The sequence below is a fragment of the Antechinus flavipes genome, chromosome 1 (genome assembly GCF_016432865.1).
Source record: "Antechinus flavipes isolate AdamAnt ecotype Samford, QLD, Australia chromosome 1, AdamAnt_v2, whole genome shotgun sequence".
NCBI lineage: Eukaryota > Metazoa > Chordata > Mammalia > Dasyuromorphia > Dasyuridae > Antechinus > Antechinus flavipes.
The window spans coordinates 659,647,203-659,719,291 of NC_067398.1; the positions used below are offsets into that span (position 1 = coordinate 659,647,203).

At 41.6% G+C, this 72,089-nt stretch overlaps 1 protein-coding gene across 1 annotated transcript; it reads left to right on the forward strand.

The window, feature by feature from the left end:
* The first annotated feature begins 36,594 nt into the window (after nt 1-36,594).
* Nucleotides 36,595-37,835, forward strand: ZNRF4 (zinc and ring finger 4). The gene has a single exon (XM_051966673.1). It carries the CDS (start codon nt 36,689-36,691, stop codon nt 37,736-37,738), a length of 1,050 nt encoding a protein of 349 aa, XP_051822633.1. The 5' UTR covers nt 36,595-36,688; the 3' UTR covers nt 37,739-37,835.
* Nucleotides 37,836-72,089: the final 34,254 nt, after the last annotated feature.

Genomic DNA, 72,089 nt, shown 5'->3' on the forward strand with positions numbered 1-72,089 from the left:
ACTGTTCTGAAGAGTCTCTGAGACCACCTCACTCCCATCTCCATGGGTGGGGTTGTCATGGAGCCTTCTTCCTCCCACACACACAGACCCAGAAAGAGCTAAAAAGAGCCTTCGAGAGCATCAGGTCATGAGCGACAGCATGATTCAGACTCTGAGCAATGCACATCTTGGGGGCATTTCCAGCATCAACCGGCCAGGAGCTGATTCATCTGGCCTTATTTAGACTGCCCACCCTCCATCCCCAAGCACACCTGCCTTTCTGGTCCCATGTCACTGACTTCTACATGGACCAGTGACCAGAAGGGGATGGGGAGAGGAAGAAGTAGAAGTCATTGCCTTCGACTAAGGAAAGATTATTAGTCATTATTTTTGTCTGACATCAAATTTCAGTCTTCGACCTTACCAGCTTCTGTGTGGCCCCAAAGCTGCCTTAGTACATCATGGGAGAATTGGCCCTTTTAGTTTCTACCAACCTGTTCCCTTAGTAGTCATCTCTTTGAAGTTAAAGAACCTGGGTTCAGGCCCTGGCTTTGTTCCTTCCTACCTGGATAATCTTAGGCTTTAACTTACTTAACCACTCTAGGTCTCAGTTTCCTTATCTGTGAAAAGTATGATGTGATGATTTCTGAGTCACTTCCTTATTTTCTAAAAATAAATCATTTTGAACCTTCGTTTTTTTTTTTCTTTCTTTTGGTAAGGCAATTGGGATTCAACAGTATGCCCAGGGTCCCAGTTAGTAAGTGTCAAGTGTCTGAGGCTGAATTTGAACTTAGGTCCTCCTGACTCCAAGACCAATGAGCTAACCAATGTGCTACTTTGCTGCCCTTTAAATGTTCATTTTTCAAAATTTTGAGTTCCAAATTTTCTCCCTCTTTCCAGCTCCTCCTTTATGCTTGAGAAAGCAAGCAATATGCTGTCAATCATATATATGTAGTCATACAAGAGATATTTCCATATCTAAAGTCACTTCCAACTCTAAATTCTATGAGTTCTTATTCCTTGGGCATGGACAAAGACTTGGATACGAGGTGCTGAGCAATTTCTGTCCATCCCTAAGCAATATTCTACTTTCTCCACATTATAAATCTGATCTTTCCTAAAAGGCCCAATTCATGTCTTACCGCCATCACTTAGAATTCCTTGACTACACAAAACAAATTATTCCTGCTTCCTCTGAATTTTTCTAGCACTTAGAATCATTATGTCACAGGTTGTTAACTGTAATCTACAGACCTTGAGAGACCTCTTGTATTGTTATTTAATCAACTTTTTCTTGTATTGTTACAGAATCATCTTGTCACCTGATGACAGAGCTAGAAAGAATCTTAGAGATCCGAGAATCATATAGAATTTGTAGAATCTCTGAGCTGGAAGAGTTCATGGACAAAGAATGTAAAAGCTAGAAGGAGATTTGGAGATCACCTGGTCCACATAGTCTGGTTACCTACAGATAGAGACATAAACTGAATCTCAGAGAGGGGGAAATGTCTTGCCTTCTAGTTTAAATATGGTTGGTTCATTGTTATCCTTTGTTCTTGAAGAGGACCGCTATAGTAGAGTTATAGTGTGTCTGACTCTGGGTAATTGGACTAAATATGAGCTCGGAATGCTGTGCCACAGATCGGACACAAATAGTCCCTATGAGAGAGGTGGATTCACTACCTTTGTGCATCTCATGTTACTTCTGAGCTAATTCAATTCTGGTTTGCTCTCAGAGCACAGAACTTTCTCTGATAAGGGAACACCATTCTGGTCGGTCCTGTGCCAATGTTTCTCATGTCATACAATTGATTCTAAAGTTTTTAAGAGAGACCTTGAGAGTGTCCTTATAGCGCTTTTTCTGCTCACCTTGCGAGTGCTTCCTCTGTATGAGTTCCCCTCCTCTCTGCAACATTCTGGTCATCTAACTCCTGTTTGAAGTCCTGCAGTTGCATGAAACTCATCACCCTTCTTCTCTTCTTCCCCCATTTCTTTAATTTAATTTTTTCAGTTAAACAAACAATTTTCCTCCTTACCTCCACAGAAAGAAAAGAAAAACAGTACCCTTGTAAAACTGTGACCACTGTTCTGGAATCTCTAGTTCTCTCTCCCTTTTAATGCTTTTTCCCATATTCCTTTTTCCTGATCCTTCACTATCTTAATTTCTCTTATCTCCTTGAGTCACTGAGGGTCACTGAGTAAACAAAGTTCTTTCTGAATGGATATACTTCTACATAACCAACCAAACCCTATCTGGACAGCTTCTGAAAATTGGGCCAACTCCTCCCTGTCCTAGCACATAGCCCACAAGTGCCCAAGAAAGCTTTTCTGCTTTTCCCCTTGAGGCTCTCTCTCTTTTTTTTTAAATCTCAAATTCTTTGACATAGTAACTTTCCTATTCCCACACCCATAGAGATCTTACACGGGTGGCAAAGAGCTCATGCCTGTCTAAGAAGACAATGACATTGGAAATGCAAATAATACCATAACATTAGCATATCTAAAACACAATTATACTTTGATTACTCTTGTCTTACAGATTCTGGGCTTATTCGATCTCTCCATAATTATATGAAGGGAGGGAAAGAAAATGAGATCTTCCTTCCTTTCTTCCTTCTTCCTTTTTTTCTTTTTTCCCTTTCCCTTCTTTCATTTTCTTTCTTCCTTCTTTTTCTTTCTTTCTTATGAAGAAATATACCTCCCAATGAATATTACAGCACTATAGTAAATTATCAGTTCTGCTAAGATGGCTTGCCGAACAAAAGGCAGGTTACCCAACTTCCTCACTTACCTATTCCAAGAAAACTGAAATTTGATGTCAGACAAAAATAATGACTAATAAATACAATGAGAAACTCCGGTGAGTGACTTATTCTACTTCAGAATGGCTCAAAAAAGTCATCGAGGAGTCTACAGGCAATAGGAAAGGAAGCTTCTTAAGCAGAGTGATTGCCAGAATGACCAGATGTGTCAATGTATAGGCTCTATGTATTGGGGACAGCAAGAGTGAAAGACTCCCCTGAAAAGGCCCCAGGATGATCAGAAAGCCTGAGAATGGGGATTTGAGAAGCTACATGGTAATAGTAAACAGCAACTAGCGTTCAGATCATGGCATTTCAGGATCAGGGACTCTAAGGTCCTTAATATTCTGTCCTAAGAAGCCAGAAGTCCATGAAAATTTGGGGTTTTTTTGTTTGTTTTTGCTGCTGCTGTTAATTTTGAGTCTAAAGGAACTTACCTCTAGAATATAGAAGTCAGCATAAGAACCTACAGAATTTAGAGAGAGATCAACTAGAACAAACATACCCATTCCAAAATGTTGTAGGGAGATGGAACCTGGTCCTGGTACAAAACCCCAGTTCAGGAATTGAATGACTGGGAAAATGAGCAAATTAAAGAACATATAAAACAACATAAAAAAATCTATTATAAATCCAACTCTACAACAATTGTAAGTAGAGGCTCAGGGGAAAAATGTATTTTTCACAATGACTACATTACTCCCTAGAAGAAATGAAGCAGACTAAATAAACAAACCTCTTGAGAAAAAAAATAGAATGAAAATAAGTAGCTTACTAGAGAAAGTTGTAAACAATATCCAAGAAAGTACTCCCTGAAAACTAGAAAAGACAAAACAGAAATCAACAATTTGCCATGAGATGCAAGACAAACAAAATTAGAATATTGAAAAATAAAGGAAAATATAAGATGTTTGCTATTAAAAAGAAACAAAACATCTGACCTAAGAACAAGTTAAGGAAAGATCACTTAAGAGTCAATAGATTATCTGAAAACCAAATTGTGATTAAAAAAAAAAAACTGGACACTATTTCAAAAAAATATAATTCACCACTCACTTCCTTAAAAAAAATAAAAAAGGGAAAAAAAAGTGTAAGGAATGTCATAGCCAAAATCCAGAACTCTCAAGTCAAAGGAAAAAAAAAACCATCATAAACTTTTGAAAAGAGAATTCAAGTGTCAAGGAATTATAATGAGTATCACACAAGACTTGACAGCAACTACTTAAAACAAAAGATACTGGAATGCAACATTTCAAAAGACAAAGATACTGATTTAAAACTTATAATAGATTACCTTGTGAAACTGACTATAATCCTATGGGATAAAGTGGGGGAAAGATGGACTTTTAATGATAAACAGGACTTGCAAGCACTTCTGATGAAAAGAACAGAGGTAGGTAGGAACTTTACGAGGCAAATACGAGTTTAGAAAATCTAAGAAAGTAAACTTATTAGAGCAATTGGAAGGAGTTATAGGATGATGTAGTGCAAACTTACTTTTTTTTTTTTTAGCTTTTTATTTTTTTATTTTATTTTATTTTTTAAATAACTTTTTATTGACAGAACCTATGCCAGGGTAATTTTTTTACAGCATTATCCCTTGATGTAGTGCAAACTTTCTAATAGGAAGAGAAGAAAACAAGAATCCCTTCAGAATTTTAACATCTTTAAAGAGTATTATTGAGAGTTAAATAAGAAAGATAGGAGTACTTAGAATGGATTGAATCTCTTCTAAGTGTTTTAAAAGGGGGAAAGAGAAAAAAAAATAAAAGGAATATAAGAGTTGCAGAAAGGAGAATTTGCTATTTTTCATAGTGATGTGAGAAGTATATTCTTACAGGGAGGAAGAAGTGGGCATCAGTAAATTTCACTCCAATCTGAAACAGAAAAAATAGTATTGAACACACATATATACACACACACACAGATTCTGATGTAGGAGTGCATTAAACTCAACAAGGAAACAGGTGGGTGTAGAGTGTGGGGTGGGGTTAAGAAGGAAAATAATCCTGGTGAGGAAATAGTAAAAAACAAAACAAACTTACTGATCTTGAAGGATATAGAAAAGGGGAGAAAAAGAAAAGAATTATAGTCTAAGGAGTTGCTTTAGATTACCTCTCAGACAGAGAATGTCTGAACAAATAGGATGTGATGTAGTATATAATTGTGGCAGTAATGTAACTATACAATCCTAAGAAATGCCAAAACGCACAATTTCAGAAAATTCTATTTAGGATAAACAGACTCTATTGTTGTTTGTCTTTCATTTTCAAAGAGGACCAATGATATCATGGATGATGTCTTGACTTGTGCATGCATTGTGTTTAAGTGAGGCAGAGCTGCACAAAGTCGTCAACCTTACTCTCTCTTCCAGAATCATCAAAGTCCCATGGCAAGATAAAAATCAGAATGACTAGTGGTGGCCCATTCTCTATACCCCAAACTGACACTAAATGAAGTGAGAAGAACCAAGAGAATTTCTCTTGGTTTCTCAAATTTCTCAATTTCTCAAAGAATGGCAAGATCAGAGAGAAAAAAATGACCCTGAAAGCCTTATGAACCCCAATCAATGCAAGGACCTATGATTAAAGAAAATTCCCTCTCTTGACTAAGAGACGATAGACTCAGACCTTCCCTTTCCTCTTCTCCCAGGGCAATCTCTTTTTCCACCCTTAAAGTCCTTTTCTTTGATACCATCACATCAGAGTCTATTAACAACCAAACTCTCAGTCAATGTAATACCCCTTTTAACTACCATTAACAGATACAGTTCTCAAGAGTTACAGATATCATTTTCCCATCCAGGGATGTAAACAGTTTAATCATTAAATTACAAACACACACACACACACACACACACACACACACACACACACACACACATTCCTCCTGTTTACTTTTCTGTGCTTCATTAAAGCTGTGTTTGAAGATCAAATCTTCTCTTTAGTTTTGTTTTTTTCAATAGAAATGTTTGGAAGCCTCTTCATTGAAGATCCATATTCTCCCCTGAAAGATGATGCTCAGTCTCATTGGGTAGTTAATTCTTGGTTGTAATCCCAGGTCTTTTGCCTTCCAGAATATGGTATCCCAGACCCTCTGATTCTTTATTGTAGATGCTGTGAGATCCTGGGTAATCCTGACTGTTGCTCCTTTATATTTTGATTGCTATTGTCTGGCATATTGCATTATTTTTTCCTTGAGATTATAGTTCTGGAGTTTTGCAGCAATGTTCCTTGAGGTTTTCCTTGTGGGATCTCTTTCTGGATAGTATTGATAGATTCTTTCAATGATTATTTCCCCCTCTGTTTCTAGAATATCAGAGCAGTTTTCCTTAATGATCTCTTGAAGAATGCTATCCAGTCTCTTTTTTTGGTCATGGTGTATAGGTAGACCAATAATTTTTAAGTTGTTTTTCCTGGATCTGTTTTCCAGTTGGCTGTTTTTCTAATGAGGTATTTTTCATTTTCTTCCATTTTTTCATTGTTTTCAATTTGTTTGACTGATTCTTGATGTCTCATAGAGTCATTAGCTTCCATTTATCCCATTCTAGTTTTTAATGTGTGATTTTCTTCAGTTAGCTTTTGTATCTCTTTTTCCATTTGATTAATTCTATTTTTCAAGATGTTTTCTTCAGTGGATTTTTTTGCATTTGATTTATTGTGTTTCTTAAGGAATTGACTTTTTCAGTGGATTTTTTTTTACATTTAGTTAATTGTTTTTGTTGACTCTCTCTTGCATACCTTTCATTTCTTTTCTCATTTTTTTCTACCTGTCTTACCTGCCTTTTAAAATCTTTTATGAGCACTTCCAAGAAGGCTCTTTGGGCTTGAGACCAATTCATATCACTCTTTGAGATTTCTTTTGTGGATATTTTGTCCTCTTCTAAATTGGTGTTTTGGTCTTCCCTGTCATTGTAGTAGCTTTCTATGATCAAGGTTCTTTTCTGCTTCTTGCTCATTTTCTTTTCTTTTTGTATTTACTTTTGTGACTTTTAAGGTTGAGCTCTGCTCCTGGGGTAAAGGAAGTGCTGTCACAAGCTTCTTGTGCATCTCTGAGCTTTGGTTTTCAGCACCAAGGTCCCTATTGTTTGCAGGGGTTAGCTTTATTTGCCTTTTCCAGGAAACAGCCTGTTTCCCAGAATTTGCCTCTGAGCAGGAACCGAAGGCTGCCTCATTGGTCTGTTCCTCTATTGAGCCTGGAACAAGGGTCTCAGTTGCTGATCTGCTATGTTTAAGACCCTCTCACTGACTTTCCCAGACTCTATCTGAGCTTGACTGAACACCCTTTTCACACCAGTGAGACTGACTTTTCTTAAGGACTTCCAATTTATCTTGAGCTGGAGAGTGGTTTCATTCCACTGGAGAGTGGATTCTGTTCAGAAGTTTTTTTTTTTTTTGGGAAAATTGGGAGAGCTCAAGCAACTTCTTGGCTTTACTCAGCCATCTTGGCTCTGCAATAGACTCCAGATGGGAAGGGAAACATTTTGGGACAGGGTCACTGTGAAGATTTGTTTTTCTTGACTATGTTTATTTGTGATAAGGGCTTTTTCATCTTTCAGTTTTTAATTGGGGTAGAAGGTTAGCGTTAGTGAAGAAAAAAAGAGAGAAAGAACCATTTGTAACTTTTTAAATGCACAGAAGAGAACAAAAGGAAGTTCAGAGAGAAGCACAAACAGGACAATTTTTCAAATAATATATAAAATTTATTATATGCTTAAGCAAGAAAACTATGAAATAATGGTTCACAATTTCAAATATAATTTTCTTTTTTTGTGTGTTCTGCTGTGTGTTTGAAAGTGGTTGCTTTTGGTAGTTTAGTTTAAATAATTTAAAAAAGAGAGAGAAAAGATGACATTTAACAAGTGATACTTTTGAAGGTCCTGAAAAAGAAAAAAAAAGAAAGATAGAGAAAAGTGATGAATATGATGAATATAGGGAATTCTGGAAAGATTTATATGAATTGATGCAAAGTAGTCAGAAGAGCCAATTAAAAAGAATCTATAAGATGACTACAATAAAGTAAAAGGAAAGAACAACCTCAAAACAATTATATATTGGCATTATGGATAAAGCACTGGACTTGTAGTCAGAAAGATATGAGTTCAAATCTATCCTCAGACATTTACTGGCTTTTTGACCCTGAGCAAGTCTCTTTCTTTTTCTCACGTGTAAAATGGGATTGTTGTGGGGGGGGCAAATGGGATAATAATTGTAAAACACCTGGAACATATGGAATCTATGCAACATGTTAGTCATTATTATGAAATAATATTTTGACAAACTAAGCTTGACCCCAAAGAAGAGATAAAAACACCTCTACTTAGCTCCCCCCATTCCTATCTTGTACAAATGTCAGGATCCATGAAAGTGAAACATTGCATATTGCAAGGGATCTGTTTTTCTGATTTTTTCTTTCTCTTTTTAAAAAGTCTTTGTTATAGAGGAAGGCTATTTGGGAAACAAAAGGATGCAGGGAAAATTCTAGGTGAGGTAAAACAAAAGATATCAATAAAAATCTATTTTAAAAAAATAAAAAGCTCCTCTGGCGCCTGAGCCAGCCTCCAAAACCAGGATCAGGGGAAAGAAAATAGCTCCAACCAGTATGTTTCCCCTCCACAAAACAACTCACTCCTCCCAGTTCCTGAAATCCTGCAGATGCTGGACATATAACAAGGGAGTAGCAGTGGCCAGTGATGGCATTGGGATGCTGTAAATGAGCAAAAAGAGGTATAGTGGTGGTGGTTGGCAGGCTGCATGGTTTAACATTGCTAGATCCTAATTTCTGCATCTAAAAAACTGAGAGATTTGAACTAAGTTTCTTCAGTGACTTAAAGAGCTAAGAAATATTGAGCAGGCATGGGAATCAGAAAGGGAGTGGTAGAGAAGGCATTAAAAAGAAAAAAAGATCTAAAGACAATTGTTTAAAAAATGCTGTCTCATGTGTGAAACTGTGACCTAGTACAAAAATAGCTTGTACCCTGAGCTTCTCTCAGAGCAGAATATGATGTTTAATATTGCTGCAAGTTATCTGGGTGAATTGTACTGAAGAAGACAGGCTGGGGGGGATTCATGAGAGAAAAATTTCCCTCTTGGCCCATTGTGATAAGGGCTGGCCCTGCTTATGCCATACCTTGATATGGAATTATAAGAGCAAGGGAGGAACTTAGAGACTTGCAAGTCCATGGCAGCATTGACTTAGCAAAGCCCAGACCTACAGCATCCCTCAACCCCTGTAATGGAAGGAACCATTATAAAGAAAACCAAATAGAATTGGCTACAAATTCCTTCATCCAATTAAGAACTGCACAAGAAGATTGAGAGAAACCTACAGAGGCTCTGATCAGATAAAAGCCAGGATAGGCAGAAATCTCAACATGCCGGAATCACAGAAAGAAATAGAGCCAGACTGTAGCCCAGAGTAGGACCCTGTCAGCCTGCATCCCAGCCACAGAAAGGGCCACGCAAATACCCATAGAGTATATGCCTGGATCAAAACAGGGCAGAAAAATCCCTAGGGAATCACTTAGCTCAATGCTCTCATTTTATGGATATAGAAACTGGGGCTCGCAAGTGTTATTTGCACCTACTAAGTAGCACAGTCAGAATTTGAATTTAGGTCTCCTAACTCCAAATTTAGTGTTCTTTGTGAGGAGAACTTTTCTGTCACAATTCTCTCCACCAGAATGATTCACAGAACCAACCAACATGTCCATCCTGTCCCTGTCCTTCCATTCTCTTTTCTTAGAAATCCTTCAACAAGACACCTAGTACTCAATAGTAGAAGGAGCAAGAGCTCCTTGTCTGTTTTGTCTGAGCAAAAGTCTCAGTTTTGTCATAGACATCTTGTATGACCTTCAGCAAATATTCTCTGTACTTGGGACCTCAGTTTCCTAAGCTGTTAACTTAGAAGGTATAATTGGGTGCTGTCCAAGGTCCTAATAACAGTTCTCTGCTTCATCCTTGCTCCTCCTCCTCTCCCCCAGGTTGTTAGTATATGCTCTAGTTTTTTCCATCCTGGTGACCAAAAAACTAAATCTAAAGCTTTTTTGCCAAGCAAAAAAGTCTCCCCCTTCTTCCAAAGGCAGTGAGATACCAGTGTGATGATTGGGGAAGGACAGAGAAAGACTCTTGGGAAAAGGTTTCTAGCCCCAGGAACCAGGAGACAGACATTTGTTGTTTATAATGTGTTTTTTAATTGAAAAGCAGAAGAATAATATGTTGGAAAGAGCCCTAGATTTGGAGGTAGAAAATCTGGATTTTCTATTCTGGCTCTGCTATTTACTAGTTGTGCAAGCATCGGCAAGTCTCTTCACATCTGTGGGGCTTCAATTTGGCATGTGTAAAAGAGAAAGGATTATACTCAATGATCTCTAAAGTCTGCCTTTTCTAGCTCTATATTTTGTGAGGCTGTGTCCTTTCTAGCCTTTCTAGCATAATCATTTCCATCCTAGCTGCACTCCTTTGGACTTTTCCATTATACTCCTATGCTGGTACCTTCTCTCCTGAATCCTGCTTTTCAGTTTCCTCTTGTGTGTTGTTTTCTCCTATTAGATTGGATTTGGGAAGAGGGACTGTCATTCTTTTTTCATATTTATATATCTAGTGCTTAACATAATTCCTGGCACATAGGTATATAATAAATGATTACTAACCAAGTGACTGAAAAGTAGATAATGCTAAAACTTAAAATCTACATATAAATTTTCATTTGATCCTCATGGTCCTCCTGTGAGGGAACTACTATAGAAATTATTCATTATAGAAGATAGGGAAACTGAGATTCAGTGAGGTTAAATGATACATAATTACCTCGGACATTTATTAGTTGTGTGAACCTGGGCAAGTCACTTCATCTTCAGGTTCCTTATCTATTAAGTGGAGATAATAACATCTCACAGGGTTGTTGTGATGATCAAAGGAAATTTTACATTTCATATATACATACACATATGTATGCATATATAAATATGTATATGTGTATATATAACACTATAACACTATATATAACTTTATTTAGAACTTGTTATCATTATTATTATCTAGATGTTTCTAACAATTGTTGTTGGTCAGTTATGACCCTATGATTCATATGGAGTTTTCTTTTTTTTAAATTTTTAATAATATTTTTATTTTCAAAATACAGACAGTTTTCAATATTTACCCTTGCAAAACCTTTTGTCCCAAATTTTTCTCCCTCTCCCCCACCTTCCCCTACACAACAAGTAATCCAGTTAAACATGTGCAATTTTTCTATACATATTTCCACATTTATGATGCTGCATAAGAAAAATCAGATCAAAAAAGAACAAAAATGAGAAAAAAAAGCAAGTAAAAAACAACCAAAAAGGTGAAAATACTAGGTTGTGATTCACATTTAGTTCCCACAATCCTCTTTTTGGATGTAGGTGGCTCTCTCTGTCACAAGGAATTGGCCTGAATCACTTAATTGTTGAAAAGAGCCAAGTCCATCAGAGTTGATTATTACATAATCTTGTTTTTGTTGTGTTCCATGTTCTCTTGGTTCTATTTGTTTCACTTCGCATCAGTTCTTATAAATCTCTCCAACCCTTTCTGAAATCAGCCTTCTCATCATTTCTTATAAAATAATAATATTCTATAACATTCCATATGGAGTTTTCTTGACAAAGATGCTGGAGTCGTTTGTCATTTACTTCTCCAGTTTATAACAATTGGAATTATTCAAATGGAAAATCGTATATTTCCCCTTCCAAAGGATCTCAGAAGCCATCTTTTCTTACCCCCTTATTTCATATATAAAGAAACTGCTGAGAGGTTAACATGACCACAGTCACACTTAGTTAATAAGCATTATAGAAGGAATTTGAACACAGATTCTTTGAGTTCAGTGTCGCTGCTCTTGCTTCTATTCCTATCACTAGGAAAGGAAGAAAAAATCTGGATGATCCTTTGTTAGAAATGTTTTACAGGGGATTTTTATTCAGGTTGGACTGGATGAGATTAGGAGGCCCCTTCCCACTTTGAAATTCAGTGATTCTAAAGTGTCTAAGCTCATTTTCAAAGTTGGTCTCCTACTCCTGCCAACTTCTGGGATCTTTCCACATCATACTGTCTTGTGGAAGAGGAATGAGATTTGTCAGCTTGCCATCAAAGGGCAAAACCAGGAACAATGTGGGAAGGCTGTAGTGTCCGGTATCTCAAACTTTCTAACAGTTTAACTTTCTAACAATTAACTACTCTAAACAAGAGTAGACTGTTTTGAAATATGTTGAGTTCTCTTTCACTGAAGGCCTTCAGATAGATACTGGATAATGACTCATGAAAGATATTTTAGAGAGAATTCTTGACTAGGTAGAACCTGGAAGCTCTGTGGTCCTTTCCAAAGAAGATTCCATATTTAATTTTAATACCTGGGAGTCTTCTCTCTCTGGGAGGGAAAGAATTGATTTTATTAGTGTCTCAGAAGTAAGGGATGGATAGGACAAGTTTCCTGAAGGATATGGGACTTGATCTATACCTGAAAGGACTGAAAAAAGTCTGAGAGTTAGGGAGGAAAGAGCTATTTCCAGTCTGGATGATAGTTTGAGACAAAGATATAGAATCATGGGGTTTAATATTGGAAGGGACTTTGAGACTGGCTGAACCAATACCTCAATTTTATGGATGAAGAAACTGAGGCACAGAGAAGTGAAGGGATTTGCCTAAGATCACATAGAAGGTAAGCACCAAAGGAGGGATTTAAGCTTGGTATAGAAATGGTTATAAATTGAAATTATGTCAGGAATGAAGAGAGATCTGATTTTCTTGGAGAGGAAGATTTATGTAAAAGATGGTGTTGCAAAAGTAGAATAGGAAAACAGACTATGAGATACTTTAATTGTAAACCTAAGTAAACTATAGGCAGTGGCTGGAGGACATGGGATACCCCTAAAAATCTCAGTTATATAGTTCTTGACACATAACACTTGAGTAAGGTCAGCAGGGCAAAGAATTTTACTATCACTCCATTTTGTAGAGAAGAAAGCAGGCTCAGAGAAAGGAGAAGTGATTTTCCTAGGATCTCACATCTAGTAATATAACAGAGCTAACCCAGATCACCCATCAAGTAAACATCAGAATGAAAACTTATTCCATGGCTCTTGACCTCAAGTCCAGAGCTCTATCCTTTCCCATTAGTCTAAGGAAAGAGAGGAACTGTATTCTATCTAGAAAAAAGCCCATTCTTCAGGGCAGAGAGTTGGCTCAGTGGATAGAATCTGGAACTTGAAATCAAGAAGATCTGATTTCAAATCCTAATGCAGAAACTTAGTAGTTATGTGACTCCAAGTAAGTCACTTATTTACTTGCCTCAATTTCCTCATCTATAAAAAGTGGATAACAATAATACCTACCTCATAAAATTGATTTTGAGGATCAAATGTGATATGACACTTGTAAGGTATTTTATAAACTTCTAAGCAACATATAAATGCTAGCTATTATTATCACTGAATCCATTCCCATCAAAGTCTTTAAAAAGGCACTCAATTAACTCACCAATGTTGTTATTTCAGATATTCAGCCAAAAGTAGAGAAATTCTTTCTTGACACCTGTGTCTCTTTTCCCTCTTGCCGGGTCTTAGTAAGTGAATTCACCCTCCTGCTGAACCCTGAGTTTGGTATGGATTTGAGGATTCCCCTGATATCAAATTGGTAGCAGGGCTACAACCCCAAATAAGTCTCTGAAGAGTTGTTCAAAAGTAGTATCTCCCAAAATTATTGAGGCGACCAAAGATATTTGGTTTATGTTGGTTACACCTATCAATATTTACTATATTAAACATTAAAATATAGAAATTTAAAAGATTTATTAATTCATTAAGATTATAATAAATCCATTAACACAAATAACATTATAATTAAAACGTTGCTGAAAATGTGATGAAAATATATGGGGAAAAATCACAGAGAAATTTAAATGTTTTCAAAACAAAAAATCAGTGAGAAGAGTGGTATTTTTTGAACCTATTTTTGCAAATCTCTTTAATGTTTGGCTTAATAGAAGACAGCTGGATTCTCAGACCTGCTTCTGCATTCAATCTTCTGTGATATGTTGTTTTGGTTAAAGTGTATGGAGAAAATTCAGCTTCACAAAGAAACATAGTTGGAAAAGGGAGGATTATTTTAAAAGGCAAATGATTTCTTAGTATTATTATAAAATAGTTTTGACCTCATAGACACCTTGAAAAGGTCGCAAGCCACACTTTGAAAAAGAATACAGATTAGAAAAACTCCAAAGTCCCTTCTAAATATGACTATAAACCTCTATGTCTATTTCTTGGCATCTGTAAAATGGGAACCTCAATCAGTATACTATCTCCCTCAAAGGGTGGTTGTGAACAAAGTACTTGCAAAACTCCAAAGATTATGCAAATATGAGGTACTCAAGAAGAGACTGAATGATCCCTTGAAGATATTATAGGAGAATACTTGCTTTATTGAACTAGGTTACTCCAACATAAAGATTCTAAGATTCTATGATCCTTCAGATTAAAGCCCTGGATTCTAGAGAGCTTCTTGTTACACATTCTCTGATATTTAAAGGGTAACTAGAAGAGGGTGACTGATGTTTAAAGTTCACCAACTCTTTTGTTCTCACATATTAACTGAATCATCTGTGCTTAAGAGCCACCTAGTTCAACCCTCTCATTTTTGAAGTGGGGAAACTGAGACCAAGATAAATTGTGACTTGTCAAGGGTAACAGAGTAGGAAATGGAAGAGCTGGGACTTACAGAATCAGAAGCCCAGAATCTGAGAGTTAGAAAGAATCTTAGCAGCCATTCAGAACCAAAAAGACTATTTGGGGGGAGCAGCAAATGGTATTAAGTGATTTGCCCAGGGTCACACAGCTAGTAAGAGTTTGAGAAGGTATTTGAACTCAGGTTATCATTGACTCCAAGGTCAGCGGACTAACCACTGTACCACCTAGCTTCCCCATACAAAAAGACTCTTGATCATAACATCCCTGGCAAGTGCTCTGCTTGCAAAACTGTGAAGAAGGAAAAGCCCTCTCACCTCTCACAGCATCCTATTCTTTTCACCCTATTAAACAACTTCAGGGATAGATTCTGAAGGACTAAAGAAAAACAGTGGAGTTTATTAATGTGTTAAGCACTTAGAAGCACAGCTTTTTATGGGCTGCTATTAAGAGATTGTTGCAATATATCATATTCATAATTTACATAAACAGGGATGTTGTTTTCAACATCAAACATCTTGCAGCATGTTTGTTGGTATCAAAGCCTTTTCATAAACACATCCCAATTTTATCTTCCCAACAGCTATGATAGGAGGTCAGAAGAGATTTTTCATCTCCATTTTACAGATAAATAAGCTGAGGTCCAGAGGCAGAAAATGATGTATATTTACTCACCTTATTTTTACTTTGTATTTATTCCATAATACATGCTGCTTTCCCTGATAGAGAGTAGTGACAGTTTCAGTCTTTATCTTTGTATTTTCAGTTCCTGGCACAGAGTAGGCACTTAATAAATGCTTGTTGATTGAGTTTTATGTAAATATGAATATTTATTTTGCATGTACTGTTATATATACATCTTATCTCCCCAAAAGAATATATCACTTGTGGGACCCTAAAGAAGTTACTTAATCCCTCTTAGCTTCAGTTTTCTCTTTTGTAAAATGAGGATATTGGGCTTGATCAAATCAATTAATAAGCATTTATTAAGCTCCTCCAATGTGCTAAGCTGGATGGTCTCTAAGGACACTTTCAGTTCTAAATATGTCATCCTATAAGTTTTCTGAGAACAACAAAGCTTTTATCTGTAACTTTTTATCTCTATCACTTGATGCTTAATAAATATTTGTGATGGGGATTAGATGGCACAGTAGATAGAACACTGGACCTGAGTTCAAATGTGGACTCAGATACTTAATGCTTAACTAACTGTGTGAATCTGGGTAAATCACAACCCCAATTGCCTCTAAAACAAAAATAAATGTTTATTGTTATTAATTGCCCAAGTTCAGACTGTTAGCTGGTGGTAGAGTAGGCATAATAATATTATATATTTCTATGACATTTTAATATTTATAATTTTTGCTTATAATACTTTAATAACAATAATTAATAATATAATACTGTAACAATGCTTATAAACTTTTTTCTTCAAAATGAACCGATAGTCAGCCAATCAACAAGCACTTAGGAAGTACCTACTATATTGCTAGTTATGATGATCGGATGGTCCCTACCCTCAAGGAACTTATCCAGTCGATTACAGTAAATGACATGCATACGTATAAATAGATGCACATTAATACAAAATAAATACAAAGTAATTTAGGAAGGAATGATCTTGCATCTGGCAGGTTATCCAGAAAAGCCTTGTGGAGGCTGGAGGCTAGTTGAGCTGAGCTTTGAAGGAAATGGGGAATTCTAAGAGGAACAGATAAGAAAAACGGACATTCTAGGCAGAGATTACAGACCACCACAAAGACTTGGACAGTAGAGATGGAGTGCTGCATGTAAGGATCAACAAGAAGGCCAGTTTGGTTAGCCCATAAGGTAATAATAATACTAGCCAGCATTCATCTAGCACTTTAAGGTTTGGAAAACACTTTTCATATGTTTAACTTATTTAATCCTCACAACTCTGCCTGATAGATGCTATTTATTTTTCCCATTTTACAGAGGAGAAAACTGAAGGAGAAAGGGATTAAATGACTAGCCCCGGATCAGAGGGTTGGCTAAGTATCCGAAGTTGGATTTGAACTCAGATCTTGAGCTCTATTGACTGAACCACCCAGGACTAAGTGGGAATAATGTAGAATAGTGATATCAAAGTCAGATATATAACCCGGGACTACTAATCCATATATAAGGATCCCAGAGACCACATATTGACTTAGTCTTAAAATGTAGTGTTATCTGTGTTTTATTGTATTTTTATTTATTTCGTTAAATGTTTCCCAATTATATTTTAATGTGATTTGGACAACACCAGGCAGTGTTGCTGCCATAATTGGCCGGCAGGGTGAAGGTGATTGACAGCTCTAGATTGTAGGAGAAGGCTGGTGAAGCTCCAGATGCCCAACAGGGGAACTTATGCTTAATTCTAGAGGCAAAAAGGAGGTAATATAAATATTATTATCCCTTTATTTTCCAAAGGAAGAAACTGAGCAGGATCAGAGATGTCAGCTGACTGCAGTAAGGAAATAGCCCTACAAGGACATGAGGGAAGCCAGGTTTCCTACCTCTCAGTCCTGGTGCTCTGGACAATGTACTGGAGAGAAGAGCATTGCATATCTGAAAGAGATGCTCTGGTCTGAAGAGCTTGCTCAAAGCCACACCATAAATGTCCAGCAGAGCCAGGATCCACTCAGAGCCCTCCTGATTTTCTGCTCTGGAAGTACCAAAGAACAGTCTGAGCTGAGCCTGGCACCGACCTGGCCAAATATAGCGGACTGAGCTCATAGCTGCCTCTGTGTGTGTGCTCCCCTGGCCCGGAGGAGAGGTCCACGTAAGCTTTGGAAGTGCCCTAGGAAATATGCTATCATTAGGATTTTTATTGAGGGCCTTGGGGCTTCTCCCAACCCCTATCCCCAGCGCCCAGTGCAGAAGAGGGAGGTAGGAATGATTTTCTCAACATTCAATTTGGTGGGAGATGAACCAAGAAGAAGGAAAAAGCGATGGAATTGGCTTCCAGGGAAATGAGCAATGAATGATGGCAGGTGTATACTTGACTGACTGGTCTGATTGGTGTCTCTTTCCGCATCTTCTTCATTCTCCCAGCCCACTGGAGCAGCCGGCTGCTTCAAGGTTACTTAAGCGATAAATTATGTTATTTGGTTAACAGCCCAGCCAATCACACTCGCCGCTGGCGTACTGAGCCCCCACCTTTCTTACCTCCAAGCAGCTGTGCAGGCCCCTCTGTTTCCCTTCTCTTGGCCTTATTTCAGGAGGCCTAGGCCCATCAGTTCAAGGGCTGGTGGACGAGACTCAGAAGGCTGAGCCTCCATGGGAGACGTTTGGTGGGGGAGTCAGAAGACCCCCGACTCCAATACCCACCACTTTGGCAGGAGTGGAGCAAGTCGGGAGTCCCATTTCCTCATCTGTAAAATATTAAGGGGAAGGTTGAATTAAATAATCCAGGTCTCAGTCCATTAACCTAGATATCCTGGTGGGTCCAAGAAGTAGCTGTATGATCTAAACTGCTTATGGAGAGGAGCAGATTGAACTCCCTACCCTCAGGCAGCTTCCAATCTGGAATGGGAGCCATGATTCAGCCATAGGAAGTGTCCCAGTACAAGGAAGCAATAACCTAGGATTTTAGAGTCTACTTGCTGCCTTTTGTATAGCAGGATGCTGAGTCTCCATGAGGGGAAGGGACTTGCCCCAAATCACATAAGTATAAGAAATAAATGTGCCCTGTGCCGTACTTATTGATGAACTTGGGAAAATTGACCAAGGCTTTCCCAAGGTGAAACTTGACTTGATACAGCAGGGCCGTAGGAGGTGGGGGAGCGGTAAGCCACAACAGTAGCTAGTTATTGTGGAAAGAGAGAGCTGGCATCTGAGGAGCTGGGTTCCAATCCCAGAGGACTCATTATTTTTGCTTCCTTGTGCCTCTATGAAAATGAGAAGGTTGGATGGCATTACTTCTAAAATTTCCTTCTAGCTTTAAATCTGATATCCTGACTGGGAGGAATGATAACATAAGCATAAGTAAAGAGCCAGGATTGAGTTAAGAGCTAGTAGTGGGGTAAGAGTAAACAAGATGAAAGGAGACCAGGGCTAGAGTACAAAATACACTGAAGAAGAGGTGGTAATATATTGCAGTTTATGGTCTGCAAAGTACTTTATTAATACATTTATCCTATAAATCCTAGTGAGTCTAAGAACTAACTGTGTGACCTAAACTGCTTATGGAGAGGGAGCAAGAGAGTGCTGGTAAATATTTAACAATCATCTTTTGGGGTAGGGGAGGGAATGTTCCCATAACACACTTTAAAGTTGAATCTACATTATTATTTACTATTTTTTCCCTTGCTTTCTTAAATCTAGATAACCAACAAAATAATAAATCAAACTCTGATTTTTAACTTTTTCCTACATCTGAGGTATACATGTTCACATCAAAAATATAACTATCCACTCCTGAGATGCAGTTTGAAGTGGTTCCAACATACCCCTGCTCTACAATCTGGTTCCAACCTCCTTTCCTAGCCTTTTAAAAATTTTATTCCCCTTAATATCCTTCGTGTATCAGCCAAAAAAAATGCTCACTCTTTTCTGATTGTGCCTGATATTATCATGCCTCCATGCATTCACAAAGTGTTTCATGCTTGAGAGGTACCTTCTCCCTCCACTTCTCTGCTGTTTAAAGTTCTCTTTGTTTAAGGCTCAGCTTAGGTTCCTCATCCTCCACAAAATTTTCTGGGATTTTCCCTCCAACAAGCTCAAAGTGATTTCTCCCTCATCACCATATTTTCCTAGATTGTCTACCTAATTTACCTCAGTCAAGCCAGAACTTGTATCATACTTATTTAATAGAAAGCTGTCAAAGTTGCCTATTAGAATGAAAGTTCCCTGAAGGTAGCATCTGTCACCTTGACTTTTAAGCAGATGGATATGGCCAACGGAGAGTTAGCTTCCAAGACAGGAAGACCTTGGCTTACATATGGCCTCAAACACAAGGAAACCCCTTGGCAGGAGGCATTTAAAATCACTTAACTTCTCAGTGGCCCCAGACAACTCTCTAAGACATGTATGGTGCAGAATAATTGCCAATCTTCACTGACTGGGGCACTGTCTCCACCATATACCCCCTGGACAAATGGAACCATAGGTCTATCCCCCCCTTTTTTCCTGCAAATGAGTAAACTGAGATACTAAGGGGTGAAAAGACACCCAAGGTCATCCGAATTATTTCTGCCCAAGAGTCTGATGGTCTGTGTCAAATAGGAAACAGCTGGCCTCCCACCATGTACTGCCCCCAGGGGTCCTGGGCAAGCCCTCCTGGCTCCCCTCACAGTGCCCACACCAAGCCTTGGCCACTGAGTGGAGGACAGCCTGTCGATGCACTGGCTCTCCTGTGCATGGAGCTATGTATGGGGAAGATGAAACTGAGCCAAAGTTGTCAAATCGATTTTATCCTCAACTTCATTTGGCTCAATACTTGCATGAGAAAGCAGGCTTAGAGAGGGAGGGGAGGAAAAGGACAGTGTAAAGATGGTGGGGAAAAATACCCTTCCAATATAAATATAGCTGGTGAAACAATATTATCTGTATGTGTGTGTGTGTGTGTGTGTGAAATTCCATGGGCTAACATGAGCCAGGAAATAGGGATATTTGCATTTGTAGTATACAGCATCTGTAGGACAAAGTTAGGGGTATTTTGTCATTTAAGGTCTTTCTAATAGCAGGATTGCCTTCTGAGAATGTTCAGACTGGAAGCCTTAAATATATAGAAGGCAGGTCTAGTAGGAACCTTAGAGAATAGAAAGTCAGAGCTGGGCAGCTCCTTAGTACACACTTCAGGGCTCTTAATATAGGAGGGGGTCTTAGAATGATTTTAGAACAGAGAATATCAGAGTTGGGAAGGGCTTAGAACCCAGAGAGTCAGGGCTGGAGGGCCCTTAGAACTCAGAGAGTTAGAACTAGGAGGGCTCTTAGAACCCAAAGTGTCAGAGCTGGAAAGGGCTTAGAACTCAGAGAGTCAGAGCTGGAAGGGCCCTTAGAACTCAGAGAGTTAGAATTAGAAGGGCCCTTAGAACTTAAAGTGTCAGAGCTGGAAAGGGCTTAGAACCCAGAGAGTCAGAGTTGGGAAGGCCCTTAGAACTCAGAGAGTTAGAACTAGAAGGGCCCTTAGAACCCAAAGTGTCAGAGCTGGGAGAGGTTAGAACCCAGGCTTCTGCAAGAAGCTTTTCTTGATCTCTTTCAATGCTAGTGTTTTCCCTTGGTGACTATCCCCACTTTATACTGCATGTGTCTTGTTGTACACAATTGCTTGCATATTGTCTTCCCATTAAACTGTGAGTTCCTTGAGAGCAGGACCTACCTTTTGCCCTTTTTGTATCCCCAAGGTTTAGTGCAGTGCTTTGCATGTAGTAGGCACTTAATAAATGATTGTTGACTGACTGACTAACAGAAGGTAAGGTAAGATCTGGGATGAATCTTAAATCTAGAGGCTAGAAGAGACCTTAGAGCATAGAATGTCCAAAAGCATTTCTGGGCTACATGAGGACTCAGCCTCCATCATCTGCGTTTCCTTCCTTTCTCATAATATGCTAAGAAGGGAAGAGAAATAAAAGCTGATTTCTTGGAAATTAATGTAGTGAGAAAAGCCCTGGGCCCCATCAAGAGTCCTGGATTCTGATTGTGACTCTTCTGTTTGGTCCTAGCTAAGTCCCCTCCCCTTTCTGAGCCTTAGTTTCCCCATCTGTAAAATGAGAAGGTTGGAAAAGATATTTCTCTAAATTTTTGATTCTCTAAAATCCTACAATCCACTGGGGGCCCTTTCCATTGTCAAATGCTGCTGCTCCCTGGGAATGTGGGTTGCATGAAGAGAATTTTCATTTCTCCTCACAACCCTCTCCCCTCATCATTTATTACTCCCATCTTGATATACTTTCAGCCTCTTTCAGTTCCTACTCTAGACCTCTCTCCCGCTAGCCTTAATTCCCACATTCCCACAGCAGAATGACAGAGAAAATTTATGTCCTTTTCCCCTCCCCCTGGCTCAACTAGACAGACTAGCCTCAGGTTCAGACAGCCAAATCTCCCCATTCATTCAGGCCTCGGGGCCTTGAAACAGGACTCTCTGTTTTAGAGCAGAAACATGGCAAGGTCTTTGAAAAGAATCACAGCATCTCAGAACTGGGAGCAACCTCAGAGGTCACTCGGTCCGACAAGTCCCTGAGTAGGAATCCTCTTTATGGGATCCCCTAGGAATAGCTATCCAGCCTCTGTTCAAGGATTTATACTGGGGGAGGGGAGGCAGGCTGGGGAGAGCCTGCACTCTTACTGAGTGGCTCTGATGGTTAGAAAAATGATAGTGTCTTATCTCTCAAACCTCAGTGTACTTCCTTGCACCTGTTTCGACCTGAAATACTTGAAAGGAGAGACCATATTTCTCCTAAATTTTCAGTTCTTCAGGTTAAACATTCACCAATGCTCTCACAGCACCATCTTCAGAGCTTCTTACCATCCTTGTAGTCCTCCCTGAGATGCTCTCCAGCTCATCAACACCTTCCCCAAAATGAAACACCTCCAGAGGAACACAATACTGCAGAAGTGGTTTAACCAGGGGCAGAATGCCACCAAGCCATCCTATCACCTCTTTCCTTCTAGACACTATTTAAAGCCAACAATAGAAGTGTCTTATCTGTCTAGTCTCTATCTCTAGTTTATCTCTCTCCGTGCATCTACCTAACATATCGCTGCATTTTATCTACCTATCTATTTAGCTAATTTATCTATCCATCCATCCATCCATCCATCCATCCATCCATCCATCCATCCTTCTCTCTCTATCTAGTATCTATCTAACTCTATTTAATCTATATCCATCTATCTATCCATCACTTCTCTTCTAGTACCTATTTCTATTTTATCTCTATCAATCTACCTAGTACCTATCTCCATTTTATTTATCTCTATCTGCCTATCTAGTATATCTATTTACCTATTTACCTATCCACCCATCTCTCTCCATCTAGTATCTCTATCCATCTTTCTCTCTCTTTTTTCTCTCTCTCATCCATCCATCCATTTATTTTGCTGCCACATCACATTTTTAATTCATATTTATGTTGTGGTCCACAAAAACTCCTGGATATTTTTTTCATGTGGACTGCTGTTGAGTCCTATGGTTTTCCTAGCCCATATTTGTCAAGTTGATTGTTTTTAAACCAAAGGAAGAACTTTATATATTTATCCATTAAACAGGTTACATTGGTTCATTTTTCTGCCCACTAAAGACTTGTAGGGTTATGACTCTGTCATCTAACATGTTAGCTCTCCTTCTAGGCTTTAATGTCACCTTCAAATATGGCAAGCATGTCACACTAGTGCCTTCATCCAAGTCATACATGGGAAATTTCAAACAGCATAGGACCAAAGACAGACCAATCTCTCCAGCACTCCACAGCTCTCTCTCCCCAAAGCTCCTTGTGGGGTACACGCATTCAACCAGCTCCAAATCTACCTCACTGTTTCTATCATCTATCCAAGGGTGTGCTGAGCCATCTTGTATGGACTCTTTGGCCCTGACTATTAAATTATCACTGTGAGCATTTATACTTCAGAAATTGGCCAATGCTACAAATCAGAGATTGATTTACTATTTTGTGGACTCTCTAGATTTAAGAAGATGATGGAGAAAATGTTAATGTTAATTAAGCATTTTTCTCAGAGAGCTGATTATTAAACATTTACTAGTGCAACCCTGCATTTATACTATATACCACCTCAAAGATGGCAGAAGAGACCTTGTTAAATACTTAGCTAAAACCTAGTCATTCCATGTCTGTGACATTTCCTTGATTTATCTTATAATTATTCTGTCCAAACAATAAATGAGGTTAGCATGTCATATCCTCTTCTTGAAGAAATCATGTTGGTTCTGAGTGACTGCAGCTTCCCTTTCTAAATGTTCACAGACCATCTCTTTAATAATATATCCTAGAGTATACAGCTCCCTTCATTGGAGAAGTAAGAACTATGGATATAGAATATTACATATGTCAGACTTAGTAGAGTCTGTATTAAATTATCCAAACTATTATTTTCTCCTCCTTTTTTATTTTTTGCTACCAGAAATGGCTCTCTGGGAGGAATGAGAAGAGAAATATATTTCCCAATATATATATATCCCAATATGTAGATGATATAAAACCAAGAAATATTAATAAAAGCTTAGAAATTTGCTATTATGTTCTAGAATTTTACCAGGAATTAACTCAAGTTCATTGGGAAATGTAGATGATGTAAAACCAAGAAATATTAATATAAGTTTTGAAATTTGCAGCTATGTTCCAGAATTTTACCAGGGATTAACTCAAGTTCACTGGTCTATGATTTACAAACCCCACCCTTTTGCAGAGGTCAATGAGACCTCCCACTACCCTGAGGTAACTGTTCCCACGCTGACTCTTTCCTCCTGAGGTAATTTTATGTATGCAAGGTGACATTCCCCCTTCTTCCCATCAGCACCAGCACATGAGGCAGTCCTCAGCAGCAGCACCCCGGGGGTGCTTACCCCATGTCCAACACGTGCACCCCTTCACAGAGACACTGCACAGAGCCCACCCCTGAGGTCACCAGCTCTCCACAGTAGCTTCTCCCAACTGGTACCTGCTCCTTTCTCCTGAGATGGTTTATTGTCCTGAGTGACATTCTCCTTTCCCCTCATGAGGTAACTTCTCATAGTCGGCCTCTTTTCCTGAGTTGAGCCCTCCCTCTCCCTTGCCCCCTGATGCAGTCATGTTCTCCATTCAACCTGCACCTTCTGAGGTAATGATATGACAACACCCTTCCCCTTCATGAGGTAACTTCCTGTGATAAGCCCCTCTCCCTCAGAGGTCACCAGCTGTATAGGGGATGTTCGCTTTCTGCTCAGGAGGAAGGCACCCATGATGAACTCTCTCCTAACTCCCTCCCCTACCACCAGCAATATGAGGTAACTGTCCTCCACCAGAGCATGTCTCCCAAAGTAACGGACCACATCCCTCCCTGAGAGGACCCCCTCCTTACTCTGTCCTTTCCTTCTGAGGGGGCACTGATCATCCAGGATGGCCTCCTCTGTTCTCTCCCTCAAGGTCTATCCCCTGGATAGTAACCATTCACTGATGCTCCTTCCCTCCCTCCAGACTACTGACATCCCCTCTTTCTCTTTAGTGCAAGAAGATGCTTAAACCAGTAGTCTAAAGACCTCTACCCATTAGTTCTAGATTCTTTGTGGTCCCAACATGCAGCTGGAACCCAGCACAAGAAGAATTACCCACAAGGCATCCCAGACCCAGACCCTACCATGAGGGTATCCCCACAGCGGTGGCCCTACTAGGATAGGTACTGTGGTCTATATCCTGCTGGTATACAGATAAAAAGGAAGACATGTTTTCAGAGTTAGACCTTTCATGCCCACCTTTCTGTTTCTGCAATACCCCCATCCTGCCAAAAAATCCTGTGACCTTGGGCAAAATCCTCCTGCCCTCAGTTTTCCCAACCTAACGCATAAGACAAGGAGGAATATTCACGGGTTGTGGAGAATGCTGGAAGTAGTATGTGTGCTTTCTGTTTCATTCTGCCCTCCCCCAGTCCACCACCCCCACATCAAAATCAAGCCCAGATTCCCACGAAGGCCTTGGATTTATATTCTTCAGATATAGCGGTTCTCGGTTTGGCTTTTACTATACTCAGGGGTGGCTCCAATTATCTCCAGGGGAGCCGCCAAGTTCTCAAAATACAATTAATCTTCATTCACCTTAATGTAAAAAATAAATGTGTGCAACACAGCACTTATAGAAGGGGAAGAACCACCGAACATCAGAGTCAGGAGGGAGCCTAGAACATAGAACACAGGATACCAGAGCTGGGAGGGATGGAGGAGGGACCTGAGCAAACAGGTTGTCAGAGCCGGGAGAGAGTTTAAAACAAAAATCCTAAAATGTCAGAGTTGTGGATGTCTTGGAACACAGAATGTAGAATTCCAAACAAGGAGGGACTTTAGAATCTTAGCTCTGTAAGGGACTCTTCCAGAGGTCCTTGAGTCCAAACTACTCATGATGCAGATGAGGAAACTGAGGGCCGGAGAGAAGAAGGTGACTAGTTATACAAAGATTCCAAGGCAGAGCTTAGACTAGAACTCAAAACCAGCATGGTTAAATCAGGCCAACAGCAATAGAGTGTTAAAGCTTTATAAAAGATGGTAATTACTGCTCCCAAGCCACACAGATCAGGGCACAGAATCATCATTTCCCTTCTCGGCCCTATGGGACAGGTGGATGTAAGGAGGCACCACTGGGCAGAGTAACGGTGCATATGGAGTCCAGATTTCAATCTGAGCTGTGTGGATCAGGACCTCAGCTTTTACCATTTGTGAAATGGGAATAAAGAAATGGGCACTATAGACTTCCAGGGATTCCTGTAAGGAAAGCTCATTCACTGTAAAACCTCAAACATGATGAGAATATAAAGTTGTCATATTATTTTGTTGGATCCAAGGCAAACTTTAATTTCTTCCCTACTCCAATTTTTCTCTGCCCCACCGGTTCCTGAAAGCCCACCATTGGAGTTCTTTAGTTCTTTGCTTTGATCCTGCTTAAACATCACACAGCACTTTTGAACCCTGCCTCCACTTTAGTCCATGTCCAGATCCTTCCCACAGACGAGCTCATGAGGCCACAGGGGCTACAATTTGAAAGCAAAAGTGTCCTTTTTTCCATAGATGCACAACTGGCTTTGTGTCCAGCCTGATTCCTCATCCTGTTGCCAAACTCTGATTGATCACCAGTTTCTTGGAAGACTGCTCCATCCCCAGACTGTATCAGTTAACAACCCACGTTCAGAGCTAGCCATAAAAACCTCTTGCAGCAGAGAAGAGGGGTAGGAGGTGAGGAGGGGGCGGGGAGGAAGGATGGCATCCAAGGACCCTGGCAAGGGGAGAGTAGTGCAGTTCCTCAGAGGAGAGAGACACAGGAATGCCCTTGTAAGGGGAGCCCCTTGTTTCAGGGGCCCAGAGAGGGGTGTAGCAGGCAAGAGGAAGGCACTGGAGCCTAGTTTAGCCACAGTTCAGAGTCAGGATTGAAGGAAGGTCGAAGAGGTAATAGGATGATGATGTTCTAGGAGAGAAGGTTGGGATGTGTGCATGTATGTGTGTACACATGTAGAAGAAAGTAAGGAGGGTGAGAGAGAATGAGGAAGAGAGAGAGAGAGAGAGAGAGAGAGAGAGAGACAGAGACAGAGATAGAGAAAGAGAGAAACAATGAGACACACACAGAGACAGAAAGAGAGAGACAGACAGAAAGAAGACAGAGATACAGAGAGACAGACAGAGACAGAGAGAAACAGAGAGAAAGAGGCTGACATGTCCCATATGTTCCTGGAAGTGCCTCTCCTCATTCTGTGCTATGAGCAACAGCATCTCTTGACTCTCCATTTAATTACCATTTGCTTAAAATGTCAACAGGCCACATATGGGATTTAATAGTTATGAGGAAGTACAAAGCAATTATGGGGAAAAGAGCCCCTTTTTATGGTTGAGGCAAGAGAGAGAAACTGAGGAGAGAAAACTCAGAGAGGGAGCTGCCATCCAGGCCACCCACCTCAAAGCAGGATTTTTCTGAAAGACCCCTTATTTCCAGGGGCCCCCTCCAGGGTCTATCCCTTACTGCCCCTTGCCTCCTCACACAGATGGCCTGAATTGCCTATAGAAAATATTCCCTTCCATATCTCTCATCTTCAGCAGGTCCCTCTTTTTTGCTCTTGATGGATCCCCATTTCCTCACTATCCCCAGGCTCTCTGCTGGAATTTTCCAACTCCCCCAAATCTGGCTCTACTTCAGAGTCATCTCTAACTCTTCCCTCCCCTTTATCTCCCATATTCTGTCTCCTTGTCTCCTCTCTTGTTTAAACCTTCATCATCTCTCACGGGAAGAGCTTCAAGAGCCTCTGGGATGGACTCAGCTTTCTCTGCTCAATCCACCCCCATGCAGCTGCCAATGTGGTTGTTTAAAGCACTCACCATGTCTTTTTTTTTTGCTTCTTTACTATTGCCCCTAAGATAAACTACAAAGTCCTCAGAATGGCATTAAAGCCCCTCATAGCTTAGCTTCAGCCTCCTTTCCCAGGATAATTTCATATTTAATCCTTTAACAAACTCTCCTTACAAGCAAACTGCTGTTCAAACTTAGTTGCTATTCTGTTTCCCACCTCTTTGCATTTGCACAGGCCCTCCCCATGCCAGAAATGCCCATTCTCCTCTTATCTCCATCTCTTAGAATTCTTAAAGTACAACAGGTATTCATTTGGCCTTTCTATGAAGCTTTTCAATAAGATCCCTAGCCTGGGCTATTAGGATGCTTTGCCCTCAAGTAATTGCATGTCTGTCTATCTGTTTGTTTTTTAATCTTCACAGTAGAAAGCAAGCTCCTTGAGGGAAGGACTTTTTAAAAATTCCTAACTTACAATGCCTGACACATAGTAAGTGCTCAATTAAGGCTTCTTGCCAGCCTACTTTGCAAATAGTAGTTGCTTCATAGATGCTCATTGGGTTGAATAGAAATTACTGTATAACCTTGAACAAGACTCACATTTCTTGGGGATGTATGTATGTATGTGTGTATGTATTGAACCAGATACATCTGATCTCCCAGGAAAGAACTTTTACCAGTGAAAATCAACACCTTTTTTGGAAATTTAGAGAATTGATGGGAATTTGTAGGTTAAATGGGGCAGCTAGGTGATATAATGGATAAAGTTCTGGACCTGGAATCAGGAAGACTTGTCTTCCTGTGTCCAAATCCTGCCATAGCTGTGTGATCCTGAGTAAATCACTTACTCCCTCTTGACTCAGTTTCCCCATCTGTAAAATGAGCTAGAGAAGGAAGTGACAAACTACTCCGGTATCTTTGCCAAGAAAACCTCAAACAGGATCATGAAGAATCAGACTTGATTGGAATGACTAAGCAACAATAAATTAAATGCTGAGGATCATACAGCTGTTATGTAATTAGAGGTGACATCCTGAAGGAGAGGTAAGGAAAGGGACTGCATGTCTCTGGCAATTCAGATAATCACCACAGCCTTAATCACCGTTTCTCCTCAGCCCTTGTTGGGCACAGCCCAGGACCTTGAGCCAAAGAGCCTTGAGAATAGTGCCCCATGGACCACCAGGCCTGCTTCCAGCAGAACCATTATTAAAGGAAGAAATCAGTGTGGAGAAGGGACCCACCTTCCTCACCATAGCTATGGCCCAATTGGCACCAAAAGTCAGATAGGGACAAGAGACCTAGGAGTGGCAGCATCTCCTAGACTACCAGTCCGCCTTGAGCCCAGCCCCAGTAGCCATCACCCAGGGAGATAATTCCTGTAGAGAAGGATCCAGCAATCTCTATCAAGTGTCACACCTCAGATAGGCACACCAGCCTAGCTGAAGCAACAAGACTCCCTGAGGGTGCAAGAGGCACCGTTGGCTACCATCATTATCTTGACCACTATCACCACTCAGACCCTGATGGAGACTACCCTAGACCCTAAATGCAAAAGACTTGAAAAAGGCAAGAATTCCAGTTCAGTGCCCAAAGCCATTATTATTTTGAGAAGACATAGCCTTGGCCACTACTCCTGTAGGAGCTGCAGCCACAGCTACTGAAGATAGAAAAAAGAAACCTTGTTATTAAAGTCCTTGGCAATGTCAAACAGTTCTGCATCAGAAATGGATAGGATTTCCATCAGTGGAAATGACATTTTGAAAGAGTCATTACCATCTGTTTTCCTGTTGCCCTCTAAGGACTATGGGACCTTTCTATCTGAATTGTAGTTGAAACCTTCCACAAGTGTTCTCTCCCTTATTAGAATGTGAGCTCCTTTAGGGCAGGAACTGTTTAACTTTTTCATTTGTATTCCCAGCACTTAGCACAGTGCTTTGAGTGAAGTAAGCACTTAAACTCATTCATTCATGTGTGACTTGAACCTAGGTCTTCATGATTCTAAGTGAACTCTCTTATATGTTATGCCATAATGCCTTTCTAAGACTAACTTTAGGTATTCATTTTCAAATATGTCTAGTATTTGTGGAGGCTAGGAGTGAGAGTGTGCTATGGAGATATCATTCATAACTACACATGGCAAGTAATGGAGCTGAGTTCCCTCATGGAAGATGTGGGTTCTAGGAATGGATCTACTTACTTTAAAAATAAATCTTAAGGTTTAGGATTGGAAGAGATTTTTGATTCAGTAAAATATATTTATTAAATGTCCACTATTTCTACAATGCTGGAGATACAGAGGCTGAAACAAAAATAACTCCTGCTCTCAAATAGCTTACAGTTAAATGGGGAGACCACACCCAAAAAACTAAGAAAAAGCAATATATATATATACACACACACACATACATATATATGTATATATATATATATACATATATATGTATGTATATATTCAAGATGAAATTGCTATCAGAGGAAAGGTACCAGCATTGGGGAGGATTAGAAAAGTCTCCCTTTAGAAAATGGAAATTTGATTGAGACTAAAAAACACCTAGGGAGGGTTCTTGGAACACAGAAATGCCAGAGCTAGGAAGTTCCTTAGAATATAGAATGTCAGAGGTGAAAGGGACCCTAGAGACCACTGGATCAGTAATACCTAATTTTTTATATATTATGGACCCTTTGACAGTTTGGAAGCCTAGAAACCCCTTTTCAAAATGTTTTTAAGTTCATAAAATAAAACAATTGGATATAAAGGAAACTAATTATAGGAAACTAATTATATTGAAATAAATATGAAATATTTATATGAATATGAAATATGAAATATGAAATTTCCACCTCCATACTAGTTCACAGATCTTCTGCAATCTACCATAGACTCTAGGGCTGCCTGAGATTTTCAGACTAAAAATCCTTGATATAGATGTTCCATTAACTGAAGCCCAGATTGGGGAAGGGATGTGAAACCATCTTGGTTGAATGAGGTCTCCAAGGCAGTCACCAGGACCTCTGTTCTTGTTTTGGAAGCTTTGCTTCCCATCTTGAGAAAAGAGGTGCTAGAAGCTTTTCCTCAAGGAAGCCTTTTTTCCTTGGGTGCTGGCCAAGGTGCTGATAATGGTCCCAATCTGACCTAGCTAGGCCAAAGGTATGCCGATACATTCTCAAGTAATGTAGTCCCCAATTGGATACTGGGAGAGTTTTCTCAGGAAAACCACAATGGCCAAGAAGCCCAAAAGCCAGGTGATGGTGGGTGGTGATCCCTCCCACTTACTTACCAAAGAAGGCAAATAATAACCATGTACAGTATTTCAATAGGGAGCTACTTAGATTGATTGAATTTTATCAGTCAATTTTATCAGCAGCACCTTCCAGAGTTGACATGAGTCTTCAAAGGGATGCAAAGAAACAAGAGGTATTTCCCCCCCGCCCCCCATTTCTCACTCTCACTGTATTTGGCTTGGAGCATGATGGGTTGATTATAGGGCTTACTTTTCAGTCAGAATGGCCTGGATTCAAATCTTACCTCGACATATTCAAGCTATGTGATCTTAAAGAGTTGCCTGAGCCACTGAATATTTAAGTGACAAAGCACTTGGTGCTCCAGGACACTATGAGGTAAGAGTTACAGAAAAATTCATGACTCACTTTGATGGAAGCAGATTCCATACCAGCATCTCCCCACACTGATAACATAATAGATCTGGACCTCCCAAAAGTTGCAATTGCAGCAAAGGGATACCGTACCAGAAGTCTGCAAATTAGCTTGAATGAAATTCATCCAATCAATTAATAAGTGCTTATTAAAGACTTCTTGTATGCCAGGCCCTGTGCTAGCCACTGGGATTGCTGTTATTCAATCATATCCAATTCTTCATGACCCCATTTGGGGTTTTCTTGGCATTGGTACTGCAGTGGTTTGCCATTTCTTTCTCCAGATTATCTTACAGATGAGGAAATTGAGGCAAACTGGTAAGTCACTTAACTCATGTAGGAGTTAGCATCTGAGTTAAGATATGAAGGAAGCTAGAGCTTCTGCACTAAGAAAGGAGGGAGAGAGTGTATACCAGGTGTGCCAAAATTTGGCAATGTAAGATGCAGAGGTGTATGTGAGAAATACAAATAAGGTTAGTCTGACTGTGTGAAAATTGTGTGAAAAGATCTAATGGTAAATAATATCATTTTCTACTTTGCCTCCTCCCCACCATTGGTGACAATTTACTCAATCTAGCCAGGCTAACCCTCTAGACATCTTTCTGTCACCTGATCTATAGCCCATTGCCCTTTTATTCACTTTACTGACCACATATTTGACTTCCTATCCTTCCTTAGCCACTACTTTCTTATTTGGGCTCTCTTACCCTTTTAGAATATGAGTTCCTTACTGAGTGTGGATCACAACATAACATTCTCACTCTTTTTGTTGTTATTTGTTTGCATTTTGTTTCCTTACTCATTTACTTTCTTTTTTTGATGTGATTTTTTCCTTGTACAGCAAGAGAATCATATAAATGTTTATACATATTGGATTTAACATATATTTTAACATGTTTAACCCACATATCAGATTGCTTGCCATCTAGGGAAGGCGTGGGGGGAAGCCTGAAACACAAGGCTATGCAAGGGTCAATATTGCAAAATTATCCGTGCATATGTTTTGAAGATAAAAAGCTTTAAAAATTGAAAAAAGGAATTTAAGTTCCTTGAGGGCAGGCACTTACCGTGTTGCTTTTTATATTTGCACCATAAGCTTAGCACAACGTTTGACACATAGTAAGCACTAAATGTTTTCCCATTCAGTAAGCTAAAAAAAAGATTATAGTCAGAATGTAATGGATGTTAAATATCCAACAGAAGACTTCCTATTTTGTCTCAGAGGTCATAAAGAGCCCCTGTAGTTTATTGAGGAGGGGAATTGACTGGTCAGCTTTGTGCTTTAGGAAGTTTGGCAACCACTTTGATTGGGTATGATGGTGCAATATGCAACCCTTGCTATGGAGGAGGCTCAGGCTGATAAATCTGGGGTGCAGGAGTTCTGAACAGCAGTAGGCTAATCTAATTTGATGTCCATACAAGCTTGGGTATTAAAATGGTGAATCTATGAGAGCCAGATTGTCTAAGAAAAGTAGTTCCTTCTAAGTTGAGTGGTTCCTGTGTTTCCAACCAAACTGACACAGGGAGATCCAGTCTTTAAATAAATAATAAATGAATATCACTTTGACAGCTGTGGAGGATGAATTAGGCAGGTAAATTTAATGGAGCTGCCATGATAAGGGACTGAGTTGATGCAAATTTATTACCTGCTCTGACATCACTGTCCTTCCCTCATCTCACTGACTCCAGACTATGCTTCACATCCCACTGAACCATCTAGAGATGACTATTCCCTTCCCTCAAATCATTTTGCCATGCAATTTATGATTTATCATCTATATGCCTTATTCACAAGAGTAGTCAGCTCATAAAGCATTTATTAAGTGCTTACTTCTATTGTATCAGGCACTGTGCTAAGTGCTGGGGATATAAAAAAGGCAAAAGACAGCCTTTACTCTCAAGAATCTCACAGTATGAGATGAATCACATGTGATCTAAAGCAGTTACAGGTAGGGAGTACAAGGATTATTCCCATTTTACAGATGAGAAAACTGAGAAGGAAAGACAACATAGTCAATAAATCATTATGCATTTATTAAATACTAACTATAAGTCAGACATGGTATGCTAAGTGCGAGGGGTGCAAAGACTCTTGATTATGGACAGCCCCTGCTTTATACGCTAATAGAGGAAGACAGCACATAAAAGTAAATTGAAAAACAGCACATAAAAGTAAATTGAAAACCAGAAATGTTGGTGGAGGTGGGGTGGTATCCATACAGAGGAGAAAGAGTCTGGGGAGTCAGTAGGGCCCAGAAAGGAATGGAGGAAAAAAAAAACTGCAGTCCTGATAGCCCTTCCTTAAAATAGAGGTTCCAACTATGTCCAAAGAGCTACAAAACTGCATTTCCTTTTGATTCATCAGTGATTGTACTGGGACTGTATACCAAAAAGCACAAAAGAAGGAAAAGGACCCACATGTGCACAAATGTTTGTAGCAGCCCTTTTTGTAGTGGAAAGGAACTGGAAATTGAGTGGATGCCCATCAGGTGGAGAATGGCTGAATAAGTTATGGTATATGATGATAATTGATTATTATTGTTCTTTAAGAAATGAGCAGGCTGACTTCAGAAAAGCCTGAAAAGTCTTACATGAACTGATGTTGAGTGAAGTGAGCAGAACCAGGAGAACATTGTACACAGTAAAAACAAGAGTATGTGATGGTCAATTATAACAGACTCAGCTGTTTTCAACAGTGAGGTGATTATAGACTTGTGATGGAAAGTGCCATCTGCATCCAGAGAGGGAGAATGAACCTTTTGTTGCTGCTGTTATTTGCTTGTTTTTTCCTCATTTTTTCCCCTTTTGATATGATTTTTCTTGGCAGCATAACAAATATGGAAATATGTTTAGAAGAATTGCACATGTTATATCAGCTTGCTTGCTATCTTGGGGAGGAGGAAGAAAGAAGAGAGGGAGAAAAGTTTGGAACACAACCATTTACAAAGGTGAATGTTTAAGACTATCTTTGCATGTATTTGGAAAAATAAAATACCATTAAAAATGGAGGTTCCAGGATGAAGCAACCAATCAGAAGAAGGGGTTACAAGTTAGAGAGATTTTCCAGGGTGAGAAGATGCCTGGACAATAGAGACATAACATAGCAGAAATCCTGGATAAGCTGCTGAATTTCTCATTGCCTCAGTTTCCTCATCTGTAATATGGCTGACTTGAACTAAATGATTTTAAGGATATTTGGGGGCTTTAAATCCTAGACAGTATGGTGTGCAAATCCAACCACTTGTACTTTCTAGGTGTCAGATCCCTTCACTTTTCAAGTGTCTTCATCTGGTTAGCTGATTAATATAATTTGATAGGATTGTTGTGAGGCCAAAATAAAATAATTAATGTAAAACACTTTGTAGTTCATATTTCAAATAATGTAAGTTTCTCCTCCTTCTGGGCCTGAGACTCCAGGGCAGATGATCCAGGGAATAAAAGGAGATCTCCTCTGGACAACAGAAGCTTAGAGGAACACTTCTGGAGGTCACAGTCTTTGGGGTCTCCCATGGTTACTCTGGCTTCCAGAGGGGCAGCAGAGTCCTTCTTCTGGAGTCTGGACCCAGATACCTCCATCAGAAAGTAGGATAGGAAGAGGGGAAGATGTCTCAGTCTCCTTTAACTACTTGCTCCATTCCAGGACCTCTGCTCCTATCTTATAAGCCACATCAATCTACCTTACCTCCTTTGGGGGATATCCAGAGAATCACAGAATATCAGAATTAGGAACAATTTAAGAAATCAGAGTATTCATCCTTCCCCCAGCCACCCTTCCTACACTCTAAAAAGGGGAAACTGAGGCCCACAGAGAAGGAAGACTTACCCAGTTACATAGAGAGAAAATGATAGGGTCAGGAATTGAACCTAGCTATCAGGACAAAAAACCCAAGTTCTCAATATTGGATTTCTTTCAGTTTCCCTTCCCTTCCCATGGCCTGGTCTGTCCACTTGGGTTGAAGAGTTAGGAGCACCAGAGGTGCAGAGGGAGGGAGATGTACCTCAGCCTGTATCCCACTATGGGATGGCAAGCTCCTTCCTGTGTCAGAAGGTTCTAGTATATTCTAGTCTATTCTAATCGGTTCTATTCTGTTCTAATCTATTCTAATCTGTTCTATTTTATGGTAATCTAATCTCCCCTACTCTTCTCTTTAATTTAGTCTATTTTCTTCTAGGAAATTAGCATTTATTAAATACCTACTGAATACAATACTGTGTGCTAGGGATGCAAAAGCAGAAAACCAATCCCTGACCTCAGGAAACTTAAATTTCTTTGGGTGAAAAAAAAAGCACAAAGTACTTTGGAAGGGGGAGAGAGGGAGGAAGGCAGAGAGAACAGACAGAAAAAATCTCACGGGGGAAGGAGGCAGTATCCAAGATAAACCCAGGCCCCGGCCCAACTAGGACTCAAATGTCCAGAATCCCCCGAGGTTTCAGGTCTGAGGCCATTAGGACACAGCAGTTCTGTTCTGGTTTCAGCGGCTAATGGGAGTGCAGGGAAGTTAGCACAGATTTGAATCTGGACCTTAGGAGATTTCTGATGTGCATCAGGTCCTGAGAAAGGCCGGGTAATTGGCAGGATCTCCCCTTCAGCCTGTCAGAAGATACTTGTGGGCATGTAGCAGCCAGCAGTTCTTGCTCCTCCATCCCCACCTCCACCCCCAACAGGTTAATTCTGGCTGCCAAGGCCCATTCCCAGGGCTCTGGAGCCTGGGAAAGAAGCTGGAAGCCATTGGTAGGTCCCAAAATGGGACCTTTCCTGAATCTCTTATTAAGGATGAACTCCAACAAAACCTGGCCCGGCCCCTCGGCCATTCAAACAGGATCCAGGCTCCTTCCTCCCCCTGGTACTCCTGCTATTCAGGCACTGGGCCTAGGAAAAGAAAAGAAGGAGGAGGGGCTGGGGAGGGGGAGAATATCTGTGGGGAGATGGGAACTGGGCCAGAGGGAGGCAGGGAGATGAAGGTAGGATGTGTATGGACTCTGGCAGGCTCCCCAGCCAGCTCGTGGGCTCTGGGGGAGGGGGAGAGGAGGGGAGCCTGTGAAAGGGAGAGCTCCTTCAGTGATGTCACAATGAGGGGCCAGAGGGATTCTAGGATCACTCACCTCCCCCAGCAGACAGGGCCCCCAAGGGGTAGGGGGAGAGACTAAGAGTTACCTGGCAGAAGCAGGCTGCCAACGGATGCAAAGGAGAGCATCCAGAAGGTGAGATGCTCCCTCCCCTGAGTCCCCAGAGGTTAGTGATTCTTTGGTGAGACTGCTGATTCTCTCTGGCCTCCCGTTTTTGCTCCATCATCCTGGGAGGCCCCCCTCTCCCTGTTATGGCCCCCCAGACACTGTGGCCCCACTGAAATCCTCTGACTGCGGCTCTTGCCAATGAAAGAGGGATGTAAACATCTCTCCGGAGCTCAAGCCATCCCCTGACAAGAAGCTGGGTCCCCACTCTAGCCGCACCACTCCCCACAGGAGCTCTAAGTGTGAGGCAAGGGGAGAGTGGGACCCCATTCGCCCCCCTGAGCAGGCCCCGCTGGGGTGGAACCCCTCAGCGCCACAAGCCCCCGGCCATGGGGGCCACGGCCTTCCACCTGCCGAGGCCCGTGGCCTTGCTTTTGCTGCTGCTGGAGCTGCCCGCTGGCAGGGCGCTGGTGCGGGCGGTGTCCGACAGCAGGGCCAGCTCCGTGGACTTCAGCGACGCCCCTGCCCTGTTTGGGGCTCCCCTGTCTGAGGACGGCGTCCGAGGCTACCTGATCGAGGCCCGACCACCCAACGCCTGCCAGCCCATCGAGGGCCCGGTGCCGTCCAACCACTCCCTGGGCTCCATCGCGCTGGTCCGGCGCTTCGACTGCACCTTCGACCTCAAGGTCCTCCATGCGCAGCAGGCCGGCTACCAGGCAGTCATCGTCTACAACGTCCACTCCAACGACCTGGTCAACATGGTGCATGTGTACGACGACATCCGGCAGCAGATCGAGATCCCGTCGGTGTTCGTCGGCGAGGCGACGTCCCGGGACCTGCGGGTCATCCTGTGCGGCCACAAGGACGCCCACGTTCTCCTCCTCCCCAACCACCGCCACTACTCGGAGCTGGACTGCCACCCCGTCCTGTCCATCTCCTGGGTGCTGGGCCGCGTGGTGACCCTGCTGATGTCCACGCTGCTCATCATCAGGAGGGTCTGGCTGTACTGGTGGCGGTGGCGGGAACGCGGCTGCGCCGTGGCCAAGACCCCCGTCCGCAAGAAGATGCACCTGCGGGCCTTCACCTGCCACAACGACGTCTGCGCCATCTGCCTGGACGAGTACGAGGAGGGGGATCAGCTGAAGGTCCTGCCCTGCACCCACATCTACCACTGCAAGTGCATCGACCCCTGGTTCTCCCAGGCCCTGCGCAGGACCTGCCCCATCTGCAAGCAGCCCGTGGCCAGAGCGGAGGAGGGCTCCGACTCCAACCCCGAGAGCCTCAGCGAGGACGAGTCGGCTAGATCCCGGCTGGACCACTGGGCCGCCGAGGTGCTGACCCTGGTCCGCCAAGCGCCCTCCCACACTGATAGCTCCAGTCACAGAACAGAAGGGTCCGAGGCCGAGGTGGAGCCTCGCAGGGAGCCCTCCCTCCCCTGAGACGCCCTCTAGGCCCCGCCCTCTCCTTCCCCACGCCCCCTCTCCTTCTCCCAGCCAGCTGGCTGTGTTGGCTGCTCCTGGGACCCGGCTGAACACCACCGCGTGCCCGTGTCCGGCACGGCTTGGCTTCCCTCGGTAGAAGCCCAGATGCTGCAGTACCTGTTTGGAAATGCAAAACTTTATAGGCTGGAGACAATAAAATGCATTTGAAATCAGGGAGGTTCTCTGCACGTCTGATTGAAGCCTGCCTGAGCAGGTTCTCCTTGACCGTATTATCTGGTTCTCATGGCATCTCCGTCGGCCCAAGCCCGAGAGGCCCGTGTCCCTATAGCCTTCCCTCCGCCCCTTGGACCACACACTGTACAATGATTCCCTCCCGAGGTATCAAATATTCCTCCGGGAGATAGCATTTGAGGCACAAGAGCAATGGCTGGAAAGGGGGGCAAGCCAGACTGGATGTCAGGAAGAGTTTTCGTTTTGCAGGCAGGAAAACTGAGGCTGGCAGGAGGACAAGGGCACACAGCTGCAGAAAGCATTTAGGTCTGAGACTGCTGCCTCTGAGGTTCAGTCCTGCTGAGGAGGGGGCTTCACCACCTGAACCAGAACAGAGGCACTCCCAATGCCATCCAAGGCCAGCTCCGTTAGGTCTTCCCATGTTCAAGGAATGCGTTTGCATTCACTGGGGCCTTCTGGAGACACAGTGGCCTTGGCCAAGGAACAGCTCTGATGTAGAGACTTAGCAATAGGATGGGAGATCTCCGGCTGGCAGTCAGAAGACCTAGTTCTAGTCTTGGCTCTGTTAATGTTCATTAGCACTACTCATGACCTCCAAGTTAATTCCCCAATATAGACCTGAGTTTCTCCATCTATAAAATGAGATAGGTAGACTAGATGATCTCAAAAGGGCCACTCTGTTCTTCATTCTAAGGCTGTTCTTCCCAGCTCTGATAACTGGTGTTCTAAGGGCCCCCTCAGCCCTGACATCCTGGGTTCTAAGGGCCCTCCCACCCTGACATTGTGTTCTAAGGGCCCTCCCAGCTCTGACATCTCATGTTCTAAGGGCCCTCCCAGCCCTGACAGCCTGGGTTCTAAGGGCCTCCCAGCCCTGACATCCTGTGTGCTAAGGGCCTTCCCAGCTCTGACATCTCATGTTCTAAGGGCCCTCCCAGCCCTGACAGCCTGGGTTCTAAGGGCCCTCCCACCCTGACATTGTGTTCTAAGGGCCCTCTCAGCCCTGACAGCCTAGGTTCTAAGAGCCCTCCTAGCTTTGACATCCTGTGTGCTAAGGGCCTTCCCAGCCCTGATGTCCTGTATTCTAAGGGCCCTCCCAGCCCTTAAACCTTGTGTTCTAAGGGCCCTCCCAGCTCTCACATCCCATGTTCTAAATGTCCTCCCATCCCTGACATCCTGTGTCTAAGGGCCTTCCCAGCTCTGAGGCTCACCTCTGTTCTAACCTTCTCTGTTCTAAGGCCCCTCCTAGTTCTGATGGGCTCTCCTAGCTTTGGTATTCTGTATTCTAAGCTCATCTCAGTTCTAATCTTGTGTTCTAAGGTTCCTTTTTACTCTGATGTGTTTTAAGAGCTCTCTCAGCTTTTATATTGTGTTCTAAGCTCATCATAGCTCTGATCTTTTGGGCCTTAAGGACCCTCCCAGCTCTTTGACATTGTATGCCCTAAACTCCCCCTCAATTCAGACATCTCTATTCTATTTTTTTTTCCTGAGGCAATTGGGGTTAAGTGACTTGCTCAAGTTCATACAGCCAGGAAGTGTTAAGTGTCTGAAATCGAATTTGAACTCAGGTCCTCCTGACCTCAGGGCTGGTGCTCTATCCACTGTACCACTTAGCTGCCCCGACATCTCTATTCTAAGTTCTGACAGTCTCAGCTTTGACCCTGCCTTCTAAGATTCCATACTGCTCTGGCTCCCTGATTCTCTGCTAGGCCTCTATGAGCAACTGTTTTGCCTGGTGTGGTTGCCCCAGCTTCCCCATCCATCGGAGTGCCTGTGTTCCCCACCTCTTTCTTTGAGCCTAGCAAATCTCAAGTCTCCCCAAGCACCAGCTGAATGTTTGTGGAGCCCATTAGCTCTGCAGCCCCTTTCCATTAAGTCTGTTTATCTGATAGCTAATTATAATTCTGGGATTCTCCTTGGGACCTACCAGAAAGGAACAAGCCAACAATAGTTTCAGACTCTAATCCTGCCTAATTCCAGCCTTGGCCCCAAGGCTACGGTGGAGAGTGGGAAGGGGGGTTAGGGAGGAGGGAGAGAGAGAGGGTTCCCACAGTCCTCCCAGCCCCAGATGGGCCTCTTTCTCTCCCTCTGCTCATCCTAACAGCATCTCTCTGCCAATCCAGAATCTCTCTAGCCACAGCTTGGGGCACCCAGCCCTCAGCAGGGAACTAGCCCAGCAGGGGTGGGTACTACCCCTTTTCTGAGCTGCTTGAGCCTTTTGCAACTGATAGATGTGCACACCATAAAGAAGCCTGGAAGATAGAGTTTGGTATTGTGGCTATTTCCATTTTACAGATGATGAAAATGAGAGGCAGAAAGATTAGGCAGCTTTGTCTTGAATCTCTGAGCTTGTAAGCATGAGACTGAGATTCCAACTTAGGTCTGAGTTCAGGGCTCTTATCATTGTACCTCCCAGCCATCTAGACCCATCTGAATCTACTTCTTTTCTGCAGTGAGGTGGCGCACTAAATAGAGCAACTGGATGGAATTTTCATGAGTTCAAACTTGGCCTTAGACACTTACCAACTGTGTGACCACCTTGTTTGCCTCAGTTTCCACATCTCTCAAATGAGCTGTAGAAGGAAATGGCAAATCATTCCAGTATCTTTACCAAGAAAACCCCAAATAAGATCAAAAAGAGTTGGATAGAACTAAAGCAACTGAACAATACAACAATAACAAATCCAAAATAGGGCAATCATGACTGCAAAGGGCCTTGAGTCCAAGTCATATGAGGTTTGGTTGAAGGAATGTGGGGTACTTAGGTTAGAGAAGAGAATACATGCTGTCTTTAAATGTTTGAAAGACTAACACAAGAAGAAATAGACTTGTTCTGCTTGGTCCCAAAAGAAAGAATTCGGAGTAATGGGAAAATTGGAGGAAAACAGAATTTGACTTGAATTATGGACATTTTTTGGCAATTATATTTACCCAAGAGGGGAATGGGCTGTCTCTTCACTAGAGGGCTACAAGCAAGAGTTTGATTACCTGTTAAATATGTTGTAAAGAAGATGATGTTTGTAAAGTGTTTAGTACAGTGTCTAGCATACAGTAGGTACTTAATAAATGCTTGTTTCTTTCCCCTTCTCTCCACCCCACTTTGCTTCACCTACCAATGAGATTGGATGCCTCTTGGAGTCCTTCCAACTCAGAGCAATTGTGATTCTTTCCCTGACACCTTAATATGGTACTTTCCCAAGGGTCTTCTTGTTATAAACTCTCTCTCTTGGCAATCTTATCCATTCCCATTTCTTCAATCACAATCTCAAGTGGAATATTCCGTATCTATATTCTCTAATCCTTCCTTTCCCTGGATTGCCAAACTCATACTTCCAACTGACTGCAGGACATCCCTATATGGATATCCAAATGGTATCCACGAGTGAATAGGTCCAAAATTAAGTTTATTTTTTCTCTCTGATCTTCCTTCCAACTTTCTTCATTGTCTGACTTCACTCTTTACCCCTTCTCCCATGTTTATAATCTTCCTGTTATTTTTGACTCTGCTCCTTTCCCATACAACTAGTTGCCAAATCATATCAATTCCATCTCTAATCACCTTCTATATTCCCAACTACCAGCCTGCCAAACTTGCATGAACTGAGATTATAGACTCATAGGACTAGTGCTAGGAATTTGCCCAAGATCACAAAGGCTATATAGAGCAGAGCTGAGATTCTAACCTAGCTCCTTCAAACTTTCCCTGCCTTTTTTTTTTTTACCTTGTAAATACTTGCACACTTTACTGCCAACCTTCTTTCTTTCCTCCAATGTCTTTTCCATAATGGTTAAGTGATACAGTGAAGAGCGCTGGACCTGGAGTCAGGGGGAACCAAGTTCAAATCCCACTTTAGACCCCAATCATGTGACCCTGGGCAAATAATTTGCCTCAGTTTTCTCATTTGTAAAATGGGAATAAAAATGGCACCTACTTCTCAGGGTTGTTAAGATCCAATGAAATAATATTTGGAAGTACTTCTCAAACCCTAAAGTGCCATATAAATATTAGCAATGATGATGATGACATTAGATGGAGATGGTTACATTTAGTGCTCAAAAATCTTCAATAGCTCCTTAGTAATTGAAATTCTTACTCATCTGTTTGATGTTCAATGGACTTCCAGATCTGCCAAAACCCCCATCTTTCTAGCTTTATTTCAGTATACTTCAGTTGCATTTGGCAAAACCAACTCAGTTGAAGTACCTTTCTCCCTTTGGCAATTGCCCTATATTCTCCCACCTCCACCATTTTTTTGCTCAAGGTATTTTTTATGCCTACAATACTCTCCCCTTCTCTCTTCCTATTGAATTTCTAGACCCCTCTTAAAATACAATACAAATTCTACCTTCACTAGGAAGCCTTACTTGATAAACTCAGTTCTTCTTAAAACTCACAAAACATTTTGTATCCATCTGATGTAAATGTGAGTATTACAGTTACTGTATTTTTAAATCCCTTGACTGAACTATAAGCACTTTGAAGTTAGGGAATCATACAATCAAAGGATCATGGAGTTAAAAGAGACCTTAGATAGCTAAGAATTGGGAAATGAGTAGATGCTCATCAGTTGGGAAATAATTGAACAAGTTGTGGTCTATGAAGATATTAGAATATTATTATTCTATAAAAATGATGAAGAAACTAATTTTAGAAAGGATTTATATAAAGATTTACATAAACTGATGCTGAGCAAAACAAACAGAACCAGGAATACGTTGTACATAATAACAGCAAGAATGTGCAGTGATTTACTATTAAAGACTTGATTCTTCTCAATGGTTAGGGATCCAAATAGATTTTGTACAGAAAATGCCATGTGCATTCAGAAAAAGAACTAAGGAGACTGAATGTAAATCAACACATGCTATGTTCCCTTCTTTTTTCTGTTTTTTTTTTTAATCTATCCCATGGTTTTTCCCTTTTGCTCTGATTTTTCTCTCCCAACAAGATTCATAAAGCAATATGTGTTAAAAGCAAATAAATTTTTAAATGAAGAAACCTTAGAAGCCATTTAGTCCCACCCCTCATTTTACAGATGAGGAAACTGAACCACAAAGAAGTTAGATCACTAGGGTGCCTAAGGTCATACAACTTAGAGGTGCCTAAAGTGGCACATGAACCTAATTATTCTTGACTCTGAGGACAGTGAAGTGGCTCAGCGTATAGAGCAGCCCTGTGTGACCTTGGGCAAGCCACTTGTCTCTGTATGCCTTAATACACTGGAGAAGAAAATAGCAAATCACTGAAGTATCTTTGCCAAGAAAACCCCATAGACGACATATATGGTCCCAGGGGTCACAGAGTCTGATACAATTGAATAACAGCAGTTTCTGGCTACAAGTGTAATGCTCCATGTATTGTGCCCCAACACCTCTCCAGTGAGATTGTATCTCATCTAAAATTTAAATCTCTTCCACTTCCAAAATGGAACTGTTTGCTCTGCACACAGAAGGAGATCAATTAATGCAGCTGTTGTATGTATTATTGTGAGAGTACTGCTTTTACAAATTATCTGTGGATTCATTTCCATTCCTTTTCTTTCTGAAACAGAGTAATGAAAAAAAGAGCTGAACTGGGAGCTAGGAAAACTGGGATTGGTTTCTTCCTCTCTAGCCCTTCTTGACAACCTCCTAAAGTTCTAGGCTATTGGGCAAATGTAAGTCATTTAATCTCTCTACATCGAAGTTTTCTCACTTGTAAAATAGGGGAGAGGAAATTAGTGGCCTCTGCCACCCCTTGTAGCCCTAAATCTACCTTAATGGCCTTCTAAAATCACTTCTTCTTTATGGGCCTCTTCCTATCTATGTTATGGGAGCATTGATGTATAAGATTCCTTCTGGCTCTTAGAATGGAATTGATTGATGTGAGAGGAGTGAGCTCCCTGTCACTGCAGGTGGCTGAGGCTGGATGATGAAGGGAGTAATTCCTGAACTAGACTGATTTAAGAGGTTTCAGAAGAGTTCACTGAATTTTCTATGGACCTCCCTTTCTCACTGACCTTCCCCCTCAATCTGTGGTTCTCATTATACTTTCTCCATTTTTTTTTTCATTTTCTGTTTTTTCCCTCTTTTTGATTTCATCCCCTCACTTTGTCGCCTACCTTTTCCTATCCTGTCTGACTCCTTCACACATATCCCCTCATTTTCTCCCCCATTCTTTCCCCACTCCCTTTTCACAATCCTTCCTTAAATGACCAATTTTCCAAGTTGACCATTAGAACAGATAATGGGACCTGAGACGTAAGGGGGTGCAGAGAAGGAACTGTGCCTGGGAGGCAGCAGACCTGAGTTTGGGGCTTAGCTCCATCATTCTGTCTGTGTGTCTGTGTGTCTGTCTGTGTATGTGCTTCTTGGGAGGTTTCAGAGATCAGTATCTTCCCCACCAGATTTACTTATTTAGATTATGTTTTGTTTTGCTTTGTTTTGACTAAACTAAAGAGGAAATTCTTTGTCTCAATTGCTACCTATTCTTAATCTGAATGGTTGCAGACTCCGTCAAACTGAGGCCCATTGGAAACCTTAGCTTAAAAAGGCCCAGGTCTCTCACTGCATCCAGGGCCATCTCCAGTCCTCCTGATCCATATCTTTCCCTTGGACCCAGATGACTCTGGAGGAGAAAGTGAGGCGCGTGACCTTGTTCAGCCCTCCCTCACTTAAATCCAATTTACCTGCATGTTATGGTATCACCTCCCTGATGTCCTGGTCTTCTTCTAAAACAAAGGACAAACGTGTGTGTGTGTGTGTGTGTGTGTGTGTGTGTGTGTGTGTGTGTGTATGAGACTTTACTGTGTAACTCTGGACAAGTCACCTGACATCTCTGGACCTTGATTTCACAATCATAGTATCTTAGACCTGGAAGGAACCATTCAACCATTATCTGAGCAGAAATCTCCTTCATGATCCCCTAGGAAGGAGTAGGTAGCCTTTACTTGAAGACCCCAGGACTTGAGGAACTCACAACTTATTACCTCAGGCATCACATTTCACTTTTGCAAAATTCTAACGGTTGGGAGATTTTCTTTATAAGGATCTTGAAGCAATTTTCACTCATTGCCACTGGGACCAAATAGAATAAATCCTAATGTGTATAAGAATGATATTTCAAAACACATCTGCCTCTAAGTCTTGTCTTTTCTAGGCTAACCATTCCCAGTTCCTTCATTTGTAGCATGATGCAGTCTTCACCACTCCCAGCCACTCCACCTCTGATGGAATATACTTTGTCAATATTCTTCCTAAAATGGGGCATCTGGAATGGGACACCACATTCTAGATATGGACTGATGAAGTCAGAGGACAAAGTTGGTGACTTTCAGTTCCCTCTTTCTGGATATTCTGCATCTGTTATTGCAGTGGTCCACCATCAGGCTAGCTTTGGGGCTGCCATATCTCATTGTGACTCATACTAAGCTCAGTCTATGTAAATACCCTAAATGCCTCATTTTTTCCTTAACCATGTCTTAAAATAATATTTATTGATATTTTTGTTTTGTTTTTTTATCACTTTTATTTCCAAATATATCCTTCTCCCCTCCCCAGCAAACCATCTTTTGTAACAAAGGATAAAAGAAAGAAAAATGGCTCAAACAACTAACCAATTCTCCAAATGAATCTAACAATTGAACCCCCAATAGCCATCTCTGTAAAGATGCACTTATTCTTCTTCTTAATAATCATATTTCCTTCCTTCCTTCCTTCCTTCCTTCCTTCCTTCCTTCCTTCCTTCCTTCCTTCCTTCCTTCCTTTCTGCTCAGGATCACACAGCTAGTAAGTGAAACCATCTCTGAATTCAGGTTCTTCTGACTCTATGACTGATACTCTATGTACTGCATCACCACCTGCCCCATATTTTCAAAATATTCAGGTTTGAGGTTAGGTTGGATTTTTTTTGTTTATCCATTTACATTGTTGCATCTGTCCAGATACATAGTTATAGAAATTGTCCTCCTGGTTCTACTTCTGTCTCTATAAATTCTTGTTCTATAAGAAATGATCAGCAGGATGATTTCAGAGAGGCCTGGAGAGACTTACATGAACTGATGCTAAGTGAAGTGAGTAGAACCAAGAGAACATTGTGAACAGCAACAGCAAGATATACAATGATCAATTCTGATGAATGTGGCTCTTTTCAACGAGGTGATTCAGGCCAGACTTGTGATAGAGAGGATAGTTGAAGAACTCACAACTTATTACCTCAAGCATCATATTTTACTTTTGCAAAATCCTAATGGTTGGGAGATTTTCTTTATAAGGATCTTGAAGCAACTTCCACTCATTGCCCCTGGGACCAAACAGAGTAAGAACAAGAACTGTTAAGCCAACACTTCTCCCATGAAAGATCTCTTACAGTTTACTCATCTAGCACATGGGGAAGGATTATTAGATAGTTTTTGAGGACACTTTCAGCTCTTGAATTCTATGTTCTAGGCCTTCCAGTTTCAGAAATCAAGAGATTCAGATCTTTAGAGATCAGAATCAGCCAGAATGGTAGAGATGATCAGAGTTAGTGAGTATCAATCCTAGACCCCAACTTTTGTTTTCTGTCACCTTGGATGCAGCACAGAGTTCTTCCCTTGCAAAACCTTGATTCCAAATTTTTCCCTCCTTTCCCCCACCTCCTTCTCTACACAGCAAATAATCCATGTGCAATTTTTCTATACATATCTTCACATTTATCATGCTACACAAGAAAAATCAGATCAAAAGGAAAAAATGAGAAAGAAAACAAAAAGCAATCAAACAACAATAAAAAAAGGTGAAAATATGCATTGTGATCCACACTCAATCCCCACAGTTCTCTCTCTGGATGCTGATGGCTCTCTATCACAAATCTGGCCTGAATCACCTTGTTGAAAAGAGCCACATTCATCAGAATTGATCATTGTATATCTTGCTGTTGCTGTTCACAATGTTCTCTTGGTTCTACTCACTTCACTTAGCATCAGTTCATGTAAGTCTCTCCAGGCATCTCTGAAATCATCCTGCTGGTCATTTCTTATAGAACAATAATATTCCATAACTTTCACATACTATAACTTATTTAGCCATTCCCCAGCTGATGGACATCCACTCAGTTTTCAGTTCCTTGCCATTTTAAAAAATGGCTGCTACAACATTTTTGCACATGTCTTCCTTATCTCTTTTAATTAGATCTAGTTGCTTTTGCTTTGTCTGAGATCAGGATGGCTAACCCTACTTTCCTTTAACTTCAGCGAAGCATAATAGATTCTGCTCCAGAGCTGCTTTGCTTCTGTCTCTATAACCTCAGTGCCCAGCCCAGTGCCTGGTACATCAAGCCCAGAGGCTTGAAAATGAGTATTGGTTACAGCCCCAGTAGGCCCTGCTCTATCTCTGCCCAGTCTTCTGTATGCCCAGAGAAAAGACTCCCTCATGTTCTCTGCTAATTGACTCCTTCTGGTCAACTCCAGCTCAGGCATCCCTTGCTCCATGAAGACTACACTGATTCTATCCAGTCAAAGAGCTTCTCTCTGCCAGGACAATTTTGTCTGGCTCTCTTTATATGCTGGTGGTAGAAAAAGCATTGGATTTTGGAGGGTGGGATGGATCAAAGGACCACATTTATATTCTGACTCTGTAGCTAATTTGCTATGTGACCTTGGGCAAGTCACATAACTACTCACCCTAAAATGATCAGGGTTGAATTCAAAGATCTCTTAGGTCCCTGTCAACTTTAAATCTATGATCCACCTTAAGGAGAGGCTGCTTTTGTTTTGTTTTCGTGTTCCTCCCACCCCTTGTGCCCAGAAAGTGCTTGATACATAACAGGAGCCAGATAAGCATTTGTTGAAATGAATCTCCACGGTTCTGTTCAGTTCTCCTATAGGCAAGATCTTTGATCTGTTATACTTGGCAATACCTGAGGATCGCCACTGTGGTATTTTTCATTACTGCATTTCTTCCAGTGCTGAGTAGAGGGCTGTACTCATAGCAAATACTTTAGAAATATATACTCATAGCAAATACTTTAGAAATATATGTTGAATTAAGTTGAAAACCTGTTTATAGTATAAAAAGGAAAGAATACCAGCCTGGAAGCTGGGAGACCTTAGATATTCTTGGTTGGGTTTGCTGTATGACTTCAGTGAGTCATTTGCCCTCTCTGGGGTTAAGGGAATGGACAAGATGACAACTTGGGGACTTTTCACGTCTAATGCTCTGCAATCCTAATGCTTTATCTTTTCTCCTGCTATCATGGAGGACCAGGCTGAGAGAAATTTCTGTGGGTTGGCAAAGTTTCAAGGCAATCCAGTTCTCCAAGGGGCTGTCCCTAATACACAGAAATTCTGCTGCAGAAGCAAAATTTGCCCTCATCACAACAAATTAGGCAGCTTTTGATGGGTACCATTAATTCCTGTCCATCTCTATTTGCGGCATTTAGCGGGTGAAGGGATCCAGGGCTGGGAAGGACCCAACAAGAGAGTGAAAGAGCCTCTCCAGACGAGGTTATTAAGAGAGGGGAGACTGGAGGCAGTGGTGGTTCTGACTGCATAGGGCTTTGGGGAACAGCTTCATTAAAAGGAGGAAGGCTCTTTCCTTAGGCCACATCCTTTCTGGTTGACCCCAGGCCACTTAAATGCAGATTAAGAAGCTTCATCTAGGTCTTACTTCAAACTTGAGAGAGGACTGGGTTTTTAGGATAATTTCCTCCCCTCCCTGATCTAGTGGGAAAGAGGAAGGAAGAAGGAGGTGGCAAGAAACAGGAAAAACTTTTTTTTTCTGAAGCAATTGGGGTTAAGTGATTTGCCCAGGGTCACTCAGCTAGGAAGTATTAACTTCTGAGGTCAGATTTGAACTCAGGTCCTGACTGGTGCTGGTGCTCTATCCACTGTACCACTTAGCTGCCCCTGACAGGAGAAACTTTAAAATGATCCTGTATACCCAAATTTTGGAACATTAACGCAGACTGTTCAGGTTGGAAGGCTGGGTGAGCTTTGGTTAATCCCTTCATTTCTCTAGTTCACCTGCAGAATGAAGATCTTGGACTATATGGCATCTGAGGCAGGAGTTCTTAACCTGGGTTGAATGAAGGTGGTTTTTAAAATGGTTATTTTGATCATTAGCATAGCTTGTTGCCTTTGTAATACTCTCTAACTTATATTATAATCTAAGTTCATGCTTTTGAGAAGACCCTAGATTTCACTAAACTAATGGTAAACAATAACACAATAATAACAAAGTTAATGCAATAACATTGACACAATAACATAAAGTTAGGAATTCTTGCTCTTAGATGTTTTTCAGTTCTTTGATCTTTTTTGAAAGAGGAAGAGGGGTCTCAGGAAGATCCAGCCTCCTGCCTTCCTTCCCCCCCTCCATAAAAGAAAGAACAAACAGGGTGGGGAAAAGATGGTCATTCAGTCAGAGTGTGGGAAAGAGCCCTGCTTCAGGAAATAGGAAAACTGCCAATGACTGTCCGTATGATCTTGGTCTTGTCACTTTCATTTTCTTGGCTTTATTTTTCTCATTTGTCAAAAGATTATTAGACTAGGTATGAGAAAAACAATGTAAACTGTCAAAAGTGGGGTGATTTCTAGCTTGAAAGGACCTTAAAGGTCATTTAGTCCCAACACATCCTCTCTTAAATGTTGAAGCCTAGACCTAGAAAGGAGACTCATAAAACTCAAAGCTTTTTATAACTAATCATTATAATTTGACTTACCAAAGGACATACTGGTAAAGAATAGATTGTATTCTTTTCAGTCATTATTGACTCTTTGTGACCCCCTTTGGGATGTTCTTGGCAAAGACACCGGAATGGTTTGATATTTCCCATAACAACTCATTTACAAATGAGGAAACTGAGGCAAAGTGAGGCAAAGGGTCACACAGCTAGTAAGTGTCTGAGGCTAGATTTGAACTCATGAAGATGAGTTCTGACTAGTCCTGACTAGCTCGGCACACTGTGCACTATGACACCACCTAACTGCCTAAAAGAGCAGAAGTAGGATTCATACTAAGGTTCTCTGGCTCTAATATTCTACATACATAACAAACATCTATGTAGCACTTTTAAGATTTGTTAAGCGCTTTACAAATATTATCTCATTTTATCCTCATAACAACCTTAGGAAGCAGGTGATATTATTATTCTCATTTTACAAATGGAGAAATTGAGGCAGGCAAGGTTAAATGACTTGCCCAAGATCACACTGCTAGGAAATGTCTAAAGTAATTTCCCACTCTGCTACACATTTTTTTTGGCTTCTCCAATATCTCCCTTCCCCTCTGTCAGACACCTTATCTCTTCCTGAAATCCCCTTACTTCTCATTGTTTCTTCCCCCATTAGATTGTAAGCTACTTGAAGGCACAAGCTGTCTTTCCTTTTCATATTTATATGTGCCCAAGATTGGCACATACTAGGTGCTTCATAAATGTTTATTGACTGACCAGTCTTGAACTCATATTTTTCTGACTCTAAGCTGGTATTCTGGCCACTGCACCATTCAGCTGCCTCTAAATCCAATACTCTTTCCATTAGTCCAGACTTCCTGTATGCATATGAGCTATTGCATTATTAATATCTAATAAAACTATGAAATTGTCTTGGGACAGAACCTTCCAGTCCCCAATTTCCCTGAGGAATAAAAATAAGTTAAGTCGAGAGAGGAGAAAGAGAGGTAGAAAGAAAAAAAGAGAGTTAGAGCAACACATACACATACACATACACAGAGACAGACAGACAGAGAGATACACAGAAACAAAAGGAGAGAGAGACAAAGAGAAATAGAAAAAGACATAGTCAGAGAGAGAGATGGAGAGAGAGAGAGAAAGAGAGAGACAGAGAGAGACACAAGAGAACAACAGAGACAGAGAGGGAAATACAGATAGAGAGACAAAGAGGCATACAGAGAGAGGAAGAGAAACAGAGGGAAGGAGGCAGAGAGTGAGAGATTAGGGCCTCAAATACTAGGGTAAAGATTCTAGACTTTTCAAATAAGATATCCTGAGGATCATATTCTGAGCATGTTTGAGCAAAATAATACGGTGGCCAAGGCAAGTATAATGGCATAGGTGGGAACACTCAGAGAGAGCATAATTTTAATAGTCAGTGTGTGTCCCACACAGTCTCTTTCTGCAGTTAGAGAACTTGGGGAAAGCTTTCACAAAAGAATCTGATTCCAGTAATAATTACAGCAATAGGCCTTTAACTTATTTGAGTTTTAACTTACACAAGGGAAGATATAAGGATGAACATGAACTCTTCAGAGGCAGGAGCCTGAGAGCAGGATAACCAGAGAAACCTTGGGAAACCCAATATGATGATATTGCAGTTGTGGAAGGGGAAGGAAAGGGCATGGAGTGGGGTTCAAGATCAACCTTATTCCCTTGGAGAGACCTGCACAGCCAGTGATAAGATCTCTCTCTTATTCATCCTAAAAGATATGGGTAATGAATGGCATCCCCTTCAACACAGGTGAAATCCATTGGTTTTATGGGAAAGTGGGGTTGAAGGAGGGGAGGGGGTAGTCAGTTTCTCTCAAATTGCCTGGCAAGATCCTGACTGTACAAACTTCAAATAAGGATGCTTTCTGAACAGGGTATTGGGAAATTTTCTAGAAAGAGGGCAGGAAGAAGAGAATTAGACATGAGGGAGGGATGGAGCTATAATAAAGGTAAACTGCTGGAAGACAAGCCAGTCCTTTCCCATAACCCCAAATCAGAGAGGAGTTTTAGATTACACAGTGTAGCACAGCATTATTGCAGTGGATTTAGAAGACCAGGGTTCAAATCTCAGTTCTTTAACGTTCCAGCTGTGGAATCTTGAGTGACTGATATAATTTTAGAATAAATGAGGCAATGTCCCTTCTAGCTCTGATGACTACTACATATTGGGGCCTTTTCCCCTTTTGTGATGAGCTCCTCTTCAGGTGGAATATGGGCATCCACACAATCTGGCTTTCGAACCAGGTCTGGAACTCCTGGGGGAGGCCATGGGGGTGTCAGTACCTGAATGGGCAGAGAAGTAGAACGAATCCATTCCTTAGAAAAAGCAGCAGGGGGCTCACAGCAGGCGTCCCAGTCACCCTGAGAAGCCAACAGCTCTTAATTGGAGCAGGTGTTCAGTGTCTATGGCATTAAAATGGTCTAGACATTGATTCTAGTTTGGACCTTCAGGGAGCCCAGCTTGGTCTGGTGGTCTCTGGGTTAGACACGGCCAGGGTGGAGGTGAGACGAGAAGAGATAGAAAGAGGGGCAGGTGGTACTGGAGAAGGGAATGCAAAAGTAAAAGGCCTTGAGCCAGGCAAAAGCATCCCCCTGAGTTGATGCTTGTCAGTCAGAGAATCATAGAATCTTAGAGCTGGAAAAAACACAGAGGGCATCTGGGAGCACAGATTCTCTCTACAATAGCAACAGCCAGAGCAGCACCATGACAATAGCTAGCATTCATGGCACTCTAAGCTTTACAAAGCAACTATTTATTTAATATTTAAATATTTAACTCATTTTATCCTCATGATAATTCTGGGAAGTGGATATAATTATTTATTCCATTTTGCAGATAAGGAAACTGAGGCATAGAGATAAAATGATTTTTCCCAGAATGATATCTGGGATTAGCTGGATACAGCTAATAAGTATGAAGCGGACTTCCTGCCTCCATATCCAGCACTCTATTCACTAACTCTACCTAGCTGCTTAGAGCCAATAGTCCTGGCACAGTGGCTCTCCTAAGACCTCCAGGACTCCTTTCCAGGGACATCTATTCTCTTTCACATGTAGCTCTCCTTGTTAGGAAGTTTTTCCTGATAGTGAACCCCAATCTATGTGACTTGGCTCCCACCAGTGCTCTGGGACCAAGCAAAATAAACCTCACCCTCCTTCCCAATTACAAAACTAGATCATAGATATTCAGAGGCTCTCTAATCAAAGTCCCTCATTTAACAGAAGGGAAAATTGAGATCTGAGGAAGGTAAGGAACTTACTTAATGTCATGTGATTAGTGTCAAAGGTGGGACTTGAATGTAGATCCTTCAAACTCCAAACTGATACATTTTCCATTGAACCAAGATGCTCCTTAATGAAGCATAAGCTTCTCCTGTAGAACATTAGCTCCAGGAGGGCAAGGATGTTTTCCATCATGTCTTTTGGGGCAGTGTCCTACACATATTAGGCACTTAATACATACTTGTTGAATGAATGAATGAATAAGTGGTCTAAATAATGATAATAATGTGAACAATAATATTATAGATATAAATATTAATGATGAAAATTGTATCACCTCCTCAAGGTGGTTGTGAAAAAAGCTTTTTGCAGCTTTTCAAATGATAGAAAATGGAAGTTACTATTAACACTTCTACTCATTGGCTCTGAGATTGTGCCCCCACAGTGCTCTGCTCTTCGGTAACTCCCTTGGGTCAATCAGGGAGAACTGATGGCCTCAAAGGAGCTATGCTAAGAGTAAAACGTCCCACACCTTACATTTTCTCTGCTTTGAGAATGGTTCTTCATTTTATCTTACTGTGAAGCTTGCAAAGCAATTACTTTCCAGCCTGCCCCTCCTCGCCTCCTCACCATGAGGGAGACAAGGAAAGACTTATACTCTCCATTGACATCTGTGGAAATTGAGGTTCAGAGATGGTCAATGACTCTCCTAAGGTCACCAAACAAGGGCAGAATTCTGGTGCTTTTGCTACCATCAAATGCCATGCTAGGTACAAATTGTGGGGGCCAGGCTTTCCTGGGCTACAATCCTAAACCCCTTGTCAAATCAGCTGAGCTAAGAGTAAAAAGAAGAGGGAGGGGCTCTGGGTGGGCCTGGCTAGGCCTGGAAACCCTTCCCCACCCCCATCAGCCTTTGCCTCTTATTCCTTTGGCTCCCCTCCCTAGCCCTGGCATTGATGAGTGACCTGGCATTCCCGAGGTGCCGGGAAAGCATTCAAAAACAATACGGAATCAATCCTCTAAAAAGCCTTTTATCTCTATTGGCCGGGTGCTCCTGCGGGGTCAGGCGCCGGGTACCTCGGCCCATTTAATCAGCTGCTTCCAGCAGAGTCGCTCCTCCTTGGAGAAACAGGCTCAGGAACCTTCTCCCCCCCCTGCGCATTAGAGAGAGAAAAACTGAACACTGCGGGCCTTACATCATCTCCCCAGCACAGACCTTCTCATCCCTACCTGCCCTCTCCATGGCAGAGGCTCACAGGAAGGAGAGCTGAAAGGATCCCGAGATCCCACTCTGGCCCTATCACTTTACAGATGGGAAAACTGAGGCTCAAATCAGCATTATATTCTTTCTGCTCAAGGTCATACAGGCAATGAATGGCCAAACTGGGATTTGAAGCTAGGGTAGGAAGCCCCATTTTCACTGCACTGCAGTCGCAATTTAAATGGCCCCTTTAATTGTGCAGGTAGGGAAACCAAGGCCCAGGACAGGAAAAAAGGACTCAAAGGCATAGAATATCAGAACTAAGTACTTTGTAAGCCTCTCATTTTACAATGGAGGGAATTGGGACTCAGAGGTGACACTTTATAGGATCCCACAACTGAGCAAGTGTCCCCTTTACTACATCTCTCAACTAGTGGACACACCAACAGTGTGCTGTATGCAGAGAAAAAAAAAACATAGTTGGCTTCAGTCAGCAGACCTGGCTTCAAACTGCAAGTGGGATTTACCCCCACAAGTGACCTTGAGCAGGTATTTTTGGGGGCTTTCTGGGCTTTGTTTTCCTTATCTATAAAATGAGAGAGTTGGTCAAGAGGCACTAAGGTCTTTCCAATTTTAAATCTCAGATCCAGGTTTTGCTTGAAAATCTGTAGTAAGAAGGAATTCATTACTCATTCCAATGTTGGATAGCTCCCATTGGGACCTAATATATCCAGGATCAATGTGCCTCTCTACAGCATCTCTCTTCCTCCTTCCCCCATAGCTTCCAATTCTGCCCTTTGGGACCAAGTCTAGGGTCTCTTCCGAAGGAGAGACCTTCAAATACTTAAAGATGATTTAAGGTTACACATTTGGTGAATAAAAGAGAAAAGGTTCAAGCCTTGGGTCCTCTGTCTCCATATTCACTACCCTTTTACCTATACCTTTATCTGCTCTGGCTCTCATTCTGCCATTTTGGGTATCTCTGGGACTTGGCTTCAGATCTCAGAGTCCCAATTATCTATGACAGAAGGAAGATAATGGGAGACCTCTACTCTGCCACCAAAGGCTGGAGGCACAAATCTTGAATTTTCTGTCCTCCCTCCACTTCTAGAGCCAGTGCCAATGGGATTTCAAGATAGAGCTAGCCTCCAAATCCAATTTCTTTTTATGAAAGCTGTCTTAGGACCTGCAATGAAAACAAGGCAGAATTCTAAAACTGTGAGAATCAAGCAGTATCAGAGGTCAAGAGCCAGAAGGTAGGCAGAAGTCAAGGAGCACATGGTTACTGGAGGTCAGGGAAAGCTAGGTTCATCAAATTTAGAATTGGAAGGAGCCTTAGAAACCAGCTAGTCCACAACTCCCATTATGCAGGTGAAAAGACTGAGACTCAGATTTGGAAAGGAATTTTCTCAAGGCCACAAGATCAATACCTACATAGGCAGGTAGGGCAAAACATTCGGGCAAAAGAGTAGAGCAAGAATCCATAGGTCTAGCAACTCATTAAAAGTCCAGAATTTATACTGGGATGAGGACCCCAGAATTATTATAATTATAACAGCAGCTCAAAAAAAATATAGCTCCCAGTTCTACTTGTGCTTTGCAGATGGCAAACACTCTCCCCCCACAACATCTTTGGGAAATAATCCAAGCATTATTATCCCCATCTTATAAGACTTAGTGAGGTACCCAAATTTTTTTAGCTAAGACTCAAACTAATCATTTTTGCTTTCAGATCTGCTGCTTATTCTATAACAACCCACTGTTGTCTGTTACTAGAAAACAGGTGCACAAAAAGGGTCAGTAACCCAGAAGTTGGAGAGAATTAAAGGGATGAAGGAGGAAGGCTGGAGAACAGAGAGGCTGGGGATTCATGAACTCTTCTCTCACCTTCCTCATTCCCTGCTTCCTACGGAGAATCTTCTCAAGTTATATTTCCATTCTTCCTGCCCCAAAGAACAGAAATACTTCCCTAGCTACAATTCATTTTTATATCTGCTCGCCTATCTTCCAGCTAAGCCAGAGCTCCTCCCCCATGGTACTTAGTCTTAGAGCCATACCTCTCCTCTCTCCCAGTCTCTTTAGTTTTCCTTTCTTTTTCCACCCCCACTACTCAAGTTCCATTGACTCCCTGCAGTAACTGAACTCTCTATCAGATTCAGGCAACCTTTTCTAGGGCCATGTCTCCTGAAGGCACTTCTTTTGTTTATGGCCATTTGTTTAATTAATGTTCTCTTTTGCCAGGATCCTGCCCACCTTCCTGGCAGGCCATCGCTTGGCTGGGAGATGGCTAATTAATGAATCTTCCTTGTTCCATTCTGCAACATAGATCCCCATATGTATTTGTTTAAGACTCACTATAGCATACAGAGAGTTGTGATAATGTGTGTACATCCATACATGCACATTCGCATGTATGTATATACTTGGTTCTGGGTCATAGGATCACAGATTTGAAAGCATATTTAAAATATTAATCATCACATACATTTAATTAAGGCCTCATATTTTCTGATGAGGTAGTGAAGTTTGATAGGAAAACCCCTGGATTTAAATTCAAGAGTTTTGGGTTCAAATCCCAATTTTGCAGCTAAATATAGTAGACATATATAATTTTTAAAATTTCAATAACCCATAAAAATATACATATTAAAAACACACTTATTAAAGGTGTATACTGATTGATAAATTGAAATAGATGGGTCTAGAGGATAGTCAGGATTGATAGGGAAATCTAAGATATGTAATATAAGTAACAGTTGAAAAAATATGGATATGGGTAAAATCTGGAGAAAAGAAAAGGTGGGAGGGCTTGGACAGGTATTATCACAATTTTCACATTTCCAAAGGGCTGTCATATGCAAAAAGGATTAATTTTTTTCTGTTCTAGACAATTAAGTGAAACACTGGATAGAGAGGAGTCAGGAAGACCTGAGTTGAAATATGGGCTAAAACATGTACTAACTGTATGACTTCAAACAAGTCACTTAATCTGTTTGCCTCAGTTTTCCCAAATGTAAAATAGTAGCATCTACATTGAAGGGTTGATGATCAAATAAGATATTTTTAAAGCACTCAGTACAGTGACTGGCACATTTCAGGTACTAGAGAAATGCTTATTCCCTTCTCCTTCTTCTATCTCCTTTTTCTTCTTGGCTTCAGAGTATGAAGCTAGAGCCTGTGGGTGGAAAAGATACGAAGGCAGATTTGGACTCAAAATAAAAGAGACTTTGCCAAGTAATGGAGCTGTCCAGTGCTGAAATGAGATGCTTTGGAGAAGTGGGATTTTCTTCATTATTGGAGGTGCTCATGTAGGCAAATTACTTAGGTTAAAAGATGACTAGACAATCTCTTAGGACTTTCTTTGTGATTAAATGGATAATACTGGACCTATGACTTCATTAGTATGTACAGGTCTTAACTTAAAAGTTTTAGCAAGTTGCTTAGATAAGTGATTTGTCTAAGATCATATCACCTATATATTTCGATCTGGATTTGAAGTTGTCTTTCTAGTTCAGAGGCTGGCTTTCCATATATGCTTCTCAATTATACTCTGGGATGATACCATTAGTAATAACTAGAAATAGAGTTGTGCCATAACTGAGCAATTCCTTATCAGCTCTGAATTGGGCCATTTACTAGCCTGTAATAGAAATTGCAATCTAAGAGTAACATTATAAATGTTGTGGGAGCTGGTGTAGAACAGTGGTAAGAGCATGATTGTTGTGCCAGAATAACTGGGTTCAAATCCTACCTTTGACATATTGCCTATGTGATATAATATACGTCATATGACTGCTCTATGGCTAAGTTTTTCAAATGAAGACATTAGGCTAGAAGATCCTACCAGTTTTGGCTTCATGGTCTTAGGTTTTTAATTCCTTTCTTCACTCCATTTTTCAGGTTCCTCAGCTATAAAATGAAAGGGCAGAACCAGGTGATCCCTAAGAATGCTTTCCAGCTCCAAATTTTGCACTCCTTATGGCCCATTTAGTTCTTCTGGGCATCAAAAAAACCCTGTATGCAGTAAGGACTGCCAGGGTGGGAAGGGCTTAAGAAAGAGAGGACACTATTGTGTGCAGCATGTGAGGAGGGCCTCCTGAAGGAAGTGGGGCTTGAATATAGACTTGAAAAATGGCCAAAATTTGGAGAAGAGAGGGCAAGACATGAGCAAAGTGTGTTATGGAGACAGTAAGGAGAGAGGCCAGCTATAAGGCAGAAGAAAATATTGTCAAAATGAGATGGAATAGGCAAGGAGGCTTAGGGGTAAAGAACAAAGTAGAGAGGAGGGATGAGACAGGGGGCTGGGAGGAGAGAAGATGGGACTGGGAATTGGGATAGGGGAGAAGGGATGGGCCAAGGGACTGGGATGGTGGAAGAGGAATAGGAACAGAGGATTGGGGTGAGAGAAGAGAGGTAGGAGATGGGACAGAGGAAGAATAATGGGCAAGAAGCTGGATCAGGAGGAAAAGGATGAAATAGGGAGCTAGGGCAAGGGGCACTCATGGGGAGAAATTAAATTCCCTGCAAAAGTCTGCTCAATTGTGAGGAGAAAACATTAGGATTACATACGGGGAGCCGCAGAGCTGAGCCTGGGCACAGAGCCAGTGTTTGGGGGAAATAGGTCTGCCAGCCATCATAGCCCACATAACAAACAGACTCAACCCTCATGGAATTGGTAGGGTGTGTGTGTGTGTGTGTGTGTGTGTGTGTGTGTATAGATACTCTACTTCCTCCCTAAGCTTTCCTCAAAATAACATCTCCTCCAGGCATTACCTGGAATTCTCTTCCACCCCCAATCCACAGGCATATACAATTGTGACACATGCTGTTGGGCTTTAGCCTAGCCTACAGGTAGCACAGTAAAAGGGACAAAGTCCAGGATGCAAAATTCAGAGAATCAAGATCATATTCTAACTCTGACACTAACTTTCTGATCTTGGGCGAGTCATGGTCTCCTAATTTTCCCACTTATCAATCAATCAAAAACATGTTAATCATGCCTACTATGTGCTAGGTACTGTGCTTGGCCTTAGAGATTTAAAGACAAAAATGAAATGACTACTGCCCTCAAGGAATTTTTTATGTAAGAAAGAAGACACACATTTATTAAGCACCTACTATGTACAAAGGACTATGCTAAGGGATTCATTTGATCCTCATAACAACTTTAGGAGGTAAGTGCTATTATTAACCTCCATTTTACCGATGAGAAAACTGAGACTAAGAGAGATTAAATGGCTTGCCCAGGTCACACAGCTAGTAAGTGTTTGCAGCCGCATTTGAACTTAGGTCTTCCTGATTTCAGGTCCAATGCTCTAACTGCCATGAGATATACATGAAGAGTATAAACATACATTCAAAGCTGAAGAACCAGGAAAGGCTTCATAGAGAAGATATCATTGAGTAGAGAGCTGAAGAAAAAGAGAGATCCTAAGATCTCCCTGAGGTGAAGTGAGAGAATCAGGGCATGAGGCATGGCAAATGCAAGTTTGGAGATGGGAAATGGAGTATTATGTGTGAGAAACAGCAAGGAGACCAATTAAGCTGGGTAGTAGAATATAGGAAGGGGAATAATGTAAAATAAAATTGGAAAAGAAGGTCAGATGGAGCCAGGTTGGGAGTAGGTGCTTAGTAAACGCTTATTGATTGATATTTGATTTTAGAGGCAATAGGGAGTCCCTGGGATATATTGAATGGAGTAGTGACATAGATCTGCACTTTAGGAAAATCATTTTGACATCTGTGTGGAAGATAGGCTGGATACAGGAAAGGTTTGGGCAAGGGATCAATTAGTGGGCTACTGTAATAGTTCAAGCAACAGAGGGAAATGGATGATTTAATCTCTAAAGCCTTATTCAACTCTATATTTGAAGGCCTTTTACTGCTAACATTCTATATTCTAAGATCACTTCTAGGTCTAATATTTAGACTTGAGTTCAAGTCTAGCCTCAGATATTTGCTTAGCTGTGTGATCCTATTCACTTAACCTCTGCCTGCCTCAACTTTCTCAACTGAAAATGGGGATAATAATAGTATCTACCTCCCAGGGTTGTTGTTTGGATCAATTGAGATATTATTTATAAATTAAATGAGATAGTATTTTGCACAATGCCTGATACAAAGTAGATTGTTTCTTTCCTTCCACTGTAGAGGGGCATATAATCAATAAATCAGGTGCACAATCAGTTCCTGGGCAGATATACTCTACTTTAAAAAATAGCAGGTACAAACCTGAACTTCATTATCATCTTCACCATCATTAATTATTCAAAAAGCATTTATTAAGTACCTACTGTGTGCCAGGTACAGGGCATTAATAATCTATATTGTTAAAATGTGTATGGTGCTTTACAAAGCTGCTTGTTTTACAAAGCCCTTAATGATTTACACAGTTTTTAATCTCTCTCTGCAAGGCAATGTCCAGTCCATTAAGCTCTGAAAGCACTGGGTAGTGGGGAGAGTTCTATGTCTGGAATCAGCAAAAACTGAGTTCCAATTTCACTCAGATAGCTCCTATGTGTGACACTGGGAAAGCTTCTTTGGGCCTCAGTTTCCTCAACTGTGAAAAGGTGCTGTATCTTCTGACCTTCAAGATCCCTTGCCAATTTAAATATACGATTTCAGGACCGGTAGATGGTGAAGTAGGTAGAGCACCTGCCCTGGAATCAGAAGGAATCAAATCTCAGACACTTAATACTTTCTAGCTGTGTGATCCTGGGCGAGGCACTTAACCCCAATACCTTTCAACTAGTTGACTAAATAAATAAATCTACAATATTGTGAGCCACTCGATATTTTGTTATCTATTGGATACTTTTACAGTCTACAAAGAAGTATCTATAAAAAAACTTCTTAAAATTTATAAAGAATTTTCTCCCTTAACTCATTCTTTCTGCATGGTATCTGTCATGTAGCTCCTCAGCTCAAAATTCTGTTGTGGATCCCTATTGTTCAAAGCTTCCTACCTCCTAAGACAGAGAGACATATGACATAGGGAATCTGGCATCACCTCTCTGTCTAGCTTTATTTCCTATTTCCTATCCCCTATACATTCTAAGCACTAGCCAGACTGGATGATAACTCTTTCCCTACCCTCCCTCCAAACTTGCCCTTTGTTTGAATATTGTCTCATAAGACTGTAAGCTCCTTGAGGGCAAGAACTCTCTTTGTATCCTTGGCCTTTAGCACTATATGCCTGACATATAGTAGATGCTTAAATATTTTTTGCCTGACTGACCTCAAGTGAGACTTTGTTTTCACTTTTCCCAATTTCTAGAAAGCCCTCCCTCCTTCCTTCAACCTCTTCACATGTTGAATTTCCACCTGACCTTTAAAATCCAATTGAAATGTTACCTCTTTAAAAAGAAAAATGTCACCTCTTCAGGAAGTTTTTCTGGCCCCAATTGGCAATGACCTTCTCCCCCTCTCCTTAGATTTCACAAAGCATTTTGTTCTTCATCTCTCTAATTCCCCTACCATATCACAGTGTGAATGGGAGTTAAGTGTGTTTGTAGTTTTTGGAGTTTCTTTTTATTATACCTCTCAACTAGACAGTTAGCCTCCTGGGGGTGGGACATGTGTCCCATTACTTAACTTTCACACCTTCCCTGGCCCTGTCTAGCACAGGCTGTTGTCTAGTTGTTTCAATCATGTCCAACTCTACATGGCCCATTTGGGGTTTTCTTGGCAGAGAGACTGGAGCGGTTGACCATTTTCTTCTCTGGCTCATTTTAATGGATGAGGAAACTGAGGAAAATAGGGTGAAGTGAATAGCCCAGGGTCACATAGCTAGTAAGTATATGAAGCTGAGGTTGAACAATGGTCTTCCTGATATCGGACCCACTGTACCACTGAACTTAAAAAATTATTTGTTGAATTGATTCTCACAATACCCATAGGAGGTTGGCAGGGTACACATTATTATACCCATTTTACAGATAGGTAAAGTAAAACCAAGAGAGCAGATGGGACTAGCTCAAGGTCACATAGGAATCTGAAGCAAAGATAGGACCCACAATCAGGTCCCCTGGGTTCTCTCTATTTTCTTTGCTGCCTTTCTTTCAAATCACCTCTCTGCTAGGGGACATGACTCATATCACAACCAAATTCTTCATTTTGTCAAAGGAATCGCCACAGGGATTCATCAGACAGTCTGTTCCCTTGGTGCAATTAAGCATTTGTTTACAGAGCATTTATTAGACTCATCTCACCCTCTAATGTCAAAACTGGAAGGAACCATAGAGACCTTTCCAGTTGTCCATTTTACAGACAGGGACAATGTGGACCAAAGGGATGGGGGGGGATAGAAGATCAACTTAGTGAGTAGCAGAGTCTGAACTCACATCCAGGGGGTCTCTAGACCCCAAGTAAGTTTTATTTCCATCACATTATTGTTCCCTGGACACTTCCTTCTGTTTCCAGATCACAGCAACAAGGGGAGATAAAATTTCTTGGAAGCTATTCCCAATACCCTTAGTCCTGGGAGAGCTTACCTTCAGTTTTAGGGCCCTTAAAGATCATCTAATACAGAGTTTCTTAACCTTTTCGGGGTTGGAGACTACTCCGGCAGTCCATCTGGTGCAATCTGAGGACAAGAGGAATGCTTCTGAGTGCCTAAAATAAAATACGGAAGATTGCCAAGGAAACCCATTCCATTGACATAATTTTCATTTTTTTTTCTTCTAGAAGACCAGTGCAGAGTCTCTGAATTAAGAACTTCTGATTCCAGCCCAACATTCTCATTTTTGCAGATGAAGGAATGTGACTTGTGCAAGATCACATACACCAGAAGTGAGTAGGGAGCTACAGCTGATAAAGGGAAGAAAAGGGTGGATGTCCTCGACTGATTTCTGAGGGGATGATAGAGTCAGAGAAGTAGAATTCAGAGGTCTTGGTTTGTTCCCATCTTTGTCACTTATTCACTCACTGTATGACCTTGAGCCAATCCATTAACGAGCCTCCCTGAGCCTCAGTTTCTTCCTGTACAGAATGAAAGGGGCAGAATTCAATGATCTCTTCCTTTGCCGACTTGGTGATTATGACTTATTGCCTGGTTCCACTGAAAGTCTCCTCCTTCTTAACATCTTCTTTCTCCCTTTGGGGCCTTCTCCACACCCACCACAGTCACCACCTTCGGAAGCCAAACTATTAGGGCCAAAATGAGGAGGGGGGAGGGAGGCAGTTTTTAAGCACAGATGGCCCTACTCTGGTATTGCAACACTTTGCCAGTTAATTAATGCTAGCTGTAATTAAACTTTACACAAATTAGCTGTCAGCTCTGCTAAAGGGAGCTATTCCTCTCCAATGCCACCTTGAATTGCTGAGTTGGAAGACTTGGCTATGGTGTAATTAAAGGGAAGGGAGGAGTCTTAATTTGTAGTGTGAAAGGCCAAGACTGGGGCCAGAACAGTTGTAGGGCTATGTCCTGTACCCAAATGGCCTCATGTGTAGCCTAAATAAAGGGGTTACCTACATGATAGAGGTAGACTTAGCTTCCTTATTCTTGACATTTGTAATTGTGTCCTTTTTCTGATCAAGACTCTTTCATGGCTCCCTATTGCTTCCTAAGTCATATTCAGATTCTTTTCCATAGAATTAAGCTCTTCACAATGGAATGTCACTCTGACTTTCTAAATTTAGCTCATATTCCTCCTTTTCATGTACCCCAAACGGTGAATTCCTTGCCTTTTGAACTTGTAGTTCCTTGTTCCACCCCTACCTTGTGGCTTTACTCAGGCTACTGTCTAAGCCTAAGATCTCTCTCATTCCCTTCATAGAATGCTGAAAGATTAACCATTGTCACATTAGTTATGGCACAATGGGAAGAAACCTGATTTGGGAGTCAGAGGACCTTACTTCAAATCACAGTTCTTTTCGGACAAATCTGTGGCTGGTCTCTAAGATCCCAAACAAATAAATATCTATGGTCTCAACTGCTTTACAGAGGCAAGAGATCCACCATTGTAGAATTTTGCATACGCAGGTAGTTTCAGTAATCTTAGAACAGTTTTAAGCTACTAAAATGACTGGTCTTGCTGATTTGTTTCCCCTTTTCCTCCCCTTTTTTTCTTTCTTTCTTTTTTTTTTTTTTTTGTTATGAGATGCCTCTTTAGAGAGAAGAAGGGATATGGGAGAATTAATCAATCAAAAAGTATTTGTTTAACACTTACTATGTAGTAGGCTCTATGCTAAGCATTGGGGATATAAAAAATGAAAAGGAAGAAGTCCCTGTCCTCAAGAAACTTATACTCACATAAATAGGGAGCTAAGATTGCTGAGTCCAGAGAATAAGCTGGTTTGGGCCTTTCTCCTAAAATGAATCTCCATGGAGATGAGAGAGAGAGAGAGAGAGAGAGAGAGAGAGAGAGAGAGAGAGAGAGAGAGAGAGAGAGAGAGAGAGAGAGAGAGAGAGAGAGAGAGAGAGAGAGAGAGAGAGAGAGAGAGAGAGAGAGAGAGAGAGAGAGAGAGAGAGAGAGAGAGAGAGAGAGAGAGAGAGAGAAAGGGAGGAGATATCCATAAAAATTTAAATAAAAATAAATATCTGTTGAATGAATGAATGAATGCACATAATTCTATTTAGTATAATGTTTCCTAACATTTATCAGGTTGGACATTCATACTAATAAAAGGCCAGCCTACCTTTTCAGCCTCCTTGGTTCAAACACCCACTAGTTCAGATGATGAGACAGACAGTGATAGGGCTTTTCTCCCTCCCCATTGCCCCTGTCCCCAGAGCCAGCACAGTAGTGTAAGGAAGTGGTGAAGAGTCCTACAATCCACCAAGTTCCTGGACTCTGGGAGAATTTATTAAATGCTTATTATGTGCTGGGCACTGCTCCATCGGGCATACAAAGAAAGGCAAAAACAAGGTTCCGGTCCTCCAGAAGGTCACATTCTAATGGAGGAGATTGCATGCAAATAACTATGCATGTACAATACATTTGTTGTTGTTTGGTTGTATTCCATGAATCACACTGCCCATCGAATTTTTTTGGCAAAGATGTTAGAATGATTTGTTATTTCCTTTTCCAAAGGCAGAATTAAGTGACCCGTCCAGGGTCACACAGCTAGTAAGTGCCTGAGGTTGGATTTGAATTCAGGTCTTCCTGACTTCAAGCCCATCTACTCTATCCACTGAGCCCTCCCAGTGGGCAGGATATTGGGAGTCAAGGGAAAGACTGAAATGCTGGGGTTCAATTTCCAATGTTCCACCTGATCTGTGACCTCATCTCAAGGATGCTTCTTTCAGCAGCACAGGACGCAATCCATTAGATAAGTCAATGACAAGAGCACTGTGCAAGCCATTTTCCTTTTATGGAACCTCTCATCTTATAAGGTTTCTGGCTGCAAGGGCCCTGGGAGATCATTTAATCTGACTTTCTCATTTTACTGAGGAAGAAATGAAAACCTGGGCAAGTGAAGCTAAGGTACCTGCCTGAAGTCACCTAATTAATAAGAAATAGAGTCAAGATCTTCTTGACTCCACATTCAATGCTCTTTCCACTGTGAGTTTTGAGCTGGGAAGAAAGACGCCTTGTAAGGGGACTTAATTGCATTTGCTTGAAAGTCAGCAGTTCTGAGTTCTAGTTCTGCTCTGCTACTTACTAGATGTGTGACCTTTGGATAAGTCATTCTCTCTCTGGACCTCAGTTTCCCTTTCTGCAAAGTAAGGATGTTAGTCTAAATGGTCAGCCAAACCCCTGCTCATTTAAGCAGTGGTATGGTTTCTTACTCATCAATACTCTAGCTTCCCTTGTTCCAGCTTGATTTTATCTATCTGTGCTGTGAGACCCCAAAATGAGTCTTCTCACACTGCAGACTGCCCAGGAAGATGCAACCAGACCCCCATAGCATGGCTCCACCAACCCAAAGCCGCCTCCTGGTCATGCTGCCATTCTTACACGCAGAATATGGCTCATAGTATTGTAACATTTAAAGATGGAAGAAAATTCAACTATCATTTAATCCAATGAGAAACTGAGGCCATTAGAGGGGAAGTGACTCATTCTGAAGGCTCATGGCTAGTCCATGGCAAGGCTAGTGATACACCAACCCAGGCCCCCTGATTGCAGAACCAGAACAATTCCCATCACATCACAGCACTCCCTCGTCAGAAGGACACAGGTTGTCTCCAAGCTTGTCTTCAAGTTCCGTCTCTTCCAGAAAGTCTTCTTTGAATAACCTTATACTGATTTTTTCCCCAAAGGCTTGGGCACTGATGTATTGTTTGGTCCTACCCTGGGATCTCTGGATCCAAATCTCATGCAAACATTTACTAGCTGTATGAATTGGTGCAGAAACTTTCCATGCCTCAGTTTCCTCATCTGAAAATTGGAGTGGAGGGACTGGACCTGATGGTCCCTAAGGTCCCTTTCAGGTACCAATCTATAGTCCTATGATCTTACAGACAGCTCCTTCTATTCTGGGCAGAAAAAGTGAGACTGGACAAAGTCCCACTTAACCAGCCTGCCCTCTGTCCAATCAGTTCTGATTGTACTCTCTCCCCAGACTTCTTAGTCCAGCTTTAATGAATAGAAGAAGAGAAGATCATAGATTTAAAGCTCAGAGAGGCCTTAGCAATCATTTAGTTAGTGGCTAATGTTTATATAGCAATTTAAGTACTATAGATGAAAGCACTTTAGTAGAGCATTTATATATATATATATATATTTATATATTTATATATATATATAAATATGTGTATATGCATACATAAGCATACATAATCTTACTTGATCCTCATAACAATACTGCCTGCAAAGTTGTTGCCATTATTATTCCCATTTGATAAATGAGTAGAGGCAGATAAGAGGTAAGTGACTTGCCTAAGACCACACAGCTGGTAAGTATCTGCAACAGAATTTGAACACAGATCCTCCTAACTCCAAATCCAGTCTATTCACTGTGTATAAAAACAAATGGGAAAGGGCAGCTAAGTGGCGTAGTAGATAAAGCACTAGCCCTGAAGTCAGGAGGACCTGAGTTCAAATATGACCTTAGCATTTCCTAGCTATGTGACCCTGGGCAAGTCACTTAACCCCAATTGCCACAGCAAAAAAAAAAAAAAAAAAAAAGAAAAGAAAAGAAAAAGAAAAAAGGTAATACTGAGGTCCAGAGAGATTTGTACTTGTCCATGATCACACATGTAGTGACACATATTCATTAGATAATAACAATAATGTGTATTTCTTTTGTCTTTTAAGGTTTTCTCAGCAAAGGTAATACCCCATGCTTCATACACAATAGGCTTATTCAATGTTTGTTGCTTTGAACAGAATAAACAAATATCCAAACTCTAAAGGCACCAGAGAACAGCCAGCTCTGCTCCTCCATTTTCCAGATTGAGAAACAGAAGGGTTCCAAGGTGACCCAAGGTCCCACAGCTGGCATGTGCTAAAACTGGAATTCCATTCCACTAGGGAACCTCTGACTCCCTCTTCTGCCCTTAACCCAACTCAACTCAACTGAGTCACATGAAATGACCCCTTCTGGTCTCAGACTGCCAAGATCAGATTCAGAATGAGTCACTCATCCAGGGGAGGCAATACAGATATTTGTTAGGAATCTCTGAGGTCTGAGTAGGGCTTGGAGCCAGGAAAGGTGGGCTTTGTTACTGCCTTGTTATGTGATCCTGGGCCATTCCCCACTCCTGCCTGGGGTTCGGTGTCTTTCCTCTTCTGTAAAATAAGCATATGGGATTACAGATGTCCTTCCAGCTCCAATGGTCTAAGTTCTTTTTTTTTTTTTTTAATAATTATGACTTTTTATTGACAGAACCCATGCCTGGGTAATTTTTTTACAATGGTCTAAGTTCTTAAGTCAACAGGAGGGTAAGGCAATTCTTTTTAGACATCATAGAACAGAGACCATCAGACCTGAAAGAAACCTTAGAACATAGAATTTCAGAGCTGGGAGGAGCTTAGCACACGGAACATCAGAGCTTAGAATATACAGAGAATATTAGAACTGGAAAGGACTTTTGAGGTCATCTGGTTTAGCCTCTTCATTTTATATAGATGGGGAAACTGAGAAAAGCAGGGTCTTGCATGAGGTTACATAATGAATGAATGAACGGCATAGCCTTCCCCTAATTTCCCCTCTTCCCCCTTTCCTTCTCCTTTCTCTGCTCTTTTTGCTTCCCCTCCTCCACTCTGCCTCCTTTTCCCATTTGCTGTCCTGGCCCAGGCTGGTGCTGTCAGAGCCAACCCACCTCCCCCCCACCACACTTAGGAGCTGCTTTGCTGCCAGAAGATTCTGTCTCCCACCTCTCACCATCAGTCATCCCAAGCTGGAACAGACCTAGCAATAACTAATGAGAAAGGGGTGGGGAGGAATAGAAGGGAAAGCAGGAGTCTGAGGGTCTGGTCCTGGCACCACTCACTGACCTGCTGTGTGACCTTCAGTGAGCTACCTCTCTGGTCATCGGCTTCCCCTTCCTAGAAATTATGAACAGCTACGTGAGAGCTGTGTGCCTGAAAGTGCCCTGGAGAATGTAAACTTCTATTCATGGTTAATTCTTGAGGTTAAAGCTATTAGCCAAAATAACACTTTGTGGGGTATGTATGGACTTAAATTGTCTCATCACTCACGGCCTCCTTTGATCCTCAGAATGCTTCTGGGAGGGGTTCAGGGCAGGGCAAAGCATCCAGGGGTGGAGATAGAGCTTAGGATCTAGATTTTCTGATACCTGGTCCCTGTGCTTTCCATAAGATCAAGTTTCTGGTCCCTCCCAATATTGAGGTGTGCTGCCCAACAGCCCTATCTCTTTCCAGACTCTGATGGATGGTGGGCTCCCAACAGGCGCTCTCCAAGGTACTCCAAGGTACAAGGAGCATCCTATGGTGGAGAAAATGCTGAATCTGGAATAATTCATGGCTATAATTTAGAATCCTGGGTCTGCCACTTATGATATCATATGAATCAAAAAATGGCACTGAACCTTTTATTCTAAACTTTGATGATTCTCTGAGCCTCAGTTGCATTATCTGTCATAGGAGAGCTTTAGCAGGTAATGCAGAGGGTCCTGTGATTCTGGTTTGTTCTGTCTTGGACATCACAGTACTGTGAAGACATTGATGAGTTGGTGTGAAGCTAGAGAAGGAGATCCAGGATCATGAGGAAATTGAAGACCATTCTACGATCAGCTAGAGGAGTTGAAGTTATTTAGTCTTAGGAAAACTCAGGAAACAAAGACATCTGCAATCAAGTATGTGAAGGGTTGCCATGTGAACTCCACAGCATTACCGAGTTTTAGAGCTGGAAGTTCAGTGGTCATCTCATCCATACATGAAAAATAATCTCCACCAGGAGCAGTGGGAGGAAGTGTCACAGAGATAGATTTCAGCTCAAGATTAGGTGGCACAGTGGATAAAGCACTGGTGGTGGGGGACCTGCCAGGAAGATCTGAGTTCAAATCTAACCTTTATTTTACTAGCTGAGTGACCCTGGGCAAGTCATTGAACCCTATTTCCTGCCCCACCTTTAGTGGGTGATAGGAAGTTCCCAAATCAAAGCAGTTCTTTAAATTAAAGCCTGCATAAACACTTGACAGGATGAAAAACAAGAGATTCGTGCTCAGATATGCAGACCAGATGCCCTCCACAGGAATTCTCTGATGCCAGTATTTGGAGGGGGAGGGGTTCGAGGGGGAAAAGAGCAAGAAGGAAGGAGAGAACAGGGGGCCCAGCTGTTTCTAATGGCTCAGCTTCCCGGTCCAAGGCTGCTGGCAGAAAGTGTGAGGGTCCCCATTGGGAGGATATCAGGGAAGGAGGAGTGTTGGAGGTGGGTGGACAGCTGGGGCCTCTTTGACTAAAGTGGGGCCATGGTGTCTTCTGTCTGAAGACTATCATAAAATTGTAGACTGAGAGTAAAGACTTTTTAAATTATCTGGTCCAAATGATTTATTTTACACGTAAGATGGAAGGGTTGAATGTGCCAAAAGTCACAACAGTCAGTGACAAAACCTGGTCTTCTGACTTCAAATTCAATTCAGCAGACATTTATTGAGCTCTTACTAAATTCACCAAGCGCTTTACTGGGTACTAGGGATAGTAAGAATATTTCTATAATGATTACCATGTGTCAGACACTGTGATTGAACGTTGTTGTTGATGTTTTACAAATATTATTTCATTTGATGCTTATAACAATGTTGATAGGTAGATTCTGGGTTGTCATCCCCCTTTTGTAGAAGAGGAAACTGAGGCAATTAGTGGTTACAAAGAAAAAATAAAACAAAACATTCTTTCTATTATACTTGTCTTTACTTCCAAAGTAAGAGATTGATTTTTGTTATTTTGTTATTGTATCAGCTGGGCCGGGATGGAGAGTTGGGGTAAAGGGGATGGAAACCAACTTGTCTCCTTTCTCATAACTGTAGAATATCAGAGCTGGAAAGGGACTTAGAACATAGAATGAAAAACCTGGGAGAAACTTTATATCATAGATAAGAGAAAACTTAGAGGATGATTATTGTGTGTGTGTGTGTGTGTGTGTGTGTGTGTGTGTGTGTGTGTGTGTCCTGCAGCCCTTGGCAATCTGGGGAAGCCTGTGGCCTCTTAGAATCATGTTGTTGCTGCTGCTGTTGTTTTTAATAGTTGAAGGAAATGCAATTTCTTTTAAAGGACAATGAAAATATAGTTGTAATTTTTTTCCTGCTCAACTTCACTAAACCCCAGGATAGATAATACACCTTAAGGTGTTCTATAAATGTCAGCTATTATTACCATCCATTGGCCCTTTGGGGTTTAGTGGATCTCTGATCTACTCTATTTTACAGAGGGGGAAAATGAGGTCCACGGAGGGATTGACTTGCTCAAGGTCGCAGCCAGTGACAACTGGAGTGATAGCCGTGAATCTTTACTCCAAGTCCAGGATTCTCTCCATTTCTTCGAAATGCAGTTGGAGGCTAAAGAACAAGAGGCCAGTTACTGAGATCCTTGGTCTAGGGAGGCCTGAAAGCAGAGGCCAGGGAAGGAGGTGTGGAGTTCGGACTGGGATTCCTAGCTTCCCCACAGTTCCCTGAAATGTTCAGAGCGGGGACCTGGGAGCATAAAGCCAGATCGACAACCAACTCGGCCAATAACTACATGAAGCGAGGTGCATTACCTCATCGTTTTAGGTTCCCATTGGTCAGTTGGCCTCTAGTGGGCGGGAACTCATTTCTTGATCCAGTTTCTAGGTAGGGTTGTAGAACCTGGCTCCGAGACCCCGCCTGTTGGGATTCAAGCATTAAGCACGCACGCACGCGCGCGCCTGTGTATCGGTATATATTCATCTCCCCAAAATTTTTGATTGAAAAGGATAAGGACAGGGAGGAGATGAATGGAGCTTCCCTCCATTCCAACCCCCGACCTCCCACAATGGGTCAGGCCGAAACAGCAGGGCAGGAGGGAAGGCACTGGAGGCGGATCCCTACGATTGGATCAGAATCAGCTCCTTCTGCTCCAGATCTCTGGGGTTCCCACCCTGGTCACAGATAGTAAATGGGGTACATATGATCAATCAAGAACCAGCCCTTGGTTGAGTCTCCCAATCCTGTCACAGATTCACTTTTGGGATCTTCAGCAATTCCCCGGCCCTGTCTCGACTTAGTTTCTTCATCTATGAAGTGAAGATTTGGAATCCAAGATCTCTAAGAACCCTCCCCACTCTCTTTTTCTACCGTCTAAAGTCTTTGTTCTACGAGTTCTCTCAACTTTGGTGTGTTGTGTTCTAAGGGCCCTCCCAGCCCTGACATTTTGTGTTTTAAGCACCTTCCCAGCTCTGACACTATGGATTCTAAGGATCCTCTGAGCGCTGAACTTCTATGACTATCAGTCCCAAGAGCACTGGTTCGAGGCAGCCAGTTTATTAGCCCTCTTTTTTAAAACTAAAAGAAGAAAATTTTCTGCCTATCTCAGAAAAGGCAGAAATTCCCATTCTCCCAGAACTGAGATCAAGTGGTTCAACTGAGACAAAATTAAATCCAATTTAACATTTATTAAGCTTTTATTGTGCTGGGAATAGAAGGA

Excerpts from the sequence above, each read along its gene's own strand:
- ZNRF4 (XM_051966673.1), top strand. The coding sequence starts at position 36,689 with ATGGGGGCCACGGCCTTCCACCTGCCGAGGCCCGTGGCCTTGCTTTTG.